At 43.7% G+C, this 72,089-nt stretch overlaps 2 protein-coding genes across 7 annotated transcripts; one reads left to right on the forward strand and one right to left on the reverse strand.

Annotated features, from left to right (window-relative positions):
* Positions 1-309: 309 nt before the first annotated feature.
* LOC106590594 (organic solute transporter subunit alpha) lies at positions 310-13,509 on the forward strand. The gene is made up of 8 exons (XM_014181709.2): positions 310-780; positions 8,254-8,405; positions 9,497-9,570; positions 9,940-10,098; positions 10,387-10,498; positions 10,793-10,939; positions 11,824-11,929; positions 12,968-13,509. Exons 1-8 carry the CDS (start codon positions 711-713, stop codon positions 13,120-13,122), a joined length of 975 nt encoding a protein of 324 aa, XP_014037184.1. The 5' UTR covers positions 310-710; the 3' UTR covers positions 13,123-13,509.
* Positions 13,510-23,345: 9,836 nt separating this feature from the next.
* LOC106590595 (choline-phosphate cytidylyltransferase B) lies at positions 23,346-45,410 on the reverse strand. 6 transcript variants are annotated; one of them, XM_014181713.2, is made up of 8 exons: positions 45,271-45,410; positions 31,500-31,599; positions 29,708-29,824; positions 29,433-29,584; positions 29,008-29,086; positions 27,993-28,135; positions 25,793-25,981; positions 23,346-25,474 (listed from the first exon to the last, which is right to left on the reverse strand). In XM_014181713.2, exons 1-8 carry the CDS (start codon positions 45,280-45,282, stop codon positions 25,259-25,261), a joined length of 1,008 nt encoding a protein of 335 aa, XP_014037188.1. In that variant the 5' UTR covers positions 45,283-45,410; the 3' UTR covers positions 23,346-25,258. The 6 variants fall into 6 exon arrangements, with proteins under 6 accessions (XP_014037188.1, XP_014037185.1, XP_014037187.1 ...); XM_014181710.2 differs by lacking the exon at positions 45,271-45,410 and adding an exon at positions 42,791-43,018; XM_014181712.2 differs by lacking the exon at positions 45,271-45,410 and adding an exon at positions 42,791-43,012 and having other exon boundaries at positions 31,560-31,599.
* Between the last annotated feature and the right edge of the window lie 26,679 nt (positions 45,411-72,089).

Here is a 72,089-nt window from a genome sequence, read left to right on the forward strand (position 1 = left end):
TGAGCCTACTCATGTAGCACGCAGCACGTTCACAGAATCCGCTCTGCACTTAGAGATAGATAACTGATTCATCTTTATACTGTATATGTACCATTATAGCCTATGTGACAGCATGGGCAACGCCATTGATGCTACAACTCAGTTGACTACTTTGACTAGGCTACTTTAAAATGGCAGAAACATAATGGAAGCCCTCAATGGCGCTGCCCATGTTAAGACAGCCTTTTGGCTACCAAATGCCTCTATAATTTTCTATGGCTCTTCACTGCAGAGAGAGCGAAAGAGAGAGGGGAGTGCGAACTAGTAGGCAAACGTTTGAGTAATTCACCGCGCGCTGGGCATGATTGCACAATTGGTCCCGTGGAGGGGTCCCTAGCCCTACAACGAGCAGAGACAAGCCTGTGAGTTCCCAGAAAGCGACCGTGCGATGAAGCCGGAGCAGAAGGCAGGTCCAACTATTTCTCAAGTGTTTAGAAATCCGTGATTCCTCTCTGATTTCGCCCGCAGTTGCGCATTCCAGAGGGGAGCCGGAGCGGATGGCCCTAGCAGCAGCACTCCACGCATTCTTTATTTATTCATTCATTTCCTATCACCACTGACTGCTGCCAACTGAATGCGTCGGAGTGGTTGAGGGATAGATACCTCTTTGTTTTCGTCCCCCGCCTCCCTCTCTCTACTTGCTCCAGAACTTCTAACCAAGCTGACTAAGGATGGACGGGAACCGAACCATCGACCCAAGCTGCAGTGAAAAACCTCCCGTGGCCATCGACATCATTCTCCGTGAGTTGAGCCGCTCGTCTAGGCCAGTAGCTGCGCTTTCATAACTAGCCAACGAGATCTTTTTAGCTGCCCAGTGCCAAGTGCCGTTAGTTTCTCCAATCTGCAGGCAGCTACTTTTTTCTGACTGATTGATTGCGCTTGTCCTGTAAACATTGAAAATGCATTGCCAATTTGCCACCAGGTCCATGGGCTATTAAACACACATTCAGGTTGGTTACATTCTAGGCTACGTTAGCTAAGTTTCCATCCAATTGATGACAGATTTTCATGCGAATATTCTAAAATCCGCACGAAAACAATGATATCGTCTAATTGAGATGTTTCCATTAAATTGACTTCTTGTGACTAGGGTACTAGGGGGTAACTAGCCCCCACTAAGAACAATGTCAAATTGCTGACTCAAAAAATAAATGTTTGGAGAAAAAAAAAAATGGTATGTGGATGAAGGTCATTCTTAGGCTAATAAACTGTGAAGGGAAATAAATGGCTACAGGTTACACTTTTTTTTAGTTATTTCATGAAATGTTGTTTTTAGAAAAGGGATGCTTTTTTAAGTATGGGGGGGGGGGGCAGTTACCCTATAAAATTATGGGATAAGGTTTCACAGAAGTGTTAAAATCCATTTAATCAGTTTTATTTAGTAAGTAAAACTTAGAAGCTAAGTCTAGTTATCTTATTTTAATGATTTAAATAAAATATGGGTGGGAAATGTTGTTGCACATGTCACCATTAATACCAGCAGTATGAGGAGATTTGATATAAAGTCCCTCTTTTTTATCTCAGCTGCACAATCATTCTCTTTGTTCTTTCTTTGATGTTCCTTTTCCATACAATCCATTTTGAGGTGGTGGAAAAACTACTCAATTTTTATACTTGAGTAAAAGTATAGGCACCTTTTTAAAAGAAAATTACTCAAGTAAAAGTTAAGGTTACCCAGTAAAATACTACTTGAGTAAAAGTCGAAAAGTATTTGGTTTTAAATGTACATGAATATCAAAAGTAAAAGTATAAATCATTTAAAATGTCTTATATTAAGCAAACCAGATGACACAATTTTATTGTTTTTTAAAAATTTACGGTAGCCAGGGTCACAGTTCAACACTCAGACATAATTTACAAACAAAGCATTTGTGTTTAGGGAGTCTGCCAGATCAGAGGCAGTAGGGATGACCAGGGATGTTCTCTTGATAAGTGCGTGAATTAGACAAATTTACTGTCCTGCTAAGCATTCAAAATGTAACGAGTACTTTTGGGTGTAAGGCAAAATGTAAAGAGTAAAAAGTACATTATTTTCTTTAGGAATGTGGTGGAGTAAAAGTTGTCAAATATATAAATAGTAAAGTACAAATACAAAAAAAAATACTAAAGTAGTACTTAAAATATTTTTACTTATGTACTTTACACCACTGCTATTATGTACAATTGCACTAAATCCCAGCAGTCTTTAAAATGACATTCGAGGGCAAAAGGTTTAAAATAGTTATTTTTAATTCATTATAATAAAAAAATGGAATATAATATTGTAATGGAATATAACATTAACATTGAAATTGCACATTTAATAACTAACTTAACTAATTAATTCAGTGTAACATTGTTGTGGCAACTCTCTTATGCTCTGCTATTGCACGATTCTAATTTGTACATAAATCACAAATAAAGCTATCCCCGGTAAAATTGGAGCACAACTCATGAGCATATGTACTTCCTGCACTGCTCACACCTAATCCAGTCCATATCTGTGACTGAAAACAGCTCTCTTAAGGATCGTACTTTTTTTTTTCAATTTTCTCCTAAAATGACATACCCAAATCTAACTGCATGTAGCTCAGGACCTGAAGCAAGGATATGCATATTCTTGATACCATGTGAAAGGAAATACTTTGAAGTTTGTGGAAATGTGAAGTGAATGTAGGAGAATATAACACATTAGATCTGGTAAAAGATAATACAAACAAAAAATCATGCGCTTTCACATTTTTTGTAGTTTTTTCGTCATCTTTTAAATGTAGAGAAAGGCCATCATAATGTTGCAGTTTAGGCGCAATTTAGATGTTGGCCACTAGATGGCAGCAGTGTGTGTGCAAAGTTTCAGATTGATCCAGTGAAGCATGGCAGTACTGGACAATATTTTGTATCAAGTTTGCCCAAATGTGCCGAATTGGTCAATTGATACATTTTCAAGTACATAACTATAGAGAAAATACAAAAATGATATGGTAATACAACATTTAAATTGACACACACCCAGGAATGTCACACATGATGGATCATTAGCTTATAGACTTACTTTCACACATCTAGATGGCCGGGTGGGGTGGGTGTGGAGCCAGAGACAGCAGGGGTTCAAAATGTAGATCCCAGTTCCTACATTTGAATAAAAAAAATTATTTTATCGAACAAAACTATGCTACATTTTAGCTCTGGGACCCTCAGGATGACTAATCAGAGCAAGATTACTGAATGTAAATACATTATCAGGACATTTTTGTTGTTGAGCAAGAGCAGTGGCAGCCTGGTAGTCGGAAAACATAATTTGTTGACATCGTGTGGTCTTAGTGTGAATTACAGGGTGGGGGCAGGTACCCTCTAGTACCCTAAAAGTTTGTGTGTAATACAAGTGCATAAAATTAACTTTTGCAGTTAAATACCCATGTATCCAATTAAAAATACAAGTCAAATGGGTTTGCTTCGCATTTTCAACTTTACTTATCGCTTTGACACAAAATGTTGTGTTATATAGCGAATGTGGCCACATGGTTCACTTTTTGCATTTCTGTTTTCTGGAACCATATTTTCAGTTCACATTTGGTTCGAATTTTACTTCGATATGATGGTTATGATATCAATATTTGCGCATAAAGGTGTTACTGCCACCATTTCTTGCATAATTAATTCTGCAGACACAAAAATATCCCACCTTGTATTTAGTTTTGTCGACATTAGGAAAGTTTACAAACAAATGTGCTGTTTCTATCAGGCCTGTGGTGAAATTCTTTATCAGACGTGTACTTTCCTCACATAAACAGGCTGGATGGAAACCCAACCTGGACTCAGAGATAGACGTACCCTAGTAAATGTAAATCCGAGACATTTAATTAGTATGTTATGTTTTGTATGGTATGTATTAATTAGTAGAGGTCCATCATCCATATTAACCATACCAAACGTAACTTATCGTGCCAGATCGAACCCCCGAGTTGACAAGGTAAAAATCTGTCGTTCTGCCCCTGAACAAGGCAGTTAACCCACTGTTCCCAGGTAGGCCATCATTGAAAATAAGAATTTGTTCTTAACTGACTTGCCTAGTTAAATAAAGGTAAAAAAACGTATAATAATACTAATTTGAGTGTCCTGGTATGTAGGCCTGCTTACAATCCTAAAGTATTGTCACGCAAAGTAGTTTCCCTCTACAGCACCCCATGGTTCCAGTAGGAACAGTATAAATAGGATGTGACGGATGCTCTGTTTGGACGACGGATGCTCTGCTGTTGGTCTGACCAACAGCAGGCAGGCATAGCATGTGTGTACTGCAGATCCGCCTATCCCTGACGTTTGACCGCATGGTCAACAGTCCTACATCATACCCCTGCTCTGCATCACTCTGGATAACCTGAGTTCTGAATCCGGTCTTGGTGTTGATATTGTGTGTGTGTGTGTTGGAAAGGAGGGTGCGTTTTCCTTCCTAATGGCTAAATTACAGTAAGCAGACCCTAGATCTGAAGAAGCAACAATTTCATGACACTGTGTTAAAAATACATCTGTAACTCTCTGGAGTGGACTGAAACACAATCCTCTCCCCATCCCTCCCCTCGCTCTTCTCTAATCTTGTCCTTATGGGTTTGTCTCATCTCCCTCCCCCATCCCTCCCCTCCTCTCTCGCTCCTCTCTAATCATGTCCTTATGCCTCTTTCACAAACCAAGATGCTCTCCCAGAAATCAGGGAGCAAGGGCTTCCTTCCCCCACTTCCCTAAGGAATTAACATGGTCCACACACAGTTGTGAAGAGAAGACGACAGTGCCTCTTCCCCCTCAGGAGACTGAAAAGCTTTGTCATGGGCCCTCAGATCCTCAAAAAGTTCTACAGCTGCACCATTGAGAGCATATTGACTGGCTGCATCACCGCTTGGTACAGCAACTGCTTGGCATCCGACCGCAAGGCGCTTCAGAGAGTGGTGAGTACGGCCCAGACCATCACTGGGGCTGAGCTCTCTGCCATCCAGGACCTCTATACCAGGCGGTGTCAGAGAAAGGCCCAAAGCTAAATGGCTACCCAGACTACCTGCATTGACACGACAATGGGCCGCAGGATCTCGTCACGGTATCTCAGTGCATTCAAATTGCCATCGAGACAATGTAATTGTGTTTGTTGTCCGTAGCTTATGCCTGCCCATACCATAACCTCACCACCACCATGGGGAACTCTGTTCACAATGTTGACATCAGCAAACTGCTCGCCCACACGATGCCATAAACACTATCTGCCATCTGCCCGGTACAGTTGAAACTGGGATTCATCCGTGAAGGGCACACTTCTCCAGCGTGCCACTGACCATCGAAGGTGAGCATTTGCCCACTGAAGTCAGTTACGACGCCAAACTGCATTCAGGTGAAGACCGTGGTGAGGACGACGAGCATGCAGATGAGCTTCCCTGAGATGGTTTCTGACAGTTTGTGCAGAAATTCTTCAGTTGTTCAAACTCACAGTTGCATTAGCTGTCCGGGTGGCTGGTCTCAGATGATCCCGCAGGTAAAGAAGCTGTATGTGGAGGTCCTGGGCTGGCGTGTTTACACGTGGTCTGCAGTTGTGAGGCCGGTTGGACATACTACCAAATTCTCTAAAACTACGTTTAGAGAGAAATGAAGATTAAATTCTCTGCAAAAGCTCTGGGAGACATTCCTGCAGTCAGCATGCCAATTCCACGCTCCCTCAATTTGAGACATCTGTGGCATTATGTTGCACATTCTAGTGGCCTTATATTGTCCCAAGCACAAGGTCCACTTATGTAATGATCATGCTGTTTAATCAGCTTCTTGATATGCCACACCTGTCAGGTGGATGGATTATCTTGACAAAGGAGAAATGCTCACTAACAGGGATGTAAGCAAATTTGTGCACATAATCTGAGATTATTTTTTGTGTGTATATGGAACAATCCTGGGATCTTTTATTTCAGCACACGAAACAACACTTTACATGTTGTGTTTATATTTTTGTTCAGTACATTTGCATACACTTCAAACAGACATACCTCACCAGACACGCCACTGTGGATTTCTTCACTGTACCCAAACCAAAAACAGATTTAATGTTTCGCTCAGTTATGTATTGAGCCATGTCATCATGGAAAGCTCTGCCACCAGTGGTTGCTCAGGAAAAAAACAAGTTTAGCTTTAAAAAACGGATATCAGATTTTTGTTTTTATCACAGCGCCTCTCCTATTTTTTTAAGATCTAATTAAACTGTATATAATAATTTGTATTCATTATTAGTATGTATATATGAATAGTGTGTAAATAGTAGTTATTGTCTGTTGGTGTCTATCCTATAATAATGTAATATCATATGTTGGTCTTGTGTATTACTATTCTGTACTTTGTCATGTATTTGTACGTTTTTTTATTTGGACCCCAGGAAGAGTAGCTTCTACACGTGCAGTAGCTAATGGGGATCCTAATAAACTAGACTGAAAGTTGACTCGGTTCTCCCTGTATATATCCATGTTATTTTTACTTGTTATTCCTTATTCACTGTGTATTTATTTACACACCTACTCATTCAAGGGTTTTTCTTTACTATTTTCTACATTGTAGAATAATAGTGAAGACATCAACACTATGAAATAACACATCATGTAGTAACCAAAAAAGTGTTAAACAAATCCACATTTTTTATTTAAGATTTTTCAAAGTAGCCACCCTTTACCTTGATGACAGCTTTGCACACGCTTCGCATTCTCACAACCAGGTGAAGTTCCCACATATGCTGAGCACTTGTTGGCTGCTTTTCCTTCACTCTGCGGTCCAACTCATCCCAAACCATCTCAATTGGGTTGAGGTCAGGTGATTGTGGTGGCCAGGTCATCTGATGCAGCACTCCATCACTCTCCGTCTTGGCCAAATAGCCCTTACACAGCCTGGAGGTGTGTTGGGTCATTGTCCTGTTGAAAAAGAAATGATAGTCCCACTAAATGCAAACCAGATGGGATAGCGGATTGCTGCAGAATGCTGTGGTAGTCATGCTGGTTAAGTGGGCCTTGAATGTCACCAGCAAAGCACCATCACACCACCTCCATGCTTCACGGTGGGAACCACACATGCAGAGATCATCCGTTCACCTACTCTGCGTCTCACAAAGACACAGCGGTTGGAACGAAAAATCTAATTTGGACTCATCAGACTAAGGGACAGATTTCCACTGGTCTAATGTCCATTACTTGTGTTACTTGGCCCAAGCAAGTCAATTTTTCTTATTGGTGTCCTTTTAGGAGTGGTTTCCTTGCAGCAATTTGACCATGAAGGCCTTATTCATTAAGTCCCCTCTGAATAGTTGATGTTGAGATGTTTGTTACTTGAACTCTGCAAAGCATTTATTTGGGCTGCAATTTCTGAGGCTGGTAACTTTAATGAACTTATCCTCTGCAGCAGAGGTAACTCTGGGTCTTCTTTTCCTGTGGCGATCCTCATGAGAGCCAGTTTCATCATAGCGATTGATGGTTTTTGCGACTACACTTGAAGAAACTTTCGAAGTTCTTGAAATGTTCCTTATTGACTGACCTTCATGTCTTAAAGTAATGATGGACAGTTTTTTTTCTTTGCTTATTTTTGTCTGGAAATTTCCACTGTCCACTCATTGAAAGTGCTGTATCTCCCTCATTTTTCAGAGTAAAAGTCTGAAACAATGCCTAAAGACTGGCCACATGTAGAAGAAGCCACAGAGATCATGAACTGGGTCCTAAGTCTTTGTATGGTGGATAGGCTTTCAATGGAAAAACAGCCTTTCAAAATAATAGTACTTCCTGGATGGATTTTCCTCAGGTTTTCGCCTGCCATATCAGTTCTGTTATGCTCACAGACATTATTTTAACAGTTTTGGAAACTTTAGAGTGTTGTCTATCCTAATCTACTAATTATATGCATAACCTAGCTTCTGGGCCTGAGTAGCAGGCAGTTTAATTTGGGCACGCTTTTCATCCAAAATTCTGAATGCTGGCCCCTACCCCAGTGAAGTTATGAAGCATGTGACAAATAACATTTTGTTTGACATGGCTGTCTGCAGACATGTATACAAGTGTATTTGTGTATGTGTCAGTTTATTCTTAGTTAATTGTGTGCGTGCGTTTGCATGTGTGAGTTAGTTACTCTGTGTTTGGCAGAGGGGATGGTGCTGTTTTTGATTTCCTGTTCACTACTTTTCATTGTCTTCCCATAAACACCTCCTCTCTCTCTCTCTCTGTCTCTGTCTGTCCTTAGAGTTGGACATCTTTGGTATCATCCTGTACTCAGTGCTGACCTTCATGGCAGCGGTGTCCATGCTGGTCTACATAGAGGAGTGTTGGTACATCTACCGGAAGATTCCCTCCCACAAGAAGAGCGCCATCATCTGGGTCAACGGGGCAGCGCCGGTAAGAACACACTGAAGGCAGCCTTTAATCTGGTTCCTACTGGTACTACTGCTAGTCGCCCTACAGTAGAAACACATGTGGTAGAAACACACTGAAGGCAGTCTTTAATCTGGTTCCTACTGGTACTACTGCTAGTCGCCCTACAGTAGAAACACATGTGGTAGAAACACACTGAAGGCAGTCTTTAATCTGGTTCCTACTGGTACTACTGCTAGTCGCCCTACAGTAGAAACACATGTGGTAGAAACACACTGAAGGCAGTCTTTAATCTGGTTCCTACTGGTACTACTGCTAGTCGCCCTACAGTAGAAACACATGTGGTAGAAACACACTGAAGGCAGTCTTTAATCTGGTTCCTACTGGTACTACTGCTAGTCGCCCTACAGTAGAAACACATGTGGTAGAAACACACTGAAGGCAGTCTTTAATCTGGTTCCTACTGGTACTACTGCTAGTCCCTCTACAGTAGAAACACATGTGGTAGAAACACACTGAAGGCAGTCTTTAATCTGGTACCTACTGGTACTACTGCTAGTCCCTCTACAGTAGAAACACATGTGGTAGAAACACACTGAAGGCAGTCTTTAATCTGGTTCCTACTGGTACTACTGCTAGTCCCTCTACAGTAGAAACACATGTGGTAGAAACACACTGAAGGCAGTCTTTAATCTGGTTCCTACTGGTACTACTGCTAGTCACCCTACAGTAGAAACACATGTGGTAGAAACACACTGAAGGCAGTCTTTAATCTGGTTCCTACTGGTACTACTGCTAGTCGCCCTACAGTAGAAACACATGTGGTAGAAACACACTGAAGGCAGTCTTTAATCTGGTTCCTACTGGTACTACTGCTAGTCCCTCTACAGTAGAAACACATGTGGTAGAAACACACTGAAGGCAGTCTTTAATCTGGTTCCTACTGGTACGTCCCTCTACAGTAGAAACGCATGCGGCCAAGGAGCAAAATAAAAACTTTAGTTATGACCCATCCCATCAGTTTACTAGGAAATTCTAGGGCAGTAGCACGGTTAGGAAGACTGCATTGTTAAAGTATCCAAACTAAGGCTGTATGTCTCGGCTGTGTGTGTCAGGTGATTGGCACCATGTCCTGTCTGGGGATGTGGATTCCCCGAGCCACCATGTTTACTGACATGACCTCCGCCTGGTATGTTACTCATCCTCCGCTCTTTTCCTCTCTCTCTCCTGTCTTTCATTTTCTCTACGTATCAGTTTTTCTCTCATATTGTCTCTGTCTCTCCCATCCTATCCTCTTTCCTCTCTTCCACCTTCTATCTCTTCCTGTGTCTGAGTGGATCTGGGGATCTCTTGATCTCAGACTCCTTCTGTGACAGGCAGGAAACCCTTTAGAGAGCAGGAAGAGGTACCCTGTGTCAGCAAAACATAGAGATATTAAAGACACCATTACAATAGTCTGTGTAGATCTTTCCAAACCCATCTCTCCCTCTGTCTATCTTCCCTCCTTCACTGCTTGGTGTTCTTGATGTGTGTAACATGTTTGTGTCTGTCTCCACAGCTACTTTGCGATCGTAGTGTTTAAATTCCTGGTGCTAATGATCGAGGAGGTCGGGGGTGACGAGGCCTTTCTACGGCGAGCAGGGAGGAACAAACTGAAGATCAGTACTGGTCCCTGTTGCTGCTGCTGCCTCTGTCTACCCCATGTTAACATCACACGGTAACACACACTGCTTAGTAGTAAAACTATCTGTATTGGTTCAGGCCCCAGCAGGTTGAATGTACCCCTGGCCACTCACCCTGTCTCTATATGGACCCATACATGTCAGAAAACATTATCACCCCAAATATGCCCCTTACTGGTCATTGCACCCTATAGGACTCAGTAAAGAGGCATGACATATTACAAAATCATACTAATAAGTTAAAAAATTGCGTTATTACACTCCGTTGTAATTCTCTGTATTAAATATATGTTGGTAGAATGTTTTCCTCTGGTTTTCTCCAGACGGAGTTTGTTCCTGCTGAAGTTGGGATCGTTCCAGTTCGCCCTGATGAAAGTTGTCTTCACCATTCTGTCAGTCATCCTCTGGACCAATGGCAACTTCGATGTTACAGATGTGAGTGTGGGGCTTCAACACACGCATACCTACAATCACACATACAGAACCATATTCTTCCCAAACGCACATGCCCATATGAAAACTCACACACACACACACACACACACACACACACACACACACACACACACACACACACACACACACACACACACACACACACACACACACACACACACACACACACACACACACAACAGTGTTGCCTCTGTCCCACTCATCTCCACAACCTGGGCTTGAACCAGGGACTATCTACACACACATACACTCCCAACACCGTATGTGTTTCAGACGGCGGTAACGGGAGCGTCTATCTGGATATCACTGGGAGTGGGGGTCCTGACCATCATAGCACTGTGGCCTGTAGCCATCATGTTCATGCATCTCAGGACCGTGCTGCGCAGCCTCAAGATCATTCCCAAATACGCCATGTACCAGGTGAGATCACACACACACACACACACACACACACACACACACACACACACACACACACACACACACGCTATGTAAGTGAGCCAATCAGAGGAAAGACGTAAAGCACGGCTCTCCAACCCTGTTCCTGGAGAGCTACCGTCCTGTAGGTTTTAACTCCAACCCTGTTCCTGGAGAGCTACCCTCCTGTAGGTTTTAACTCCAACCCTGTTCCTGGAGAGCTACCGTCCTGTAGGTTTTAACGCCAACCCTGTTCCTGGAGAGCTACCGTCCTGCAGGTTTTCACTCCAGCCCTGTTCCTGGAGAGATACCGTCCTGCAGGTTTTCACTCCAGCCCTGTTCCTGGAGAGATACCCTCCTGTAGGTTTTAACGCCAACCCTGTTCCTGGAGAGCTACCGTCCTGTAGGTTTTAACTCCAGCCCTGTTCCTGGAGAGCTACCGTCCTGTAGGTTTTCACTCCAGCCCTGTTCCTGGAGAGATACCCTCCTGTAGGTTTTCACTCCAACCCTGTTCCTGGAGAGATACCCTCCTGTAGGTTTTCACTCCAGCCCTGTTCCTGGAGAGCTACCGTCCTGCAGGTTTTCACTCCAGCCCTAATCTAGTGCACTTGATTCTAATAATTAGCTGGTTGATTAGCTGAATCAGGTTAGTTACAACTGGGGTTTGAGTGTAAACCTACAGGATGGTAGCTCTCCAAGAACAGGGTTGGAGTGAAAACCTACAGGACGGCAGCTCACCAGGAACAGGGTTGGAGAACTCTGGTATACAGTAAGGCCCTCCTCAACCAATCAGAGGTCAGTTAATACCCTGAAACAGCAAATGATAACATGTGTTTACTCATGCTGACCAGTGTTTTTATGTTTTACCCATGATGCTGTGTGTGTAGCTGGTGCTAGTGCTGAGTCAGCTCCAGTCAGCCATCATCAACATCCTGGCTATGATGGGAACTATCGCCTGCACCCCTCCATACTCCTCTCAGGCCAGGGGATACTGTGAGACCCTCTCCTCATCTCCATCCATCCCTTCATCACTATATCCCTTATTAAACATACACAGACTATCCTCATAGGCCAGAAGATACCGGAAGTAACCTCTCTCTCTCTCCCATCTCTTTCCCTCCCACGCCCTCCTCCTCTCTCTTCCCCTCTCTCTCTCCCATCTCTCTCTCTCCCTCCCACGCCCTCCTCCTCTCTCTTCCCCCCTCTCTCTCTCCCTCCCACGCCCTCCTCAACTCTCTCGTTCCCCCCACTCTCTCTCTCCCTCTCACGCCCTCCTCCTCTCTCTTCCCCCCTCTCTCTCTCTCTCTCACGCCCTCCTCCTCTCTTCCCCCCTCTCTCTCTCCCATCTCTCTCTCTCTCCCACGCCCTCCTCCTCTCTCTTCCCCCCTCTCTCTCTCCCATCTCTCTCTCTCTCCCACACCCTCCTCCTCTCTCTTCCCCCCTCTCTCTCTCTCATCTCTCCCTCTCCCACGCCCTCCTTCTCTCTCTTCCCCTCTCTCTCTCCCATCTCTCTCTCTCTCATCTCTCTCTCTCCCACGCCCTCCTCCTCTCTCTTCCCCCTCTCTCTCTCCCATCTCTCTCTCTCTCCCACGCCCTCCTCCTCTCTCTTCCCCCTCTCTCTCTCTCATCTCTCTCTCTCCCACGCCCTCCTCCTCTCTCTTCCCCCTCTCTCTCTCTCATCTCTCTCTCTCTCCCACGCCCTCCTCCTCTCTCTTCCCCCCTCTCTCTCTCCCATCTCTCTCTCTCTCACGCCCTCCTCCTCTCTCTTCCCCTCTCTCTTTCTCATCTCTCTCTCTCTCCCACGCCCTCCTCCTCTCTTCCCCCTCTCTCTCTCTCATCTCTCTCTCTCCCACGCCCTCCTCCTCTCTCTTCCCCCCTCTCTCTCTCCCATCTCTCTCTCTCTCCCACGCCCTCCTCCTCTCTCTTCCCCCCTCTCTCTCCCATCTCTCTCTCTCCCACGCCCTCCTCCTCTCTCTTCCCCTCTCTCTCCCATCTCTCTCTCTCTCCCACGCCCTCCTCCTCTCTCTGTAGTGATGAGTCAACAGTTGTTAATCCTGGAGATGTTCATCATCACCTTGGTAACCCGCATGTTGTATCGTCGCCAGTACGAGCCACTCCCTGACGACGAGCATGATGACGACCACACTAAGATGGTTCTATCAGGCGAGAACTCTGGCATAGCTTGAGGAAGAGAGAAAGTGTGTGTGTGTGTGTGTGTGTGTGTGTGTGTGTGCGCACGCACGCACGTTTAAGGGAGAATTATGTGGGATCAGGGTCCGTTGGAGAATACTGATATATTCTCAAATGTGTATATGGACTAAACTGACAGAACGCAATGGATGACCTGAGCTTATTGTGTTCTGTTACACTGAATTGTGCAATAAGAAATCATTTCTTCATCTCTCAGCCAGTGTGTTTGGATGTGATAGTGTTGCTGTTATGTAACTGTAATATAAGAATGATTTCAGAAATGTATTTTTATCACAAGTTATATGTTTTGCCATTGTGAACTTTGTACTGTATCATAATGATCAATTTATAATGTATACATTTTTTTTAACGTTTTAATTTGAGGATTTGTATTTTGTCATTTGTTTTTCAGTAGGCATGCACACCCACACACAGGTCTGGGTTATGGTGGGCAGATTAGTTGTAGAGGAGAAACCTGTATTTGTTGCAGTGGCATGATTGACAGAGTGACACTGAGCAAGAAGTAGCCTACATTGACAACATTTGGGTAAGGTTATGCCAACATTACCAAGGTTACTGACAGATCACCACAGCTCGTTGTCCTCTCATCCTCTTCAGATCTGTATCTTGTGGAATCTGAGTTATCACAACAACCCAGATACAGGTTTAGATTAGAAGTCCTGGTAAACATACAGTACCAGTCAAAAGTTTGGACCCACTAATTCATTACTATTTTCTACATAGTAGAATAATAGTGAAGACATCAAAACTATGAAATAGCACATATGGAATCATGTAGTGAACGAAGTGTTAAACAAATAATGTTATATTTGAGATTCTTCTAAGTAGCCACACTTTGCCTTGATGACAGCTTTGCACTCAGCATTCTCTCAACCAGCTTCACCTGGAATGCTTTTCCAACAGTGTTGTTGTTCCCACATATGCTGAGCACTTGTTGGCGGCTTTTCCTTTACTCTGCGGTCCAACTCATCCCAAACCATCTCAGTTGGGTTGAGGTCGGGTGATTCTGGAGGCCAGGTCATCTGATGCAGCACTCCATCACTCCTTCTTGGTCAAATAGCCCTTACAAATCTAATTGTATTTGTCACATGCACCGAATACAACAGGTGTAGACTTTACAGTGAAATGCTTACTTACAAGCCCTTAACCAACAACGCAGTTTTAAGAAAAATACCTAATAAAAGTAACAAATAATTAAAGAGCAGCAGTAAAATAACAATTGCGAGGCTATATACAGGGGGTACCGGTGCAGAGTCAGTGTCCGAGGGCACCGGTTAGTCGAGTTAATATGTACATGTACAGTAGGTAGAGTTATTAAAGTGACTGCATAGATAATAAACAGAGAGTAGCAGCAGCTTAAAAGAGGGGGGGCAATGCAAATAGTCTGGATAGCCACTTGATTAGATGTTCAAGAGTCTTATGGCTTGGGGGTAGAAGCTGTTTAGAAGCCTCTTGGACCTAGACTTGGTTCTCCGGTACCTCTTGCCGTGCAGTAGCAGAGAGAACAGTCTATGACTTGGGTGGCTGGAGTCTTTGACAATTCTTAGGGCATTCCCTGACACGGCCTGGTATAGAGGTCCTGGATGGCAGGAAGCTTGGCCCCAGTGATGTACTGGGCCGTACGCACTACCATCTGTAGTGCCTTGCGGTCGGAGGCTGAGCAGTTTCCATGCCAGGCAGTGATGCAACCAGTCAGGATGCTCTCGATGGTGCAGCTGTAGAACCTTTTGAGGACCCATGCCAATCTTTTCAGTCTCCTGAGTGGGAATAGGTTTTGTCATGCCCTCTTCACGACGGTCTTGGTGTGCTTGGACCATGTTAGTTTGTTGGTGATGTAGATACTAAGGAACTTGAAACTCTCAACTTGCTCCACTACAGCCCCGTCGATGAGAATGGGGGCGTGCTCCGTCCTCCTTTCCCTGTAGTCCACAATCAACTCCTTTGTCTTGATCATGTTGAGGGAGAGGTTGTTGTCCTGGCACTACACGGCCAGGTCTCTGACCTCCCTATAGGCTGTGTTGTCGGTGATCAGGCCTACCACTGTTGTCATCGGCAAACTGAACGATGGTGTTGGAGTCGTGCCTGGCCGTGCAGTCGTTAGTGAACAGGGAGTACAGGAGAGGACTGAGTATGCACCCCTGAGGGGCCCCTATGTTGAGGATCAGCATGGCGGATGTGTTGTTGCCTACCCTCACCACCTGGGGGCGGCCTGTCAGGAAGTCCAGGATCCAGTTGCAAAGGGGGTGTTTAGTCCCAGGGTCCTTAGCTTAGTGATGAGCTTTGTGAGCTCTATGGTGTTGAACGCTGAGCTGTAGTCAATTAATAGCATTCTCACGTAGGTGTTACTTTTGTCCAGGTGGGAAAGGGCAGTGTGGAGTGCGATTTGAGATTGCGTCATCTGTGGATCTGTTGGGGCGGTATGCGAATTGGACTGGGTCTAGGGTTTCCGGGATAATGGTGTTGTGAGCCTTTCAAAGCACTTCATGGCCATTGATGTGAGTGCTACGGGGAGGTAATCATTTAGGCAGGTTACCTTCACTTTCTTGGGCACAGCAACTATGGTGGTCTGCTTGAAACATGTAGGTATTACAGACTAGTTCAGGAAAATGTTGTAAATGTCAGTAAAGGCACTTGCCAGTCGGTCCGTGCATGCTTTGAGTACACATCATGGTAATCCGTCTGGCCGAGTAGCTTTGTGAATGTTGACCTGTTTAAAGGTCTTGCTCACATTGGCTCCAAAAAGTGTGATCACACAGTCATCCAGAACAGCTGGTGCTCTCATGCATGCTTCAGTGTTGCTTGCCTCAAAGCGAGCATAAAAGGCATTTAACTTGTTTGGTAGGCTCGCTTCACTGGGCTGCGGCTGTGTTTCCCTTTGTAGTCCGTAATAGTTTTCAAGCCCTGCCACATCCGACGAGCATCAGAGCCAGTGTAGTAGGATTCAATCTTAGTCCTGTATTGAAGCTTTGCCTGTTTGATTGTTCGTCAGAGGGCATAGCGGCATTTCTTATAAGTGTCCGAATTAGTGTCCAGCTCCAGTCTCAGATTGTTCAGTCCCACGGAATAGAACCAGTGTTCCTCTCCCCTACAAAGAATCAGGCTGAGACAGAGGCCGAGGGTTTGGTTTCAGACCCGATGGGGAAAAGAAGCTTTCCTTTCCTCCCTTTGGGGACACAGTTTTGATTGGGCACAGATGGCATCAGTGTGGGCCATTGTCATAGTTAACGATTGGTACGATTGTCATAGTTACAGTGGCGTGCTCTGACAGCAAGTTACAGAAAAGAGAGAGAGTTGCAGTAAATAACTATATGAACATTATAAGAACACTTTATTTAAATTTTTGTTGTAATATTTACCCTATTTTTCTTCCCAATTTTGTGATTACGATCTTGTCTCATAGCTGCAACTCCCCAACGGGCTCGGGAGAGGGGAAGGTCGAGTCATGCGTCCTCAGAAACATGGCCTGCCAAGCCGCGCTTCTTAACACACGCTTGCTTAACCTGGAAGCCAGCTGCACCAATGTGTCAGAGGAAACACTGTGCAACTGAAGACCAAGGTCAGCCTGCAGGCGCCCGGCCCGCCACAGAGTCGCTAGAGCGTGATGAGTCAAGTAAAGCCCCCCCCTGGCCAAACCCTCCCTTTACCCGGATGACGCTGGGCCAATTGTGTACCGCCCTATGGGACTCCTAGTCACGCCGCAACACTGCGATGCAGTGCCTTAGTCCACTGCGCCACTTGGGTATAAGAACACTAAGTTATTTCAGGAACAACGGGAATAAACTAAATAGATTTATTATGCATTAAGTATGTTATATTTATGTTACTGAAAGAATCCAGAACAAACAGATGCATTTTTATTATTCTATTGTCTCAGAAAGCGTGTCAGGACGTGCCCTGGGGGGAGGATCATAAATACCTGGTAGAAACTGCCAAAAAGATAGACTTGGTCAAACTCCTAAATCCCCAAGATGGGATAATGAAACAATATTTCCACTTTTGAGAATGTGGGAATGGTCTGTGGACAATTAAGGGACAGTTATGACGAGTGTGTTTCTTTTGGTGATCTCATGAAGGACAGGAAACACATTTCTCAGCTGTCAGGTTTACATCTAAATATTGTGTGTGAAGCGTCTGTGTGTAGCTGGTGAGATGAGTCAGGCACAGGACAGCAGATATGAGTAATGAAAGCAATTTTACTCAATAATATCACATTACACGTTGTATAAATACAAGGCCACAAATACGGACTTCAATACAAAAAACAATTACTCACAAACAAACGGGGGAACAGAGGGTTAAATAATGAACAAGTAATTGGGGAATTGAAACCAGGTGTGTAAGACAAGGACAAAACACATGGAAAATGAAAAGTGGATCGGCGATGGCTAGAAGGCCATTGACGCCGAACGCCACCCGAACAAGGAGAGTGACCGACTTCGGCGGGAAGTCGTGACAATTGTGAAACATATATGATTAAACATGAGACTATTTGTGAAAAGATGCAAGGTTTTGTTAACCTTCTAAATGAGAGTATGGATTTTCATACGAAGATTAGCTAGTCAGTGGCCACGCCCACGTGAGCATAGACATTACGTAGGCATCATGGAACCGCCCTTTTCTACTTAAATGTATAAAACCCTGATGAAATTCACACCAGACCACGCAAACTAAGCTAAGGTTGCAAATGGTTGAATTTCTAAGACTAGAAAACATGCAGCTGAAATAGTTGGCACTACAACTCTACCAAAGGACAAGACCATACCATGTGGAGCATTGGCTACACGTCTGGAAATGGTTAAACTCTGAGACTATCGATCACTACAGAATAAGAGCAAATCTTAGACCTATAATTACTAGTCTGCACATAGAAATGACGTAAATATAGAACGAGAATACCGACAACCGTCGAAGCATTTATGAGAACATTTCCGAATGGTACTCTGAAGTATGCAATCTAACCACGTACATCCACGAAAGACATTTGTGTCTTCTGGGAAACCAGAGACCCTGATGGACCCTAAAGGACGATCGAGGATTCCAACAGTGAAGACAACAACGACATACGGGCGTAAATATATAAATTGCAACTATTCTCGAATTAGCGGCCGTTCATGTGCAAAGGATTAGCATTTCAATGAATATAATTATAGACTGTGTGTAGTGAATCCATTTTGTCTTTCCCGCTCTTTCTCAGTCCCCACCCCTTTCCTTTTTGTCTACCAAGCCATCATATTGGCTTAGCCCGCTAGGGACTTTTCTATCATTGTTAGTAACCAATATCTACTGTTTGTTTGTTTTATGTATTTCTGTGATTTATTTAGTTAGAAAATAAATAATTAAGCCAATTTGTATATTGCTGATTCATATGGAAACTAGGGTTCGTGCAGGTAACCAAGAATTTTACGACATTCAGATGAGACTGATAGAAGGTAAATAATAATTAATAATAATAATTAGCGACTGATTGATGACTGAAATGTAAGAGATCTTTAGTGCTCTAAGAGTTCATTCGGAAGACGGAACTCCTTAAATAAACTTCTCTGTGGTGCCCCTTGTTACTAATGAGTTAATTGTTGCATGATTCAATTCAATATTGTAATCAATTAAACGTTAGGTAGTCAATTTGGAAAAATAGCATGTCATCACATTAACGATTCTAAAGACCCGACGAGAGGGAGACATAGAACAAATGCCCTGGTGGTTAGTTTCAGTCCAAGTCCATTCCCTGCTGCTTCCACACCCGGATACGACCGTGCTAACGGTACATGACCAATTCTAATGATGGCCATGTCACCTGTGGCACCATCAACCCGGCAAGCAACTATGAACATTCTCACGCTAACCAAGACTATCGCTAACGACGCCACACTGACTCAGCCTTGTATTTAAAGTAACTGTCCAGTGTTTCAAGATTTCTATGAAACAGATACAATATGAGTGAAATAATTGCCATTTTTTAGTAGGAAGGTTAAGTATGGTAAAAAGCATCAGCAATTTTTCTCGTTATGTCAGCCAGTTACCACGTTTCCATTCACAGTTTTTATGTGAATAAAGTCATACCGAATAAAAAAACACGACAGCTGTGATGGACAGTTTTGTCACAATTTTATAAATGCCGACAGATAATTACTTCTTTCGACATGATAGGATCTTTATTTATGCAATAAATGGTGAGGGAAACCCCTTTATGGACAAATATTGATATAACCATCATATCGAAGAAAACTTGTGTGGTCCTCCCACTACGACTCGGAAAACCATGCAGTTTATTAGGCTACAGATGAAATAAGTTATGATGAACTTCAGAGGGTGGTGAAAGTGCACTGTGATCTTGATGGTCCTTTCCAATAAATATCGAGGGTGTTATTCTGGTGACATGATGCTTGACTGCCGTTTGACAAATTCTCGCTCTTATCCAATATCATTATGTAGACCAGCCTACCTGCACTGTATCTGCAAGCTGTTGGCTAGAGAGCATGTGCAAAGACCAGAGTAGGTACATTTGCTTTTATATACATATTTTTTTTTACAGTTTTTGTGACAAAACTATCAGTAGAGTTGTAAATGCAATGGAAACATTGAAATGTATAATTTTTAATACATTCTTTTACATTTTTTAAATAAATATAAATAGATTTCTCATGTATCCTACTGTATCTCTGTAACGGATCTTCTTAGAGAAGTGGAGGAGTCAGGCGCAGGACACAGGGATGAAGGTAAACAAAACGAGTTTACTAAAATTATTCAAATCCATCTTCTCATAAAAATACATAGTCTGGAGAAAACACCTCCAACTACACTAAACGGACAAACAATCACCGACAAGACAAACAGGAAATGCAGAGGTTTAAATAATGAACATAATTAGGGAAATCAAAACAGGTGTACACAATAAAGACAAAACCAAACGAACAGGGAAACATCGATCGGTGGCAACTAGTAACCCGGTGACGTCGACCGCAGAACGCCCCCGAACAAGGAGAGGGGTTGACTTCGGCGGGAGTCGTGACAATCTCTGATGTAAGGAGATGGCTGAGCACTTGGCATATATGACATCCTCCCCGTAGAGAAAGATCATGCATATGTATACTACCACAAAACAAACAGTAACTTGTGGATGCATACATGGTACAGTAGCGGTTAGCTTATACAATACAATACAACAACATACTGTAGAGGTATTGAGCATGAGATCAAGTTGCAATAACTACTGTAATACTTACAGAATACCTACTGTAAAACCTACTTTAATACCTACTACAATACCCACTGCAATACCTACTACAAAACCTACTGTAATACCTACTGTAATACCTACTGTAATACCTACTACAATACCAACTTTAATACCCATTTTAATACCTAATGCTATACCTATTGTAATACCTACTACAATACCTACTGTAATACTTACTACAATACCCACTGTAATACCCGCTTTAATACCTACTGTAATACCTACTAGAATACCTAATACAATACCTACTACAAAACCTACTGTAATACCCACTTGAACTACTCCAATACCTACTAAGATACCTACTGTAAAACCTACCTTAATGCCTACTGCAATACCTACTACAACACCCACTGCAATACCTACTGTAATACTTACTACAAAACCTACTGTAATACCTACTACAAAACCTACTGTAATACCTACTACAATAACTGCTGTAATACCTACTGTAATACCTACTACAATACCTTCTGTAATACCCACTTTAATAACTACTACAATACCTACTGTAAAACCTACTACAATACCTACTGTAATACCCTTTTTAATACCTACTGTAATACCTACTGTAATACCCACTGTAATACCTAATGTAATATCCACTTTAATACCTACTACAATAACTACTTTAATACCTACTACAATACCTACTGTAATACCCACTTTAATACCTACTACAATACCCACTGTAATACCTACTGCAATACCTACTACAATACCTACTGCAATACCTACTGTAATATCTACTGCAATACCTACTGTAATACCTAATACAATACCTTCTGTAATACCTACTGTAATACCCACTTTAACTACTGCAATACCTACTGTAATACCTACTACAATACCCACTGCTCCCCCTACTGTAATACCCACTTTAATACCTACTGCAATACCCACTTTACAATACCTACTCCATACCTACTGTAATACCTACTACAATACCTACTGCAATACCTACTACAATACCTACTGTAATACCCTTTTTAATACCTACTACAATACCTACTGTAATACCCACTGCAATACCTTCTGTATACCTACTACAATACCTACTGTAATACCTACTGTAATATCCACTTTAATACCTACTACAATAACTACTGTAATACCTACTGCAATACCTACTTTAATACCTACTACAATACCTACTGTAATACCCACTTCAATACCTACTGCAATACCTACTGTAATACCTACTACAATACCTACTGCAATACCTACTGTAATACCTACTACAATACCTACTGTAATACCCACTTTAATACCTGCAGTAATACCTACTGCTATACTTTCTACAATACCTACTGTAATACCTACTGCTATACTTTCTACAATACCTACTGTAATATCTACTGCTATACTTTCTACAATACCTACTGTAATACCTACTACAATACCTACTGCAAAACCTACTGTAATACGTACTGCAATACCCACTTTAATAACTACTACAATACCTACTGTAAAACCTACTACAATACCTACTAAGATACCTACTGTAAAACCTTCCTTAATGCCTACTGCAATACCTACTACAACACCCACTGCAATACCTACTAAAATACCTACTGTAATACCTACTACAATACCTTCTATAATACCTACTGTAATACCTACTACAATACCTTCTGTAATACCTACTGCAAAATCTACTGTAATACCTACTACAATACCTACTAAGATACCTACTGTAAAACCTACCTTAATGCCTACTGCAATACCTACTACAACACCCACTGCAATATCTCCTGTAATACCTAATACAATACCTGCTGTAATACCTACTGTAATACCTACTACAATACCTTCTGTAATACCTACTGTAATACTTACTGCAAAACCTACTGTAATACCTACTACAATACCTACTAAGATACCTACTAGAAAACCTTCCTTAATGCCTACTGCAATACCCACTACAACACCCACTGCAATACCTACTGTAATACCTAATACAATACCTGCTGTAATACCTACTACAATACCTTCTGTAATACCTACTGTAATACCTACTGTAATACCTACTACAATACCTTCTGTAATACCTACTGTAATACCTACTACAATACCCACTGTTAACCCTACTGTAATACCCACTTTAATACCTACTGCAATACCCACTTTACAATACCTACTACAATACCTACTGTAATACCCTTTTTAATACCTACTACAATACCTACTGTAATACCCACTTTAATACCTACAGTAATACCCACTGCAATACCTACTGTATACCTACTGTAATATCCACTTTAATACCTACTACAATAACTACTGTAATACCTACTACAATACCTACTGTAATATCCACTTTAATACCTACTACAATAACTACTGTAATATCCACTTCAATAACTACTGTAATACCTACTACAATACCTACTGTAATACCCACATTAATACCTACTACAATATCTACTGTAATACCTACTGTAATACCCACTTTAATACCTACTGTATACCTACTGTAATACCTACTACAATTCCTACTGTAATACCCACTTTAGTACCTACTGTAATACCTACTACAACATCTACTGTAATACCCACTTTAATACCTACTGTAATACATACTGTAATACCTACTACAATATCTACTGTAATACCCACTTTAGTACCTACTGTAATACCTACTGTAATACCTACTACAATATCTACTGTAATACCCACTTTAATACCTACTGTAATACATACTGTAATACCTACTGCAATACCTACTGTAATACCCACTTTAATACCTACTGTAATACATACTGTAATACCTACTGCAGTACCTACTGTAAATTATTCAAACCTACAGTAAAAAGAAAAACAACTGCCACTGTTCTGTTCCGCTCTGTTCCGCTCTGCGTGTGTGTGTGTGTGTGTGTGTGTGTGTGTGTGTGCAAGTCTGTATCTGCTGAAAAAGAGAGAGATTGAGCGGAAACAATCACCAAGCTGCTTCTCTTTCAATGATTTTTCTTTTCTATTTATTTACATCTGAAGCCATTAGAAAATAAGACAATACAAAGAAACAGACATTCCAAAGTTTGTACATACAGTGCAGGGTTACATACGTTACATACAGGACACGAACATCTCCAAGGTGGATCAGGAGTTCTGTGGTAGCAAGTGGTTTCATGTGTTCTCATGTGGCTTTCTGCTGTGGAACAGTTGTGTCATAGCGAGAGACATTGAGTTGAAGAGTTCACAGTTCTGTGTGGTGTTGTGACTAGCTAGGCCAGAGACCATGATGATTCGACCACAGCAGAGGTGAACAAGCCAATCCACAAATGGCCGCTACTAGTTTTTGTTCCAGCCACCTGATTCTATGGCCACGCCTGCCTTTTGTGGATAACACTGGCCATCCCTGGACTATAACCTTTGTTCTCTGGTATCTAAGGAAGTTCCCTGAATAAGCTCAGTCACAATGGTACATTCTAAATGCTGCTGAATAGCTAGATCAGTTTCTGTAGCAGAGCGATTAGGTTTAAGTGCCTTGCTCAAGGGCACGTCTACAGATTTTTCACCTCGTTGGCTCGGGGATTCACCTAGTCAGCTCGAGGATTCACCTAGTCAGCTCGAGGATTCACCTAGTCAGCTCGAGGATTCACCTAGTCAGCTCGAGGATTCACCTAGTCAGCTCGAGGATTCACCTCGTCAGCTCGAGGATTCACCTAGTCAGCTCGAGGATTCACCTCGTCAGCTCGAGGATTCACCTAGTCAGCTCGAGGATTCACCTCGTCAGCTCGAGGATTCACCTAGTCAGCTCGAGGATTCACCTAGTCAGCTCGAGTATTCACCTAGTCAGCTCGAGGATTCGAACCAGCAACATTTCAGTTACAGGCCCAACACTCTTAACTGCAGGCCCAACACTCTTAACTCCATCATTTATGCAGTCCCTATGGCAAATAATCTGGTACAGAAGAATTTGTGATTCAGTGGGGTGCATTTCAATAGTCTTAAGTAGCCATCTCTCCTCGTCTCCCAGGAAGGATGCAGTTACACTACAACTCCTCTAGTGGACAGTGTTTCTCTCTGTTAAGTCTCCACTAGGGCACAGTCAGTCAGCAGGCACCATGTTACAGAATGATGCAGGTAGAAACAGAATGTATAGGGCAGACACAGTCTATTATCTTATTCTATAAGCATAGAGAACTGTGTCTGTCTGTCTATGAAGTCAGTCTCTATCTGGAGAGCTCTGTAACAGTGTAGGCCTGCTCACTGGATATCACACTGCAAAAAGTCACACTGCAGTCGAGCACTGTACAATATCTCCTATCATGTTCACCCTAGTTGTTCTCACAATGAGAGAAAACAAAGAAAGGATAGAGAAAAGAAAGGGAGGACATAAAAGGATGGAGTGATATGATCAACAGGCACTATTTTATTTACTGCCTCTGTCAGACCTGAGCAATCGAAAACAGATCAGTCGCATCATCTTCTCTACACTCCCATCTGCTTCATTGCCCAGGCAACAGAGACTGTGATGGCTTCTTTGTGCTATAGCACTAGACTACATTTCCCATGACCCACCTCTGTCTTGCATATCTACTTCCTGGAAGATACAGTTTCAGCATCCCGTCATTGCTGTCAGTGTGTGGAAGAAGATGACAGAGTGTGTGTGTGTGTGTGTGTGTGTGTGTGTGTGTGTGTGGGGGGGGGTCAAATCATGACATCAGTGATCTACAGGTTGGAGTTCTAGAAAGATGTCAGAGTTTCCGATTTGGAATTCCGAGTTAGTTGACTGTTCAAAAGGATTTTACCAGTTGGAGCTGGTTTTTTCCCCACGTTCTAAATTGTCTTGAATTGACTAAAGTTGGAAGTCAAAGATTTCTGACTTCCCAGTTATTTTGAACATGGCATGTGTTCCACAGTCCGGGGCACTACTTCTCGTTCTCATCTTCTTCACTCATGCTACTGAAGGAGGCTGAGGCCTCTTTGGGTGAGGAGGGGGAGGCTGGCCTGGGCTGAGACCAGCGAGAGGGAGGAGATAGGGAACGGGATGGAGACAGTTGCCTGGGTGGACTGTTGCTAGGTGACCCGCGTGGTGACATGGCGTAGGAGATCATCCGACCACTACGCTCACTAAACACCTGTTTCTGTTGGGGGGGGGGGTGTGTGGTAGAGGGATGGAGAGAGAGAGGGCAAGAGGAGAATGATGGAAAGAGAGGAAGAGAGAGTGGAGAGAGGATAGGGTGAGGGATAGCGAGGATATGGTGGAGGGATGGAGAAGAGAGAGAGAGAGAGAGAGAGAGAGAGAGAGACCGGTATGTGAGAGTACTTTCACTTCAAAGACTAGTCTAGTTGGAGGTACACAGTTTAGTTCATACATTAGATTTGTGAACAAAGAAGTGACATGTCAGATGAGTGATTGTAAAATTTGCATGAGTGGAGCATGAGAGACAGGCCTTACTTACCCATGTTCCATCTGGGCCGAACAGTTCCAGGAAGTTCCCAATGAACTCCCGTGATTTCTCTTCCCACTTCTGTATGAGGTCATGGCTCTTCTCCTCCACGCGGTAGACAAAGTGTTTACTCTTTTCCTCCACCGTCTTCACTTTCTCCTTCATACGGTCCACCTGGTTCTGAAGGCGGTACTTCTTCTCCTGAGGAAGGTTGGAGGAAGGTTGGATGGAGGTTGGAGGGAGAGAGGTTGGAGGGAGGGAGGTTGGAGGGAGGGAGGGAGGTTGGGGGTTGGAGGGAGAGAGCTTGGAGGGAGGGAGGGAGGTTGGGAAAGGTTGGAGTTTGGGAGAATGTTGGAGGGAGCTTGGAGAGAGGTTGGAGGGAGGTTGGTTGGGAGAATGTTGGAGGGAGCTTGGAGAGAGGTTGGAGGAAAGTTGAAGGAATGAGAGAGGGAGGCAGGAAGGTTGGGGGAATGTTGGAGAGGGGGAGGTTGGGAGAAGTTGGAGGAAGGTTGGAGGAATGTTGGAGGGAGGGAGGCAGGAAGGTTGGAGGAAAGTTGAAGGGAGGTTGGAGGGAGTTGGAGGGAGCTGAATTCCTTGGTGTTACCATCGTTGAAATGATGTAACATCTATTCATGTATGCAGTCGCTATGGCAACGGGGTGCATCTCAATAGTCCAAAGGGCTCACCACAGTGATTTCATGTGTTACAAAAATTCAGCTGCACAAAAGTACGTAGAACTTCGTAGAGAGCTATGCAAACTACGTTCCATCAGATCCATCGTGTAGACTGTGTGGAACCCTTAGTGGAAGGATGCAGTTACACTACAACTCCTCTAGTGGACAGTGTTTCTCTCTGTTAAGTCTCCACTAGGGCACAGTCAGTCAGCAGGCACCATGTTACAGAATGATGCAGGTAGAAACAGAATGTATAGGGCAGACACAGTCTATTATCTTATTCTATAAGCATAGAGAACTGTGTCTGTTTGTCTATGAAGTCAGTCTCTATCTGGAGAGCTCTGTAACAGTGTAGGCCTGCTCACTGGATATCACACTGCAAAAAGTCACACTGCAGTCGAGCACTGTACAATATCTCCTATCATGTTCACCCTAGTTGAGATTTAAAAAACGAATAGAAAGGATGGAGAAAAGGGAGGATGTAAAATGATGGAGTGATATGATCAACAAGTTGGAGGGAGATTGGGGGTGAAAGGAAGGTTGGAGGAAGGTTGGAGGGAGGTTGAGGGGAGATTGGAGGAAGGTTGGAGGGAGGTTGGAGGAAGATTGTAGGAATGTTGGAGGGAGGTTGTAGGAAGGTTGGAGGAAGGTTGGAGGAATGTTGGAGGGAGGTTGGAGGGAGGTTGAAGGAATGTTGCCTCCTTCATACGGTCCACCTGGTTCTGCAGGCGGTACTTCTTCTCCTGAGGAAGGTTAGAGGGAGGTTGAAGAGAGGGAGGTTGAAGAGAGATTGGAGGAAGGTTGAAGGGAGGGAGGTTGGAGGAAGTTGGAGAGAGATTGGAGGAAGGTGGAAGGAGGTTGGAGGAGGTTGGAGAGAGATTGGAGGAAGGTGGAAGGAGGTTGAAGGAAGGGAGGTTGAAGGAAGTTGGAGAGAGATTGGAGGAAGGTGGAAGGAGGTTGGAGGAAGTTGGAGAGAGATTGGAGGAAGGTGAAAGGAGGTTGAAGGAAGGGAGGTTGGAGGAAGTTGGAGAGAGGTTGGAGGAAGGTGGAAGGAGGTTGGAGGAAGGTTGAAGGGAGGGAGGTTGGAGGAAGGTTGAAGGAAGTTGGAGAGAGGTTGGAGGAAGTTGGAGAGAGGTTGGAGGAAGTTGGAGAGAGGTTGGAGGAAGGTGGAAGGAGGTTGGAGGAAGGTTGAAGGGAGGGAGGTTGGAGAGAGATTGGAGGAAGGTGAAAGGAGGTTGAAGGGAAGGTGGAAGGAAGTTGAAGGGAGGGAGGTTGGAGGAAGGTTGAAGGGAGGGAGGTTGGAGAGAGATTGGAGGAAGGTGAAAGGAGGTTGAAGGGAAGGTGGAAGGAGGTTGAAGGGAGGGAGGTTGGAGGAAGGTTGAAGGGAGGGAGGTTGGAGGAAGGTTGGCTGTACTGTATGTCTGTGTGTTTTTTGAAAGTCATCAGTTATGTTCCAAGTGTACAGTGTACACGGACACACATGCGCACAAAGGGACAGTTCTGTTAAGGGTAGACAGCACACAGACACACACACTTACGTTGATGAAGCTGACGTTGAGCTCTTTAGCGGTGTAGCCTCGCTGTAGGTTGCGTCTAGCGTAGAGGTCGTAGTCTCGTACGATACGAGTGATCAGGTCAGAGGTCGAGATACCCTCTGTCCGCTGGGTCGGCACGAACATGCCTGGAACACACACACATATATATATATATATATATACATATTATAAATAAACACACACACAGATGAACATGCGCACACACACACACACACACACACACATATTCTATATATATTATAAATAAACACACACACATATTCTATATATATTATAAATCAACACCCACACATATTCTATATATATTATAAATAAACACCCACACATATTCTATATATATTATAAATAAACACACACACATATTCTATATATATTATAAATAAACACACACACATATTCTATATATATATTATAAATCAACACCCACACATATTCTATATATATTATAAATAAACACACACACAGATGAACATGCGCGCACACACACAGGAACACACACACATATCGTCGAGAATCATCCTTCCCTAATTGGAAAGCCTGGTGAAGTCAATGGCAGAAAGTCGCTAAAAAGTGGTGGAAACCCCATTGTAAATTAGTGACGCCTCGCAACACGTCAAACCAATCAAATGCCTTGCTTGCTTGGGAGGAGAGTGTTGAAGCCATACAATCGTTTGTTCAAGCAGAGGAGATGTAATGCCTTCAAAGAATACAGCACAATTCTGGCAAAACAGAATTATGTTTTTCATATATTTTCTGCAAAATTGCAAACTAGCAAAACGGTAGTTTTGCAGTCGGTAAACGGTAACAAACATGACACGCTGCAGCCTTCCTACGGACACGCGGGGGAGGGTTCTTAAAATGTAACATCTAATCAAATTTTAGCTGCTGGAAGTCGGCGGAACATTCTAGCCATTTCGGCTAATACAAGAATCTCCAGACGTATGGATACCTGAGACGGATTCTGAATAGAGCTTTACACACACACACATACACACACCTGCCTCCTTGATGTGTTTGTAGACATCCTCAGTTCCTGCTGAGGAGTATGGGATATCGTCATGAGCCACAAAATCGATCTAAGAAACAATCAGAACACAGGAAGACAAGAATCACAGAACGGGAAGACAAGAATCACAGAACGGGAAGACAAGAATCACAGAACGGGAAGACAAGAATCACAGAACGGGAAGACAAGAATCACAGAACGGGAAGACAAGAATCACAGAACGGGAAGACAAGAATCACAGAACGGGAAGACAAGAATCACAGAACGGGAAGACAAGAATCACAGAACAGGAAGAAAGCACATACAGATAAAGTGACACCCAGAAAAGAGCCATGCATGCTAGCACATTACCCTACATACACAAACAGTCAAGAGAACGCTGAATAAACAGGTGTGACGGAAACAGTCAGACACACCTGGTGTTTCTCCAGGAAGTCCTGTGTGAGCGTCCATGGTGCGTCACGGACCACCTCGTCGACATAGCGACAGTGTCTCAGTGCCTCGTACCTCTCATCCTCCGTCATCACCGTGAAACCCTTGTACTTGTGGGTCAGCTCATCACTGCACACTGACACACACACAGACAGTCACAAAGGTACACAGTAACAGATAGTATGAGTAACATATATGTTTAGCTAAGAGTCATTACATCCACATGTTTATAAATGTATGTCTGTACATATCTACATACCTCCCACTATGAGGTATGCATTGGGGAAGAGGTTCTTGGCCTGCATCAGGGCTCTGGCATGGCCGGAGTGGAAGAGATCAAATATTCCATCTGCATATACACGCACTGGACGGTCCACTGAAGAGGACACACAGAGAGTTTACATCTAGAGGACACACAGAGAGTTTACATCTAGAGGACACACAGAGAGTTTACATCTAGAGGACACAGAGTTTACATCTAGAGGACACACACAGAGAGTTTACAGCTAGAGGACACACAGAGAGTTTACATCTAGAGGACACACAGAGAGTTTACATCTAGAGGACACACAGAGAGTTTACATCTAGAGGACACACAGAGAGTTTACATCTAGAGGGCACACAGAGAGTTTACAGCTAGAGGACACACAGAGAGTTTACATCTAGAGGACACACAGAGAGTTTACATCTAGAGGACACACAGAGAGTTTACATCTAGAGGACACACAGAGAGTTTACATCTAGAGGACACAGAGTTTACATCTAGAGGACACACAGAGAGTTTACAGCTAGAGGACACACAGAGAGTTTACATCTAGAGGACACACAGAGAGTTTACAGCTAGAGGACACACAGAGAGTTTACAGCTAGAGGACACACAGAGAGTTTACATCTAGAGGACACACAGAGAGTTTACATCTAGAGGACACACACAGAGTTTACATCTAGAGGACACACAGAGAGTTTACATCTAGAGGACACACAGAGAGTTTACATCTAGAGGACACACAGAGTTTACATCTAGAGGACACACACAGAGTTTACATCTAGAAGACACACAGAGAGTTTACAGCTAGAGGACACACAGAGAGTTTACAGCTAGAGGACACACAGAGAGTTTACATCTAGAGGACACACAGAGAGTTTACAGCTAGAGGACACACAGAGAGTTTACATCTAGAGGACACACAGAGAGTTTACATCTAGAGGACACACAGAGACTTTACATCTAGAGGACACACAGAGAGTTTACAGCTAGAGGACACACAGAGACTTTACATCTAGAGGACACACAGAGTTTACAGCTAGAGGACACACAGAGAGTTTACATCTAGAGGACACAGAGAGTTTACAGCTAGAGGACACACAGAGAGTTTACAGCTAGAGGACACACAGAGAGTTTACAGCTAGAGGACACACAGAGAGTTTACATCTAGAGGACACACAGAGAGTTTACATCTAGAGGACACACAGAGAGTTTACAGCTAGAGGACACACAGAGAGTTTACATCTAGAGGACACACAGAGTTTACATCTAGAGGACATACAGAGTTTACATCTAGAGGACACACAGAGAGTTTACATCTAGAGGACACACAGAGTTTACATCTAGAGGACACACAGAGTTTACATCTAGAGGACATACAGAGAGTTTACATCTAGAGGACACACAGAGTTTACATCTAGAGGACACACACAGAGTTTACATCTAGAGGACATACAGAGAGTTTACATCTAGAGGACACACAGAGAGTTTACATCTAGAGGACACAGAGAGTTTACAGCTAGAGGACACACAGAGAGTTTACAGCTAGAGGACACACAGTAGGTTTACATCTAGAGGACACAGAGTTTACATCTAACACATATATATCACTATCAGAGAGGAGGGGAGGAGGAGAAAGTGAGTGAATGTGAGGAGGATGTGGAAAAGAAGGGATGGTTATGAGTGAAAATACTGAGGAGGGGAAGAAGAGAGGATGAAGAATGAGGATAAGAGGATGAACAGTGATGAACTGGTGATGGAGCTTGGAACAGAAGAGGAGGTATACTTGGGGTGCCTCTGCGGGCCTGAGCGATGGAGAGTTTCTCATGAGGGGCGCGGCACTCACAGCTGGTGTCCTTGGCAAAGATAGCAGGCTCTGTCAGCACCTGAGAGAGAGAGAGAGACTTTTGTACCTTAACTATTTGCACATCATTATAACACTGTATATAGACATATGACATTTGAAATGTCTTCATTCTTTTGAAACTTTTGTGAGTGTAATGTTTACGGTAAATTTGTTATTGTTTATTTCACTTTTGTTTATCTATTCCACTTGCTTTGACAATGTATATATGTTTCCCATGCCAATAAAGCCAATTGAATTGAATTGATTTAACAGAGGGAGAGATTTAACTGTTAGTCACTTTATTGGTTCAGCGTTATAGCGTTAACATCAGCATATTAAAACAGCACATGCATCAAATTCACATCTACAAAACCATTTTACTCTTCGCAACAAACCACAAATGGTATGGATTTACAGAGGAACAACATGATAGATGAAAAGTGGCAAAGAGGAGAAGAAAAGAAGGGAGAGGAAAGATTAACCTCAAAAGCAAAAGAGGCAGAAACAATCCAATAGAATTTGAAAGGGGGACGGAGAGAGGAGCGGGAGGACGGAGAGAGGAGCGGGAGACGGAGAGAGGAGCGGGAGGACGGAGAGAGGAGCGGGAGGACGGAGAGAGGAGCGGGAGACGGAGAGAGGAGCGGGAGACGGAGAGAGGAGCGGGAGGACGGAGAGAGGAGCGGGAGGACGGAGAGAGGAGCGGGAGGACGGAGAGAGGAGCGGGAGACGGAGAGAGGAGCGGGAGGACGGAGAGAGGAGCGGGAGGCGGAGAGAGGAGCGGGAGACGAAGAGAGGAGCGGGAGACGGAGAGAGGAGCGGGAGACGGAGAGAGGAGCGGGAGGACGGAGAGAGGAGCGGGAGGCGGAGAGAGGAGCGGGAGACGGAGAGAGGAGCGGGAGGACGGAGAGAGGAGCGGGAGGCGGAGAGAGGAGCGGGAGACGGAGAGAGGAGCGGGAGACGGAGAGAGGAGCGGGAGATGGAGAGAGGAGCGGGAGACAGAGACGGAGAGAGGAGCGGGAGACGGAGAGAGGCGCGTGAGACAGAGACGGAGAGAGGAGCGGGAGACGGAGAGAGGAGCGGGAGACGGAGAGAGGAGTGGGAGACAGAGACGGAGAGAGGAGCGGGAGGACGGAGAGAGGAGGGGAGCGGAGGAGGAGCGGAGAGAGAGGAGCGGGAAGAGATGGAGAGAGAGGAGCGGGAGGACGGAGAGAGGAGCGGGAGGCGGAGAGAGGAGCGGGAGACGGAGAGAGGAGCGGGAGACGGAGAGAGGAGCGGGAGACAGAGACGGAGAGGAGCGGGAGACGGAGAGAGGCGCGTGAGACAGAGACGGAGAGAGGAGGCGGGAGACGGAGAGAGGAGCGGGAGATGGAGACGGAGAGAGGAGCGGGAGGGACGGAGAGAGGAGCGGGAGGACGGAGAGAGGAGCGGGAGATGGAGAGAGGAGCGGGAGATGGAGAGAGGCGGGAGACGGAGAGAGAGGAGCGGGAGACGGAGAGAGGAGCGGGAGACGGAGAGAGGAGCGGGAGACGGAGAGAGGAGCGGAGAGGAGAGAGGAGCGGGAGGACGGAGAGAGGAGCGGGAGATGGAGAGAGGAGCGGGAGGACGGAGAGAGGAGCGGGAGGACGGAGAGAGGAGCGGGAGGACGGAGAGAGGAGCGGGAGATGGAGAGAGGAGCGGGAGGACGGAGAGAGGAGCGGGAGACGGAGAGAGGAGCGGGAGACGGAGAGAGGAGCGGGAGACGGAGAGAGGAGCGGGAGATGGAGAGAGGAGCGGGAGATGGAGAGAGAGGAGCGGGAGGCGGAGAGAGGAGCGGGAGGATGGAGAGAGGAGCGGGAGACGGAGAGAGGAGCGGGAGATGGAGAGAGAGGAGCGGGAGGATGGAGAGAGGAGCGCGAGGATGGAGAGAGGAGCGGGAGACGGAGAGAGGAGCGGGAGATGGAGAGAGGAGCGGGAGGACGGAGAGAGGAGCGGGAGATGGAGAGAGAGGAGCGGGAGACGGAGAGAGGAGCGGGAGGATGGAGAGAGGAGCGGGAGGATGGAGAGAGGAGCGGGAGACGGAGAGAGGAGCGGGAGGACGGAGAGAGGAGCGGGAGACGGAGAGAGGAGCGGGAGGACGGAGAGAGGAGCGGAGAGACGGAGCGGGAGACGGAGAGAGGAGCGGGAGACGGAGAGAGGAGCGGGAGGACGGAGAGAGGAGCGGGAGGACGGCGAGAGGAGACGAAGATGGAGAGAGGAGCGGGAGACGGAGAGAGGAGCGGGAGACGGCGAGAGGAGCGGGAGATGGAGAGGGAAAGCGAGAGATGGAGGAGATAAAAAAAGTTGAATGACACTCATGTCCCCTTTTTGATTGCCATCCCCTCTCTCTGGCTTAGTAATATCCATTAGATTATTGATCAGGACTAATATATATTCTCTATCACAACTATCGATTACATGGTGATGGGACAAGCAGCACTCAGTGGTATTGATTTACTTCTGGCTAAAATGGAACTCCATCGCTCTCTATCTCTCTCTCTCAATTAAATTCCATTCAAAGGGCTTAATTGGCATGAGAAACATATGTTAACATTGTTGACATGTCTCTGGCTCTCATTCTCTACAGCAGGAAAGGAAGAGAAAATATAGCATGCATGACTTTCCCAGTGACCTCCCCAATGACATCATAGATCCACTCCCATAACACAAGACATATGAAGGTAATTCCACCTCTGTATTCCATCCGGATAAGGGATGAGGTAGAACAAAGAGGAGGTAGAGCGAGCTCCCTTGTGAGCTCCCATCCCCATGGCAACAGATGGGGAGAACGGAACAGTGAGGAGGACGCACTGAGGTAACTTTTCTCCCACAATCCACTGCAAGGTGAAATCGGGGAGGAGCCCAGAGAAGACAAAGGGCAGGCGGATGCCTCGGTCGATCGGCCAATCAAAGTGACCGCAGCGAGCATGCTTACTACAGCCTTACACTGGCACAAGCAGAGAACGTCTAGAGTAAGAAGGATTAACTAAGAAAACAACACTGTGATGGAGTAAAGAAAGAGAGAGACAGAGGGAGAGGGGGAGAGGATGAAGAGCAGGAGAGAGGCACAAAGAATAAAAGGGAGAGATGCAAACAGACGAGAGAGAGAGAGCGAGAGAGCGAGAGACTGAATGGGGCTGGCATCGCCCCTGTTTTCTTGAGCTTTTGTGTCCATGTCAGGAGATCTATGCTAGGCTGCTTATACACACGTACCCCTGCCAATACTGGGAAACACACCGAACCCCCCACCCTCCCCCAACACATAGAAACACACAGTTCACTCAGCATTCAGAACATCCCCAAAGGCACACACAGACAGTGGATCTGTTTCATAACAACAAGGAGACAAGCTAGCCCCCCTCTCCTCCACACACACAGACCCTACCGTGACCAGCTGGGGGCAGGTGTGCTCGAGCTCCTCCATGTTTCCCCTAAAGGCTCATGGGATACAGCGGCCGCACCCCGTCTGTGACTCAGCATCAGTGAGATGATGTCTCTCTCTCTCTCTTCGTCTCTCTCTCTATTTCTCTCTACCTCCCTCTCTCTCTATTTCTCTCTACCTCTCTCTCTCTATTTCTCTCTACCTCCCTCTCTCTCTATTTCTCTCTACCTCTCTCTCTATTTCTCTCTACCTCCCTCTCTCTCTATTTCGCTCTACCTCCCCCTCTCTCTATTTCGCTCTACCTCCCCCGCTCTCTTCCTCTTTCAGCCTCTTTCCCATCTCTTCACTTCCCCCTGTATCCCCGCCCACTCTGCCCTACTCTCTCTCCTCTCTCCCTCCCTATACTCTACCTCTTCCCTCCCTCTCTCCTCCCTTTGGCAGAGTGATCCCTCTCTCACAGACCAGCAGCCAAGCGTCTCCAAACTCTTGCCATGGCGATGACAAAGGGGAGAGAGAGAGCTCCAATCAGTGCACAGCTCCCACCGTCTCATTTGCATGGGTGATACGGATTGGCTGAGCTGGCTTGGACCATCAGTGAAGGATGGCAGTGAGCATTAGCGTCTAGGAGGCTAAATGTCAATAGTCTACAGTAGCTCCTCTCCTCTCCTCTCCTCTCCCCTCCCCTCCCCTCCTCTCCTCTGAAAACACACTATAGGTGAAAGTAATCATGGCACATACATGCACACTAAGGAGGTTGCTTTCATATACCCAGTTCTTTCACATCAGTGCAAATGAAGGAAACCCTCTTTAGAGTAGACTATTGAGACACCACTATGTGTTCAAAGGTTGGAATGGTTCCTCCCTGTGCTGTGTCCCAACAGTCTTCATCAGCTCCAGTTTCTTGTCACCTTTCCTCTTTGACCACATCAGGATAGGTGAAAGCAGGAGGTTGTTATAGTAGTAGACACCTATCCAGTGCTTTTGGGGATCAGGTGTTATGAGAGAAAACAGGGGGGGGGACCGTTTAAGAATATACGGGAACAGTATACTGTTTCCTACTGAATTGCAATGATATACAGTACAGAGAAGGAACCTAGAGAGAGCTTTAACCTTATTCTATTCCTAAGAACCAGAAGGAACATGGAAGTGAATCTTTCTAACTTTACTTATCTCTCCCCTCTCTCAATCTTTCTAACTTTACTTATCTCTCCCCTCTCAAACTTTCTAACTTTACTTATCTCTCCCCTCTCTCAATCTTTCTAACTTTACTTATCTCTCCATCTCTCTCAATCTTTCTTACTTTACTTCTCTCCCCTCTCTCAATCTTTCTAACTTTACTTATCTCTCCCCTCTCAATCTTTCTAACTTTACTTCTCTCTCCATCTCTCTCAATCTTTCTAACTTTACTTATCTCTCCCCTCTCTCAATCTTTCTAACTTTACTTATCTCTCCCCTCTCAAACTTTCTAACTTTACTTATCTCTCCATCTCTCTCAATCTTTCTAACTTTACTTATCTCTCCCCTCTCAAACTTTCTAACTTTACTTATCTCTCCCCTCTCTCAATCTTTCTAACTTTACTTATCTCTCCCCTCTCAAACTTTCTAACTTTACTTATCTCTCCCCTCTCTCAATCTTTCTAACTTTACTTATCTCTCCATCTCTCTCAATCTTTCTTACTTTACTTCTCTCCCCTCTCTCAATCTTTCTAACTTTACTTATCTCTCCCCTCTCAATCTTTCTAACTTTACTTCTCTCTCCATCTCTCTCAATCTTTCTAACTTTACTTATCTCTCCCCTCTCTCAATCTTTCTAACTTTACTTATCTCTCCCCTCTCAAACTTTCTAACTTTACTTATCTCTCCATCTCTCTCAATCTTTCTAACTTTACTTATCTCTCCCCTCTCAAACTTTCTAACTTTACTTATCTCTCCCCTCTCTCAATCTTTCTAACTTTACTTATCTCTCCATCTCTCTCAATCTTTCTTACTTTACTTCTCTCCCCTCTCTCAATCTTTCTAACTTTACTTATCTCTCCCCTCTCAATCTTTCTAACTTTACTTCTCTCTCCATCTCTCTCAATCTTTCTAACTTTACTTATCTCTCCCCTCTCAATCTTTCTAACTTTACTTATCTCTCCCCTCTCTCAATCTTTCTAACTTTACTTCTCTCTCCATCTCTCTCAATCTTTCTAACTTTACTTATCTCTCCCCTCTCAATCTTTCTAACTTTACTTATCTCTCCCCTCTCAAACTTTCTAACTTTACTTATCTCTCCATCTTTCTCAATCTTTCTAATTTTACTTCTCTCCCCTCTCTCAATCTTTCTAACTTTACTTATCTCTCCCCTCTCAATCTTTCTAACTTTACTTCTCTCTCCATCTCTCTCAATCTTTCTAACTTTACTTATCTCTCCCCTCTCAATCTTTCTAACTTTACTTATCTCTCCCCTCTCAATCTTTCTAACTTTACTTATCTCTCCCCTCTCAAACTTTCTAACTTTACTTATCTCTCCATCTCTCTCAATCTTTCTAACTTTACTTCTCTCTCCATCTCTCTCAATCTTTCTAACTTTACTTCTCTCCATCTCTCTCAATCTTTCTAACTTTACTTATCTCTCCATCTCTCTCAATCTTTCTAACTTTACTTCTCTCTCCATCTATGCAATCTGGTTTCAGAGCTGGTCATGGGTGCACCTCAGCCACGCTCAAGGTCCTAAACGACATCATAACCGCCATCGATAAGAGACAGTACTGTGCAGCCGTCTTCATCAACCTGGCCAAGGCTTTCGACTCTGTCAATCACCACATTCTTATTGGCAGACTCGACAGCCTTGGTTTCTCAAATGATTGCCTCGCCTGGTTCACCAACTACTTCTCTGATAGAGTTCGGTGTGTCAAATCGGAGGGCCTGTTGTCCGGACCTCTGGCAGTCTCTATGGGGGTGCCACAGGGTTCAATTCTCGGGCCGACTCTCTTCTCTGTATACATCAATGATGTTGCTCTTGCTGCTGGTGATTCTCTGATCCAACTCTACGCAGACGACACCATTCTGTATACTTCTGGCCCTTCTTTTGACACTGTGTTAACTAACCTCCAGATGAGCTTCAATGCCATACAACTCTCCTTCCGTGGCCTCCAACTGCTCTTAAATGCAGGTAAAACTAAATGCATGCTCTTCAACCGATCGCTGCCTGCACCTGCCCGCCCGTCCAGCATCACTACTCTGGACGGCTCTGACTGAGAATACGTGGACAACTACAAATACCTGGGTGTCTGGTTAGACTGTTAACTCTCCTTCCAGACTCACATTAAGCATCTCCAATCCAAAATTACATCTAGAATCGGCTTCCTATATCGCAACAAAGCATCCTTCACTCATGCTGCCAAACATACCCATGTAAAACTGACCATCCTACCGATCCTCGACTTCGGTGATGTCATCTATAAAATAGCCTCCAACACTCTACTCAATAAACTGGATGCAGTCTATCACAGTGTCATCCGTTTTGTCACCAAAGCCCCATACACTACCCACCATTGCGACCTGTACGCTCTCATTGGTTGGCCCTCGCTTCATACTCGTCGCCAAACCCCCTGCCTACAGGTTATCTACAAGTCTCTGCTAGGTAAAGCCCCGCCTTATCTCAGCTCACTGGTCACCATAGCAGCACCCACTCGTAGCACGCGCTCCAGCAGGTATATCTCACTGGTCACCCCCAAAGCCAATTCCTCCTTTGGTCGTCTTTCCTTCCAGTTCTCTGCTGCCAATGACTGGAACGAACTGCAAACATCTCTGAAGCTGGAGACTCATATCTCCCTCACTAGCTTTAAGCAACAGCTGTCAGAGCAGCTCACAGATCACTGCACCTGTACATAGCCCATCTGTAAGCAGCCCATCTATCTACCTACCTCATCCCCATACTGTATTTATTTATTTATTTTGCTCCTTTGCACCCCAGTATCTCTACTTGCACATTCATCTTCTGCACATCTACCATTCCATTGTTTATTTGCTATATTGTAATTACTTCGCCACCATGGCCTATTTATTGCCTTAACTTACCTCATTTGCACTCACTGTATATAGACTTTTTGTTTTCTTTTGTTATACTGTATTATTGACTATGTTTGTTTATTCCATGTGTAACTCTGTTGTTGTGTGTGTCGAACTGCTTTGCTTTATCTTGGCCAGGTCGCAGTTGCAAATGAGAACTTGTTCTCAACTAGCCTACCTGGTTAAATAAAGGTGAAATAAAATAAAATAAATAAAAATCTCTCTCCATATGTCTATCTTTACTTCTGTCTCCATCTCTCTAAATATTAGAGGTCGGCCAATTAATTAGGGCCGATTTCAAGTTTTCATAACAATCGGACATCGATTTGGCCGATTATTATTTACGGCTCTCTCACCTCTCATCTAGGACCTTCATCTTACATGGGGCTTGTGAGAGAGCTGACAATTTCTGTAGATTTAATTATTTATTTTACCTTTATTTAACCAGGCAAGTCAGTTAAGAACAAATTCGTCTTTTCAGTGACAGCCTAGGAACGGTGGGTTAACTGCCTTGTTCAGGGGCAGAACGACAGATGTTTACCTTGTCAGCTCGGGGATTCAATCTTGCAACCTTTCGGTTAACTAGTCCAACGCTCTAACCACCTGCTTTACATTGCACTCCACGAGGAGCCTGCCTGTTACGCGAATGCAGTAAGAAGCCAAGGTAAGTTGCTAGCTAGCATTAAACTTATCTTATAAAAAACAATCAATCAATCATAATCACTAGTTAACTACACATGGTTGATGATATTACTAGTTTATCTAGAGTGTCCTGCGTTGTATATAATCGATGCGGTGCGCATTCGCGAAAAAGGACTGTCGTTGCTCCGACGTGTACCTAACCATAAACATCAATGCCTTTCTTAAAATCAATACACAAGTATATATTTTTAAATCTGCATATTTAGTTAATATTGCCTGCTAACATTAATTTCTTTTAACTAGGAAATTCTCTTGCAACAGAGTCAGGGTATATGCAGCAGTTTGGGCCGCCTGGCTCGTTGCGAACTGTGTGAAGACTATTTCTTCCTAACAAAGACAGCCAACTTCGCCAAACGGGGGATGATTTAACAAAAGCGCATTTGCGAAAAAAGCACAATCGTTGCACGACTGTACCTAACCATAAACATCAATGCCTTTCTTAAAATCAATACACAGAAGTATATATTTTTAAACCTGCATATTTATCTAAAATAAATCCAGGTTAGCAGGCAATATTAACCAGGTGAAATTGTGTCACTTCTCTTGCGTTCATTGCACGCAGAGTCAGGGTATATGCAACAGTTTGGGCCGCCTGGCTCGTTGCAAACTAATTTGCCAGAATTTTACGTAAGTATGACATAACATTGAAGGTTGTTCAATGTAACAGGAATATTTAGACTTATGGATGCCACCCGTTAGATAAAATACGGAACAGTTCCGTATTTCACTGAAAGAATAAACGTTTGGTTATCGAGATGATAGTTTCCGGATTCGACCATATTAATGACCTAAGGCTTGTATTTCTGTGTGTTATTACAGTGAGGGAAAAAAGTATTTGATCCCCTGCTGATTTTGTACGTTTGCCCACTGACAAAGAAATGATCCGTCTATAATTTTAATTGTAGGTTTATTTGAATAGTGAGAGACAGAATAACAACAAAAGAATCCAGAAAAACACATGTCAAAAATGTTATAAAATGATTTGCATTTTAATGAGGGAAATAAGTATTTGACCCCTCTGCAAAACATGACTTAGGTCAGACGTTTCTTGTAGTTGGCCACCAGGTTTGCACACATCTCAGGAGGGATTTTGTCCCACTCCTCTTTGCAGATCTTCTCCAAGTCATTAAGGTTTCAAGGCTGACGTTTGGCAACTTGAACCTTCAGCTCCCCCACAGATTCTCTATGGGATTAAGGTCTGGAGACTGGCTAGGCCACTCCAGGACCTTAATGTGCTTCTTCTTGAGCCACTCCTTTGTTGCCTTGGCCGTGTGTTCTGGGTCATTGTCATGCTGGAATACCCACCACAACCCATTTTCAATGCCCTGGCTGAGGGAAGGAGGTTCTCACCCAAGATTTGACGGTACATGGCCCCGTCCACCGTCTCTTTGATGCGGTAAAGTTGTCCTGTCCCCTTAGCAGAAAAACACCCCCAAAGCATAATTTTCCCACCTCCATGTTTGACGGTGGGGATGGTGTTCTTGGGGTCATACGCAGAATTCCTCCTCCTCCAAACACGGCGAGTTGAGTTGATGCCAAAGTGCTCCATTTTGGTCTCATCTGACCACAACACTTTCACCCAGTTGTCCTCTGAATCATTCAGATGTTCATTAGCATTCATGCCAAAGAGTTCAATCTTGGTTTCATAAGACAAGAGAATCTTGTTTTTTTGTGGTCTGACAGTCCTTTAGGTGCTTTTGGCAAACTCCAAGCGAGATGTCATGTGCCTATTACTGAGGAGTGGCGTCCGTCTTGCCACTCTACCATAAAGGCCTGATTGGTGGACTGCTGCAGAGATGGTTGTCCTTCTGGAAGGTTCTCCCATCTCCACAGAGAAACTCTGGAGCTCTGTCAGGTTCTTGGTCAAATCTCTGACCAAGGCCCTTCTTCCACGATTGCTCAGTTTGGCCCGGCAGTCAGCTCTAGGAAGAGTCTTGGTGGTTCCAAACTTCCTCTATTTAACAATGATGGAGGCCACTGTGTTCTTGGGGACCTTCAATGCTGCAGAAATGTTTTGGTACCCTTCCCCACATCTGTGCCTCTACGCAATCCTGTCTCGGTGCTCTACGGACAATTCTTGGCTTGGTTTTTGCTCTGACATGCACTGTCAACTGTGGGACCTTATATAGACAGGTGTGTGCTTTTCAAAACCATTTCCAATCAATTGAATTTACCACAGGTGGACTCCAATCAAGTTGTTAGAAACATCTCAAGGATGATCAATGGAAACAGGATGCACCTGAGCTCAATTTCTAGTTTCATAGCAAATGGTCTGAATACTTATGTAAATAAGGAATTTCTGTTATTTATTTTTAATACATTTGCAAAAATGTCTAAAAACCTGTTTTCGCTTTGTCACCTTGTGACGCATTCCAGAGGTTAGGTTGGACAACTTTTTATTTTCTAAATCTATTGTGTGTAGATTGCTGAGGATTTTTTCAATTTAATCCATTTTAGAATAAGGCTGTAACGTAACAAAATGTGGATAAAGGGAAGTGGTCTGAATACTTTCTGAATGCACTGTATATTTACATTTCTCTCCATCTCTCCACCTCTCTCTCCTCTCTTTCCATCTTTCTATATTTACTTCTCACCCCATCTTTACGTCTCTCTCCATCTTTACGTCTATCTCCATCTTTACTTCTCTCTCCATCTTTCCATCTTTCCTTCTCTCCTCTTTCTATCTTTACTTCTCTCTCCCCTGGACCATTCTCTCACTTCATTTTTTGGATCACTTTTAACCACTTTATATAAGTATCTCTGACTCTACATCTGTCCTTCTTTAAATACCTCTACAAGAACATAAAGGACACTGTTGCATAGTCTGAGAGAGACTACAGCCACTACCTTTCTACAGCCAGAGACTACAGCCACAATAGTAATCTGGGAAAAAGTAGGCCTACTTCATAGGTCTACTTCATTTTTTACATGACTGACATCTAAAGGCTTGAACCAGCAACCACAATTAAAGGATAGCCCAACTCCACTATGTCCTGTACCATAAAGGTCCAGACATCTTGGCTGAGGCCATAGTACAGGTAGAGGTTACAAGTATACTATTGTTGGTTGGCTGACTTACCGTGCCTGCTCCTCTCCTGCGTCCGGGCGCACAGGGTGCACCAGAAGCACCTGCGTAATCATGCGTTCCATTGCTTGTCCGCCCCACCATGATTAGGGACGCGTATCTGTCCGTCAAAAACGTTGACTGTATAAAAACGGTCCTGGCTTTTCCGTTCCCTCGTTCCAACCGTCACCAACAGGCACCGAGGCACAGGCACTCAGACACTCAGCGCGCGAGTGTAGCCGAGTGAGGCGTGCACGTTCGTTTTTAAAAACCGCCGGCCTGGGTCGGACATGCATGCATGAGCAAACACACATGCGTGACCGGCCACACCGGGGGACAGCGGGCACATGGTTCACCAACTACAGGCATGTCCAATTAGTGGATCTTGTTCTGTGGCTAAGTGGGCTAAATGAACGAGTAGCTAGCTATGTGTCCAGGTTACTAAAGTTGTGGCCACATTTGGTATCTTGAAACAAAATCAGCATGCCCTGAATATCTTTAAAACAAATACTCTCACGCCCTAAATATCTATATACGTCACACATCGGCTCTCTGACCATAGTGTAACGACCCTGGGTTTATAAGCGCGGAAATCGACTCTGCCGCTCGAGCATGCTTTTGCGGCACAGTCGATAGCGCGCCGGACTTCGGGCTTGAAGGTCGAGGGTTCGAGACCTGCTCCCTGCTGTTTCATTACAATACGTTGTCTCTCAGTCTAGCCTACATGAACCTAGTTCAAGAATTCATTGCGTAACACTGAAGGCACAACACTGTGTGCCCAAAGTTGATGTTTTATAGCAGATAGAGTGTGCTATAGGCAGTGGTGGAAAAAGTACCCAATTGTCATACTTGAGTTAAAGTAAAGATACCTTCATGGAGGATTACTCAAGTAAATGTGAAAGTCACCCAGTAAAATACTTCTTGAGTAAAAGTCTAAAAGTATTTGGTTTTAAATATACTGAAGTATCAAAAGTAAATGTAATTGCTCAAATATACTTATGCAATAAGGCCCGAGGGGGTGTGGTATATGGCCAATATACCATGGCCAAGGGCTGCTCTAACGCAAAACGCAATGCCTGGATACAGACCTTAGCCATGAATGGCCATATACCACAAACCCACGAGGTGCCTTATTGTTATTATGAACTGATTACTAACACAATAAGAGCAGTAAAAATACATGTTTTGTCATAATGTGGTATATGGTCTGATATATCACACAGCTTTTAGCCAATCAAATGTTAAATCATATATTATTTAAAATTCCTTATATTAAGCAAACCAGACAGCACCATTTTATTTTTATTTTAGTTTTTGGATGGCCAGGGGCACACTCCAACATAATTTACAAACGAAGCACGTGTTTAGTGAGTCTGCTAGATCAGAGGCAATAGGGATGACCAGGGATGTTCTCTTGATAACTGTGTGAATTGGATACTTTTACTGTCATGCTAAGGACTCAAAATGTAACGAGTACTTTTAGGTGTCAGGCAAAATGTATAGAGTAAAAAGTACATTATTTTCATTAGGAATGTAGTGAAGTAAAAGTAAAAGTTGTCAAAAATATAAATAGTAAAGTAAAGGACTTAAGTAGTCCTTTTAAGTATTTTTACTTAAATACTTTACACCACTGGCTATAGGGTATTATTTTCTAAAGCTCAGATGCCCAGAAAATGTAATCCTGAACCTGGACTCTGTTCTACAGAATATGCCTAGGCCTATCACACGTTGACAACGTTGTCTGTGTTAATTCCTTCAATAATCCAAAAACAAGAACAAAGATGAATAGTAGAGACCTGCACTTGCATGGCCTACAATGGATCTTTTGTAGGACTTATGTTTGAACGCATTGTAGAACCACTGTGCCAATATGAGTCTGCGTGTCCCACAAACCCGAGCGCGCTTTCATCCTCCAAATCTGGGACAGGGGATTCTTTTGTGCCCGCACAGAGTCCCGCCAGGGTCACCATGGAAACAAGCTTCATTGCGATAAAAAGGCGACACTTTCTGCAGCCAAAGCATCTGTAGAGAGGCCTCGCCTCTCTTCAGAGAAATGTTCCCTGACTTGTCAAAAGAGAGGTGGGAGATACGGGTCATGGACGGAGGTTGGACTGTGTGTGTGAGAGAGAGTGAGTGAGTGAGATATATAAATATATATATATATATATAGAGAGAGAGCGAGACAAAGAGATAGAGAGACAACACTGTCTATATACATAATATTACATTTGTAATGTCTTTATTCTTTTGAAACTTCTGTATGTTAAATGTTTACTGTTAATTTTTATTGTTTATTTCACTTTTGTATATTATCTACCTCACTTGCTTTGGCAATGTTAACATATGTTTCCCATGCCAATAAAGCGTCTTGAATTGAATTGAGAGAGAGAGCGAGACAAAGAGAGAGAGAGAGATGGTGTGCGTATTGGCATCATGTGCTCGAGAGCACGAGTGTTCTTGATGATGAAACAAGCAATAAACAAACTTTAACTCACCATCACCAACATTCCTTACAGTCCAGATCCCTGACTAATAAAGTGATGAATACATTGTAAATTGCATTCAAGGTTAACTAGGTTGTAACCTACAGTGTAGGCCTACCGTACTAGCCTACATCGACGATGAAACAACATTGCCATCAAGCGGACATTGGACCACACACATTGTTCTACCAAGTGCCAAGCCAAAGATTATATATTGAAAAGAGACCGCTCAAACAATGGAAATACATGTCCTCTAAGATGGAAGCCAGACGGGAGAGGCGAGACAAGATGTGATCACTCTAGCCAATGAGAGGGCAGACATGCGTGTGAACAAATAGGCAGAACTCCGATTTAAAGTCGTATTGTTTTTAATTGCCAAAATGCCAGGTGAGTCCACTTATATCAGTGCATTCTTAACAACCTAACCATTACGGAACTTCTATTCGATCAAATAAACATCACGCAGCAATTAAATTTTTTGTTGACCAAATTCTACACTCTCTCATTGACCTCCATACAACTCTTGAATTAGCGGTTTTATTTTCGTGGACAGATTTCGAGCGGAGTAAATCCTCTCGCTTCGCCTCTTCCTCTCTGGACCAGCTTCGACAATCCCAGCGATTGGCTGCTTTCATAGTGCGTCATTTCCTGGAAATGACTTTCACCGGAAAGAATATTTGGCGCGGAAACTTCTGTTGTGTTGAGCTGTGTACCAAGAGAGAGAGATGAAGGTTGTCAATAAATAGCAATGGCTCCTAACACAAAGAAGGACAATCCAGGCGGCAGTGAGTCTGAATGGAAAGTTCCTGTAAACAAACAAACAAGCAAGCATGTTAGCGAGCTAGACAAGAGTGAACATGCAAATACGGCTTAGCCAGCAAGCTCTTGCTGTCAGCTAACGTTACAGTAGCTCTCACTAACAACAAAGAAACTATTAGCCAGTTAACTTTTCCAGAATTACTCGATTTAGTTACATTACATTTACACTGAATGTTCGTAATATGAATAATTACCTACAGTTAGCTGGCTAGCTACTCTGTGATGTTGACATTTTAGAAAGTGGTCTGTCGCTTCCTTGCTAGTTACTTTTAGCAACGCGGGTGTGTTTACATTAGCGTTGCTCCTATTGTAATTGGGTTACACCGAAACAGGAAGTCAGAAGTTTCATTTCAACTTTTTTTTTTAAGCCCTCGATTTTCATTGAGTTGTCGCAAACCATTTTCTCTAAGGCATCGCACTTTGCATTGATGAGCCTGGAATGAGATATAACATCATTATTGGCAGTGGCATCTGGGCCCAGTTCAAACATGCCTTTCTTGGAAGCTGGAGGTTTACTTGGGGTTATAGGCGAAGAAGGAAAATCCTCGTCTGACACGATACGTGTCAGAGTCTGTCAGACCAGTATAGTTGTGGCAGTTGTCAATCAAAGCATTTGCCTCTTGTGTAACGACATTGGATGATGCCTGAGCATTACTAGCTGAGGAGTTAGCCATAAGATGTCTCTTTCTGTCAGCGCGCTGTGACATGTTGGAAAATATAGTCTTAAATCATCAATAACCTGGTGTTTTTAGCAAGCAAAGTATTAGTTTGGTAGTTCAAAATAATACACTTTTCACTATCTTTCAAAAGTCGGTAGGAAGTGTGCGTTCAAGCTGCCATCTTGGAGCCTCCCCAAGTTCCATTTCAACTTACTGTGCCATGGCGGTTGGTCATTAAGACGGGGTGAATTTGAGACAATATCTAAAGAAATGTATTATTAAACAGACTTTCCAAACTTCCTCAGTTTACAACAGACCCACGTTTGGAAAGTCTCCTTTTAATATACTGAACAAAAAATATAAACGCAACGATTTTACTGAGTTACAGTTCATATAAGGAAATCAGTTAATTGAAATAAATTCATTAGGACCTAATGTGGATTTCACATTTACATTTTACATTTTAGTCATTTAGCAGACGCTCTTATCCAGAGCGACTTACAGTAGTGAATGCATACATTTCATACATTTTTTCCCGTACTGGTCCCCCGTGGGAATCGAACCCACAACCGTGGCGTGCAAACACCATGCTCTACCAACTGAGCCACACTGGACCATGACTGGGAAGGGGAGTGGGCCTGGGAGGGCATAAGCCCACCCACTGGGAGCAAGGTCCATCCACTGGGGATCCAGGCCCAGCCAATTAGAATTAGTTTTTCCCCACAAAAGGGCTTTATTATGGACAGAAATACTCATCGGTTTCATCAGCTGTCTGAGTGGCTGGTCTCAGACGATCCTGCAGGTGAAGAAGTCTGTTGTGGAGGTCCTTTGGCTGGTGGTTACACGTGGCTGCGGTTGTAAGGCCGGATGGATGTACTGCCATATTCTCTAAAATGACATTGGTGGTGGCTTATGGTAGAGAAATTAACATAAAATTCTTGCAACAGCTCTGGTGGACATTCCTGCAGTGAGCATGCCAATTGCTCACTCCTTCAAAACTTGAGACATCTGTAGCATTGTGTTGTTTGACAATACTGCACATTTTAGAGTGGCCTTGTATTGTCCCCCAGCACAAGGTGCACCTGTGTAATGATCAGGCTGTTAATCAACTTCTTGTTATGCCACACCTGTCAGGTGGATGGATTATCTTGGCAAATTAGAAATGCTCACTAACAGGTATGTAAAAAGATTTCTGCACAAAGTTGGAGAGAGAAGGTTTTTGTGCGTATGGAACATTTCTGGGATCTTTTATTTCAGCTCATAAAACATGGGACCAACACTTTACATGTTGCGTTTATATTTTTGTTCAGTATAATATGTTACTTTAGATATTGTCTCAAATTCCCCAGTCATAATGACCAATGGATTTTTTACATTTATTTTCATTTTATTTAACTTCTGGCTTCCCACAGACTGTTCTTGTGCAACCCAATACAATAGTAAGTAACGCTAGTGTATGTAAATACACCCGCCTGGCTAAAAGCAGCTAGTCACTTGCCTGCCCTGAACATGCTTTCAGGGGATGACTGTGGTCTGGCAGCTCAAGAGAGCCAAGGGAGAGAAGGTCAAATACGAGGTGAGAGTCGTGTGAGGGAGATGCCTGTGAATGCATCTGCACTCTGCTCAGTTTGGCAGCAGTGGGAGAGGGAGATGCCTGTGAATGCATCTGCACTCTGCTCAGTTTGGCAGCAGTGGGAGAGGGAGATGCCTGTGAATGCATCTGCACTCTGCTCAGTTTGGCAGCAGTGGGAGAGGGAGATGCCTGTGAATGCATCTGCACTCTGCTCAGTTTGGCAGCAGTGGGAGAGGGAGATGCCTGTGAATGCATCTGCACTCTGCTCAGTTTGGCAGCAGTGGGAGAGGGAGATGCCTGTGAATGCATCTGCACTCTGCTCAGTTTGGCAGCAGTGGGAGAGGGAGATGCCTGTGAATGCATCTGCACTCTGCTCAGTTTGGCAGCAGTGGGAGAGGGAGATGCCTGTGAATGCATCTGCACTCTGCTCAGTTTGGCAGCAGTGGGAGAGGGAGATGCCTGTGAATGCATCTGCACTCTGCTCAGTTTGGCAGCAGTGGGAGATGCCGGCTTCGTGGTTTACCAGATCTTTTGTTCTGCAGTTTTCTTGAAGATCACTCCGCGACACACACGATGCAGCGCTGTGGTTCATCAGAAGATGATGCGCTGTCTGCCTCTGACTTGTCATTCCCACTCGCCATCACTCACCGCTGTCATCAAATGGACTCATGCTAGCGACAAGTTCTGACTGAGCTCAATCGTCATGAAACGCCAATACACCGATGAGTTTCTCTCTTTCATACAAACTTATAACGAGGAGCGCCCACAATGTGTTTTGTGCGGGGAAGTGCTTACTAATGAGTCTCTCATAACGAACAAATGAATAAAACGACACGTCCTGACCAAACATCCACAACATGGTGGTAAACCCAGAGTTTTTTTCAGAACAGGACAGAATGCTTCAGGAAACATTGCTTCAACAGTGGAAAAGTAAGTCATCTAGCAAGGAATTATTGTCATTTTTTAACAGGTGATGATAAGCAGAAATAAGGGAGCACTAACTAACTCTCATAGTAGTAGATATGAGTTTCTCTTTCAAACAATCCCCTGGCCTTGTACACAATTAATAGGTAACATTCACCAAAGCCAGCTAGCTACTGATGTGCAACCCTAGTAACAGTACAGTTGAAGATGAAAAATGATCAGGCCTACTGTACGTCTTACTGTAGAAATGATCAGGCCCACTGTACATCTTACTGTAGAAATGATCAGGCCCACTGTACATCTTACTGTAGAAATGATCAGGCCTACTGTACATCTTGCTGTAGAAATGATCAGGCCTACTGTACATCTTGCTGTAGAAAGGATCAGGCCTACTCTACATCTTACTGTAGAAATTATTGTTGAAAACTAGTCTAGATTGGAACTGTTGCTGTTAAAATACAATAATAATTAGTATTCTTAACTGGAATAAACTGATGGAAGCAAGATGCTTTTTGAGGTAAACACACTCACACAGTTCTGGGTTGTTCATCTACAGCAGGAAGTGGTCTCCCACCTGACTGAGAAAGCAGTAGATGTTCTGGTCCAGTTTGCACCACATACCTATGTTAGTCAGGGTGTTCAACTCTGACATACTTAAATGTACAGAAACCGTTTCAAGGCTGAGCATGACCTCAGTGTTGTACTGTCTAAAACAGAGCCCAGAATAGACCTGCTTGTTGGTCTACATCTGTGTGAGGTGATCAATCTGTTTATTCCAGTTTAGAATGAAAATGATTTATTGTATTTTAACAGCAACAGTTCCAACCTAGACAGATATGTAAGGGTGTTTTTTAAAGGGGGAAAATAAACATTAATATATATTTATATGGATATTTCATTATTTGTTTTTCAAATTTATTTATAAAGCCCTTCTTACGTCAGCTGATATATCAAAGTGCTGTACAGAAACCCAGCCTAAAACCCCAAACAGCAAGCAATGCAGGTGTAGAAGCACGGTGGCTAGGAAAAACTCCCTAGAAAGGCCAAAACCTAGGAAGAAACATACATTTACGTCATTTAGCAGACGTTCTTATCCAGAGCGACTTACAAATTGGTGCATTCACCTTATGATATCCAGTGGAACAACCACATCAATATCTTTTTTGGGGGGAGGGTAGGGGGGGGGTTAGAAGGATTACTTTATCCTATCCCAGGTATTCCTTAAAGAGGTGGGGTTTCAGGTGTCTCCAGAAGGTGGTGATTGACTCACCACCATAGAGAGGAACCAGGCTATGAGGGGTGGCCAGTCCTCTTCTGGCTGTGCCGGGTGGAGATTATAACAGAACATGGCCAAGATGTTCAAATGTTCATAAATGACCAGCATGGTCAAATAATAGTAATTGCAGTGAACAGGTCAGGGTTCCATAGCCGCAGGCAGAACAGTTGAAACTGGAGCAGCAGCATGACCAGGGGGACAACAAGGAGTCATCATGCCAGGTAGTCCTGATGCATGGTCCTAGGGATGAGAGAGGGATTAGAGGGAGAGTGACTGACTGACTGACTGACTGACTGACTCATAAATACTGGAGGCTGAGACAGGTTTTGTCTATATTGCATAAGGGCAATGAAATGTACCTTTATTTATGTATAGTTGCATATTTTGCTTGGGTCCCAGGAAAACACAGCATTTCTAATTTGGGTCCCATTCTGAAAAAGTTTAAGAACCCCTGCCGTAGACCATTAGAGCCAACCAAGTCAGTTCCTAAACTGATATGTGGCTGAAAACGTCAGTTATGATGTGGCTGAATGAAAACGTCAGTTATGATGTGGCTGAATGAAAACGTCAGTTATGATGTGGATTGAGTCGGCCAGGGCCCACGTGGGTCGGTGAAGAACATCGAGAGGACCATGTACTTCCTGCCCAGTGAACACCTGAGTTTCCTGACATATGATCATCTACTTCAAAATGTGCAACTTTTTATGGCATTTTACACTATTGAGATTCAGCTGTCAAATGTGACCCAAACCAGCCCAGTTTAACGTATTAAGGAAAGGTTGAAGTTTCCAGTTAAGGCTCTCTACTGATTTGGTTTTGTGATTTTTAATATGTAATTTTTTTTTGATGGGTCTTAGTCACATGCAGCTTTCCGATTCTGTTCCCTTCACCCAGAAGTGTGCACTTGTTCACTCTCCCTAATGCGTTGACAAGCATCACATTTTATTGGTCACATACACATGATTAGCAGATGTTAATATGAGCCTAGCGAAATGCTTGTGCTTCTAGTTCCGACCATGCAGTAATATCTAACAATTTCACAACTCACTTATACACACAAGTGTAAAGGAATGAATAAGAATATGTACATATAAATATATGGATGAGCGATGGCCATGCGTCATAGGCAAGATGCAGAAGATGGTATAGAGTACAGCATGTACATCTGAGATGAGTAATGTAGAGTATGTAAACATTATATGAAGTGGCATTGTTTAAAGTGACTAGTGATATATTTATTACATCAAATTTGTAATTATTAAAGTGGTTAGAGATGAGTCAGTATGTTGGCAGCAGCCACTCCATGTTAGTGATGGCTGTTTAACCTGTTAGGGCTAGGGGGCAGTATTGACACGGCCGGATAAAAAACGTACCCGATTTAATCTGGTTACTACTCCTGCCCAGTAACTAGAATATGCATATAATTATTGGCTTTGGATAGAAAACACCCTAACATTTCTAAAACTGTTTGAATGGTGTCTGTGAGTATAACAGAACTCATCGCTATCATCGCGTTCTGGATGATAGCTGGGTGAACAGGCAGTGGCTCAGGTGGTTGTTATCCTTGATGATATTTTTGGCCTTCACATTGGATCGGTGCAAGGATGGCTGGGAGTTTCCACCATATACCTCACACCTTTTAAATCCCGAGGGGGAGTATATGAGTGCACTTTTTGTGAAAGGGCTCAAGAATCGTAACGTACCCTCGTAAAGAGACCACGAAGATGCCTACACACGGGAACCAGTCTTGAACATGTGCTATTGGAGAGGCAATCAATCAATTTCCATCTGATTAATGTATTTGTTCATCAACTGACTGTTTCCCTCTATAGAAAGTGGACTAGAGCTACAGTTGTTCCTCAATTAAGTTTCGAGCTTATAGCGCGACCATTTGTGTATACTGCGTCATTCCTTCATTGCACCACGCTATCGCAATGGGGAGTTAGATCAACGTTCTATCTGTAGTCTAAATTGTGGCACAAATAAGATGGCGCCGTTAGAAGAAGGCAGGCGTTTTACGTGCCCTCAACCGATTGTTTTTTTTTTGTCCGTTTATTTGCGTTGTTTGTAACTTATTTTTTTACTTATTTTGTACATAATGTTGCCGCTACCGTCTCTTATGACCGAAAATACCTTCTAGACATCAGGACTGCGATTATTCACCACAGACTGGCAGAATCAGTTGATTACTCACCACGGACTGGCAGAATCCTTTTTTTCCTTTAACGAGTCTGACGAGGCCGACACGAACAATATACTACTTTCTCGGGAACAGGCCCAGAACCCCGTGATTTGCGTGAAGAGGAGGCTGAGAAAAAGGGTCCGGAGCGCGGGCTACCTTCTGAGAATTCATAGGCATTTGAAGAAAAAAAAAAAAACGAACTTCCTTCCATTCTGCTAGCAAACTACCAACGGGTCATTGAAAACTGTAATGTCTTATGCTTCACGCAGACGTGACTGAACGACGACGCTATCAACGTACAGCTGGCTGGTTATACGCTGCACCGGCAGGATAGAACAGCTGTGTCTGATAAGATAAGGGGCGGCGGACTATGTCTTTTTGTAAATAACAGCTGGTGCACGATATCTAAGGAAGTCTCGAGCTATTGCTTGCCTGAGGTAGAGCATCTCATGATAAGCTGTAGACCACACTACCTACCGAGAGTTTTCATCTGTATTCTTCGTAGCTGTTTACATATCACCACAGTCAGAGGCTGGCACTAAGACAGCATTGAATGAGCTGTATTCCGCCATAAGCAAACAAGAAAACGCTCACCCAGAGGCGGTGCTCCTAGTAGCCGGGGACTTTAATGCAGGGAAACTTAAATCCATTTGACCAAATTTCTGTCAACATGTTAAATGTGCAACCAGAGGAAAAATAACTCTGGACCACCTATACTCCACACACAGAGACGCATACAAAGCTCTCCCTCGCCATCCATTTGGCAAATCTGACCATAATTCTATCCTCCCCATTTCCTGCTTACAAGCAAAAATTAAAGCAGGACGCACCAGTGACGAGATCAATAAAAAAGTGGTCAGATGAAGCAGATGCTAAGCTACAGAACTGTTTTGCTAGCACAGACTGGAATATGTTCCGTGATTCCTCCGATGGCATTGAGGAGTACAACACATCATTCATTGGCTTCATCAGTAAGTGCATCGACGATGACGTTGTCCCCACAGTGACCGTACATACAGTTGAAGTCGGAAGTTTACATACACCTTAGCCAGATACATTTAAACTCATTTTTTCACAATTCCTGACATTTAATCCAAGTGTAAATTCCCTGTCTTAGGTCAGTTAGGATCACCACTTTATTTTAAGAATGTGAAATGTCAGAATAATAGTAGAGAGAATGATTTATTTCAGCTTTTATTTCTTCATCACATTCCCAGTGGGTCAGAAATGTACATGCACTCAATTAGTATTTGGCGCATTGCCTTTAAAATGTTTATCTTGGGTCAAACGTTTTGGGTAGCCCTCCACAAGCTTCCCACAATAAATTGGGTGAATTTTGTCCCATTCCTCCTGACAGAGCTGGTGTAACTGAGACAGGTTTGTATGCCTCCTTGCTTGCACACACTTTTTCAGTTCTACCCTCAAATTTTCTATAGGATTGAGGTCAGGGCTTTGTGATGGCCATTCCAATACCTTAACTTTGTTGTCCTTAAGCCATTTTGCCACAACTTTGGAGTATGCTTGGGGTCATTGTCCATTTGGAAGACCCATTTGCGACCAACTTTAACTTCCTGACTGATGTCTTGAGATGTTGCTTCAATATATGCACATAATTTTCCTCCCTCATGAAGCCATCTATTTTGTGAAGTGCACCAGCCCCTCCTGCAGCAAAGCTCCCCCACAACATGAGGCTGCCACCCCCGTCCTTCACTGTTAGGATGGTGTTCTTCGACTTGCAAGCCTCCCCCTTTTTCCTCCAAACATAACGATGGTCATTATGGCCAAACAGTTCTATTTTTGTTTATCAGACCAGAGGACATTTCTCCAAAAAGTACAATCTTTTTCCCCATGTGCAGTTGCAAACCGTAGTCTGGCTTTATTATGGGGATTTTGGAGCAGTGGCTTCTTCCTTGCTGAGCGGCCTTTCAGGTTATGTCGATATAGGACTCATTTTACTGTGGATATAGATACTTTTGTACCCGTTTCCTCCAGCATCTTCACAAGGTCCTTTGCTGCTGTTCTGGGATTGAGTTGCACTTTTCGCACCAAAGTACGTTCATCTCTAGGAGACAGAACACGTCTCCTACCTGCGTGGTCCCAGGGTGTTTATACTTGCGTACTATTGTTTGTACAGATGAATGTGGTTACCTTCAGGCGTTTGGAAATTGCTCCCAAGGATGAACCAGACTTGTGGAGGTCTACAATTTTTTTTCTGAGGTCTTGGCTGATTTCTTGTGACGTTCCCATGATGTCAAGCAAAGAGGCACTGAGTTTGAAGGTAGGCCTTGAAATACATCCACAGGTACACCTCCAATTGACTCAAATATTGTCAATTAGCCTATCAGAAGCTTCTAAAGCCATGACATAATCTTTTAGAATTTTCCAAGCTGTTTAAAGGCACAGTCAACTTAGTGTATGTAATCTTCTGACCCACTGGAATTGTGATACAGTGAAATAATCTGTCTGTAAACAATTGTTGGAAAAATTACTTGTGTCATGCACAAAGTCGATGTCTTATCCGACTTGCCAAAACTATAGTTTGTTAACAAGACATTTGTGGAATGGTTGAAAAACAAGTTTTAATGACTCCAACCTAGGTGTATGTAAACTTCCGACTTCAACTCTACCCCAACCAGAAGCCATGGATTACAGACAACATCCGCACTGAGCTAAAGGCTAGAGCTGCCGCTTTCAAGGAGCGGGACTCTAACCCGGAAGCTTATAAGAAATCCCGCTATGCCTTCTGACGAACCATCAAATGAGCAAAGCGTGAATACAGGACCAAGATCGAGTAGTACTGCACCAGCCCTGACGCTCGTCGTATGTGGCAGGGCTTGCAAACCATTACAGACTACAAAGGGAAGCACAGCTGAGAGCTGCCCAGTGACAAGAGCCTACCAGATGAGCTAAACTACTATGCTCTCTTCGAGGCAAATAACACTGAAACGTGCATGGGAGCACCAGCTGTTCCAGACAACTGTGTGATCACGCTCTCCGCAGCCGATGTGAGAAAGACCTTTTAAACCTCTCTGGGGTATGTGGGACGCTAGTGTCCCACCCGCGGGACACACTATTCAACAGCCAGTGAAATAGCAGGGCGGCAAATTCAAAACAATTAAAATCTCATAATTCACTATTATATCCCATTTTAAAGATACACTTCTCGTTAATCCAAACACATTGTCCGAATTCAAAAAGGCTTTACGGCGAAAGCATAACATAAGATTATGTTAGGACAGCTCCAAGACAAGAAAAACCACAGCCATTTTCCAAGCAAGGAGAGGCATCACAATAACCAGAAATACAGCTAAAATTAATCACTAACCTTTGATGATCTTCATCAGATGGCACTCATAAGACTTCATGTTACACAATACATGTATGTTTTGCTCGATAAAGTTCATATTTATATCCAAAAACCCCATTTTACATTGGGGTGTAATGTTCAGAAATGTTTTGCCTCCCAAAACTTCCGGTGAATGAGCACATCAATGTACAGAAATACTCATCATAAACGTTGATAAAATATTCAACAGTTATTCAAAGAATTATAGATACACTTCTCCTTAATGCAACCGCTGTGTCAGATTTCAAAAAAGCTTTACGGCGAAAGCAAATTTTGCAATAATCTGAGTACAGTGCTCAGACAACAACAAGCATACAGATACCTGCCATTTTGGAGTCAACTAAAATCAGAAATAGCATTATACATCTTCACTTACCTTTGATATTCATCAGAATGCACTCCCAGGAATCCCAGTTCCACAATAAATGTTTGTTTTGTTCGATAAAGTCCATAATTAATGTCCAAATACCTCCTTTTTGTTTGCGCGCTTAGTCCACTACTCCAAATGCAGGAAGCGCGCGCAAACTGTCACGACGAAAAGTCAAACAAAGTTCTATTTACGTTCGTAGAAACATGTCAAACGATGTACAGCATCAATCTTTAGGATGTTTTTATCATAAATCGTCAGTAATATTCCAACCAGAGAATTCCATGGTCTTCAAAAAAGAAAAGGAACACAGCTAACTCTCACGTGAGTGGGCCACTGAACTCATGTCATTTTCTCAGTCGTCTTCTTCCAGGAGCTCTTATTCTCTCCCTATTCACAGTAGAAGCATGAAACAACGTTCTAGAGACTGTTGACATCTAGTGGAAGCCTTAGGAAGTGCAAAAATGAACCCTAAGTCACTGTATACTGTATAGGCAATCACTTGAAAAACGACAAACCTCAGATTTCCACACTTCCTGGTTGGATTTTTCTCAGGTTTTTGCCTGTCATATGAGTTCTGTTATACTCACAGACATCATTCAAACAGTTTTAGAAACTTCAGAGTGTTTTCTATCCATATCTACTAATAATATGCATATCCTACCTTCTGAGCCTGAGTAGCAGGCAGTTTACTACGGACTCGCCTTTCATCCGGACGTCAAAATACTGCCCTCGACCCTAGAGAAGTTAAACAGGTCAACATTCACAAGCCCGCAGGGCCAGACGGATTAGCAGGACGTGTACTGCGAGCATGCGCTGACCAACTGGCAAGTGTCTTCACAGACATTTTCAACCTCTCCCTGTCCGAGTCTGTAATACCAACATGTTTTAAGCAGACCATCATATATAGTGCCTGTGCCCAAGAGCACTATGGTAACCGACCTGTAGCACTCGCATCTGTAGCCATGAAGTGCTTTGAAAGGCTGGTCATGGCTCACATCATCCCAGGAACCCTAGATCCACTGCAATTTGCATTCTGCCCAGATCCACAGATGATGCAATCTCTATTGCACTCCACACTGCCCTTTCCCACCTGGACAAAAGGAACACCTATGTGAGAATGCTATTCATTGACTACAGCTCCGCGTTCAACACCATAGTGCCCTCAAAGCTCATCACTAAGCTAAGGACCCTGGGACTAAACACCTCCCTCTGCAACTGGATCCTGGACTTCCTGACGGGCCGCCCCCAGGTGGTGAGGGTAGGCAACAACACATCTGACACGTTGATCCTCAACACTGGAGCTCCCCAGGGGTGTGTGCTCAGTCCCCTCCTGTACTCCCTGTTCACTCATGACTGCACTGCCGGGCACGACTCCAACACCATCATCAAGCTTGCCGATGACACAACAGTGGTAGGCCTGATCACCGACAACGTCGAGCCAGCCTATAGGGTGGAGGTCAGAGACCTGGCCGTGTGGTGCCAGGACAACAACCTCTCCCTCAACGTGGTCAAGACAAATTAGATGATTGTGGACTACAGGAAAAAGAGGACAGAGCATACCCCATTTCTCATCGACATGGCTGTAGTAGAGCAGGTTGAGAGTTTCAAGTTCCTTAGTATCCACATCACCAACAAACTCAAATGGTCCAAGCACACCAAGACAGTCGTGAAGAGGGCACGACAAAACCTATTCCCCCTCAGGAGACAAAGGATTTGGCATGGGTCTTCAAATCCTCAAAAGGATCTACAGCTGCACTATCGAGAGCATCCTGACTGGTTGCATCACTGCCTGGCATGGCAACTAAGGCCTCCGACTGTAAGGCACTACAGAGGGTAGTACATCACTGGGGCCAAGCTTCCTGCCATCCAGGACCTCTATGTCAAAGAAAAGCCCCAAAAATGGTCAAGTACTCCAGCCACCCGAGTCATAGACTGTTCTCTCTGCTACCGCACGGCAAGCAGTACCGAAGCGCCAAGTCTAGTTCCAAGAGGCTTCTAACCAGCTTCTACCCCGAAGCCATAAGACTCCTGAACAGCTAATCAAATGGCTACCCAGACTATTTGCGTTGCCCCCCCCCCCCCCCTTTACACTGCTGCTACTCTATGTTGTTATCATCTATGCATAGTCACTTTTTAATTACTCTACCTACATGTACGTATTACCTCAGCTAACCGGTGATTCTGGTTAGCTGATTCTGGTTAGCTGATTCTGTACTGGTACCCCCCATGTATATAGTCTCGCTATTGTTATTTTACTGCTGCACTTTAATTACTTGTTACTTTTTAAATTATTTTTATCCGTATTGTTTTTAAACTACATTGTTGGTTAGGGGCTCGTAAGCAAGCATTTCACTGTAAGGGCTACACCTGTTGGATTTGGCGCATGTGACTAATAAAATTTGATTTGAAATTACTGGAGGTGTGAATGTTTTAGTCTGAGAGTCTCTCTTCTCTGGCACTAGAGTCCTGCATCCGGCAAAACAATAAATAGCTGGCGGGTGGTCCCGGAGTTGAGAGAGAACTTGGGTAAATACATTGGCGCATTTACGCTTGACATGTGGACTGATGACTTCTGAAAAATAGGCACGGCGGGCTTTTTGGTTTCTCTCCCTCTAAGAAACATAAAGAAATCATTCTAAATAACAAACTGTCTTTATTTACCACAGTGTGAAGGAGTGATAGCCCCTCTTTAGAACGTGAGTTTCTGAAACAGAGTTCTTTGCTGATGTGTAGAAGAAACTGAGTGAGAGTCCAGCGAGGATAGGGAGGGGAAAAAAGGTGAGCTGATCTACTTTGTTTATTTATGAAATATTCTAGTTTATTTAGGCAATTTAAAATATCTGTTTTTGCTTGGCCTGTTTAGTAGGCTATTTTGCAGCATAAAGCTATATTTGTCGGCATAAAGCTGGGTATTCTTTTAAAAAATAAATGTTTTGACCAACTTAATCTGTGTTAAATTATTTGTAACATTGTGTTTACAATGAAGAATGTATTTAAAATAAATCAAATAAATGCTGTTCATAATGAATAATCAGATGTGTTGCAAGCTTGTCATCTTTCTTAATGACATTTATTTTTTTTGTACGATTTTAAAAATATATATTTTTAGACGATACTACACATACAAACGGAAACTACATTACAGCAGTCCAGACCCACCTGCTCACACTTGGCCACGTGGCCTCAAACTGCACCATTTTGTTTCTCTCTGTCACCCACACGCACTTTCAACATGTGGATAATAGGCTGACATTGGTTGATTTTCAGTTTAAGTATGCGTTTTTTTTCAAGATGTTGGACGAGAACTATCGTCCAACCCGTAGGCTATCTCACTGCACCCTTATGCCATGTCTTCAAATATGCAGACAGACGGATTAAAAGTTCATTTACATTGTAATACTTCTGACAGGCACATTTCTAACCCCTCCCATAACTGTTGGACTTTATAACATTCTCAAGAAGGCATTTATTATTATAATCTAATTAAGAATTCCTCTTTTCCTGCATTAGTTAATTTGTCTGCATGTTTATTCAACATTTGGCCAAAAAATAAACCATGCCATGAATCATTTTTTTTCACAATGCCATGCCGCACATTGACAACTCAAATCACTTTCAAAAGACTTCTAATATTAGACAACAAATATACTAAAACAGTAACTTCAAAAACAGTCCATCACTGGATTTCTTCAAATTGCTGTGCAGGAATAGGACTTTATCCACCGTGCCTGGTCACAGCTGGCTTCTCTCTGAAACCACACCTCCATCTGAAGGTGAGGCTTTATCCACCGTGCCTGGTCACAGCTGGCTTCTCTCTGAAACCACAACTCCATCTGAAGGTGAGGCTTTATCCACCGTGCCTGGTCACAGCTGGCTTCTCTCTGAAACCACACCTCCATCTGAAGGTGAGGCTTTATCCACCGTGCCTGGTCACAGCTGGCTTCTCTCTGAAACCACACCTCCATCTGAAGGTGAGGCTTTATCCACCGTGCCTGGTCACAGCTGGCTTCTCTCTGAAACCACAACTCCATCTGAAGATTAAGGCTTTATCCACCGTGCCTGGTCACAGCTGGCTTCTCTCTGAAACCACACCTCCATCTGAAGGTGAGGCTTTATCCACCGTGCCTGGTCACAGCTGGCTTCTCTCTGAAACCACACCTCCATCTGAAGGTGAGGCTTTATCCACCGTGCCTGGTCACAGCTGGCTTCTCTCTGAAACCACACCTCCATCTGAAGGTGAGGCTTTATCCACCGTGCCTGGTCACAGCTGGCTTCTCTCTGAAACCACACCTCCATCTGAAGGTGAGGCTTTATCCACCGTGCCTGGTCACAGCTGGCTTCTCTCTGAAACCACACCTCCATCTGAAGGTGAGGCTTTTTCCTTTGGAACCACACAATTACCAGGTGGACAGTAGTCCTCTTGACACGATAGAATACCTGTGGATCTTATTGATTTACTCTATCACAATAGCTGGTCTTATGTTATCTGCAGTTTTGAGCTGCACTGTCCCACTCCGTGGTGGATAACATCCACTCTACGTTTCTATAATGGGCTGTAAGGCACAAGTATCCTATTTTTTGATAGTCATCAGTCCACATGTCAAGTGTGGACTGATGTTCTCTCAACTCCGGGACCACCAGCCAGATTTTTTTTTGCCCGATGCTGGACTTTAGTGTGATAGGAGAGAGACTGACTGAAACATTCACACCTCCATAAATTTACCAAAGGATACCGGTAGTCTAATAGCTCGACTTGGTGTGAAAAATCCCCCGATTTTGTGTCACAGTTTAGACCACTGATAGATGCTGCGGTCAGTCAGTTGAGTCCTATTGTAAAGTGTAGCCCAATGGTCAAAGGATGTTTAAGTACTCTAAAGTTTTACATTTCTAACTCTGTCCTAACGAAAAATGCATCAACTCCTACAAATATATAAATGTATTATAATCCACTTAATTCGTACAAAATTAGCTGTAGCGAGAGGAGCGACTGAATGCTGAAGACAATCAGAATGTATTTTACCCTGCATTATAATATCACTTATTTCACAGGAAGAACAGGAATGAGTGAGTCACTCAGACTTATGCTGTTCCTGCTTCTGTTCCTGCTTCTGTTCCTGCTTCTGTTCCTGCTTCTGTTCCTGCTTCTGTTCCTGCTTCTGTTCCTGCTTCTGTTCCTGCTTCTGTTCCTGCTTCTGTTCCTGCTTCTGTTCCTGCTTCTGTTCCTGCTTCTGTTCCTGCTTCTGTTCCTGCTTCTGTTCCTGCTTCTGTTCCTGCTTCTGTTCCTGCTTCTGTTCCTGCTTCTGTTCCTGCTTCTGTTCCTGCTTCTGTTGCCTATTGGAGTGTTTGTTTAATATCCTACTGATTCTGAGATCACCAAGCCTCACGTAACTGCAAAATGTTGGATAAAGCAATTTCACAAATCCGTCTGTTTTTAAACTTTGCTGTGCTGTATTAAAGGCTTTAACAAACAAAAAATTCAGTCAAATGCATTTGTGAATTCAATCACTTTAGCCGACGTGTTGCGGTTTTACTCATTGTTTAATTATTCAAGGCTCCCTTTTGTTATTTTGTTTTAGAACTAAAATGCTTCACTGTGTTTAAAGACATGGCTGACTTGTATGCTGTGTGATGACATGCACAAATGAATGAATGATTCATATACTGTATATTGAAGTAGGTCTTTATGCCAACAAGTAAGTTACGCTAAAACAGCTACAGTAAATGGCCCTTTTATAAAAAAAAATATTTATTTAACCTTTATTTAACTAGGCAAGTCAGTTAAGAACAAATTCTTATTTACAATGACGGCCTAAGAACTGCCTTGTTCAGGGGCAGAACAACAGATTTTTACCCTGTCAGCTTGGGGAGCCGATTTATGAACCTTTCGGTTACTGGCTCAACGCTCTAACCACTAGGCTACCTGCCTCTAACCTAGCCTCTAACCACTAGGCTACCTGCCTCTAACCACTAGGCTACCTGCCTCTAACCACTAGGCAACCTGCCTCTAACCACTAGGCTACCTGCCTCTAACCACTAGGCTACCTGCCTCTAACCACTAGGCTACCTGCCTACAGCTCCATGTCATTTCAATAACTTAGTTTGACCACCAGAGTGCATCTTTGAGAAGCTAACATTAATGGCAACAAGGGCTGGCAGTAAAATACTATGAGGTCATGCACTCCAACGTGCCATACCATTCCACAGCACCCGGCAAACTGTGCTGCAGTATGGTGCAACTTTTAGAGGAAGAACCACTATATGCCTTTGAGATCGCTGACGTCCCTACAAAGTCAGAAGACTTGGAAGTCAGATACTCCGTAAGCGCACGCGCACACACACACACACCCATCGTATCCATTGTTATTGTATTTCTCCTGCAAGCTGAATAGCCGTCTCTGCCCTCTGACCTGAAGGGGGCGACATTCTCCAAGGTGTTTGGAACCAACACCTCCAGCTTGGAACACTTCCTTTTCGCAGGAAGGTCAAAGGACCCAGCAAGCTGGACATCAAGATCCCACATACACACACGCTCTGACTACACACGCTCTGAGATGTACATTCACGCAAACACGCACTGCATACACACTCTCAAACACACACGCACATATGCTCACACCCCCTCCCACGCACACACACCGCTAACACACACCCTAACCCTCTCTCCTGTCCCCTGTAGAGCTGAGCAGCCAGCCAGTGAGTTGGTGGAAGCGATGGCATTGCGTAATGACCTGGTCACCGTGGTCAAAGACCTGCCTCCTCCACCTCACTGTCATGTCCTTCAGCCTGAAGACTGTACAGAACCCCAAAACACCACAACGAGGTGTGTGTGTGATACTGAGTCAGACTTAGGTCTGTTGCGATGACTGTGAGTTATGACCACTACAATTCCACATGACCTCTGAGCAGTTGTGTAAAGTATCTGTACTTTACTATTTATATTTTTTGACTACTTTTACTTCACTACATTCCTAAAGAAAATAATGTACTTTTTACTCCATACATTTTTCCTGACAGCCAAAAGTACACAGTTAAAAACAATTGTGCTGTCTGGTTTGCTTAATATAAAGAATATGAAATTACATTTACTTTTGATACTTAAGTATATTTAAAATCAAATACTTTTACTCAGGTAGTATTTAACTGGGTGACTTTCACTTACTTGAGTCATTTTCTATTAAAGTATCTTTACTTTTTACTCAAGTATGACGTTTGGGTAGTTTTTCCACCACTGCTGCTGAGTCACAGTAATCTCCTCTTATGCACTCTGAACTCTGAACTTGCATTAGTAGTCCACAACTCACTAACGACCGTTAGGTCACTAATGGCCTGGTACTCAGGGCTCTATTGTTCCTCCATCAGGTCCTCATGTCCTGGTACTCAGGGCTCTATTGTTCCTCCATCAGGTCACTAATGGCCTGGTACTCAGGGCTCTATTGTTCCTCCATCAGGTCCTCATGTCCTGGTACTCAGGGCTCTATTGTTCCTCCATCAGGTCCTAATGGCCTGGTACTCAGGGCTCTATTGTTCCTCCATCAGGTCACTAATGGCCTGGTACTCAGGGCTCTATTGTTCCTCCATCAGGTCACTAATGGCCTGGTACTCAGGGCTCTATTGTCCCTCCATCAGGTCCTCATGGCCTGGTACTCAGAGCTCTATTGTTCCTCCATCAGGTCCTAATGGTCTGGTACTCAGGGCTCTATTGTCCCTCCATCAGGTCCTAATGGTCTGGTACTCAGGGCTCTATTGTCCCTCCATCAGGTCCTAATGGTCTGGTACTCAGGGCTCTATTGTCCCTCCATCAGGTCACCTAATGGTCTGGTATTCAGGGCTCTATTGTTCCTCCATCAGGTCACTAATGGTCTGGTATTCAGAGCTCTATTGTTCCTCTAGCCACTCTGACGTAAATTCAAATCCAATTCACATCAAACATTTATCATCAAAACAGTATCCTGCTTTTAAAACTCACATCATTGTGATTGTTATATTTTGTGGAAAGGAGTTCAACAACAGGTTGAAACTGAGAATAAAAGCCTAGTAATGAAATGTACAGTGCTTTCTAAGGTGATTAGTTCAAAACGCCAACGTAGCTTATGCATACGTATAGGCCTATATGAGGCCCCCAACATTTCATCATCTACCACCCCTTCTAATTCGACTAGCCCCGATGCTCCTTCTTTTTCCCCCTTCTCCGGTACAAAGTTTCTCCCTGCAGGCAGTCACTGAGTCCGAGGTGCTAAAGGAGCTCCTTAAACTTGACCCCCCCCCAAAAAACATCTTGGTCAGATGGTTTAGACCCTTCTTGAAGGTTCTTTAAGGTTGCACAAGGACAGAGAGGTGAGTCTGACACAAGGACAGAGAGGAGGAAGTCTGGATTATGAAATGTAGGGCAAATACCACTAGAGGGCACTCTAAGACCACAAACACACACACACACACACCACTAGATGTGAGTATCTGTACTTTCTCTTGTAGCCTCATCACGGTTCTCCGCAGGATTTATTTGACCAAGGAGGCTCTGCTGAGTATGATGGTGGGGGATGGCCCAGAGGAGGGCAGTGCCTCAGATTTTAGTATTTTATAACACCTGTAACTAACATTTCCTGCCATCTAGAGCAACAAAAAAATGACCTTAAATTATATAAATAAAGATACAGTACCAGTCAAAAGTTTGGACACACCTATTCATTCAAAAGTTTTTCTTTATTATGACAATTTTCTACATTGTAGAATAATAGTGATGACATCAAAACTGAAATAACACATAGAATCATGTAGTAACCAAAAAAGTGTTAAACAAATCAAAATATATTTAATATTTGAAATAATTGACAGTAGCCACCCTTTGCCTTGCTGACAGCTTTGCACAATTTTGGCATTCTCTCAACCAGCTTCACCTGGAATGCTTTTCCAACAGTCTTGAAGGAGTTCCCACATATGCTGAGCACTTATTGGCTGCTTTTCCTTCACTCTGCGTTCCAACTCATTCCAAACCATCTCATTTGTGGGGTCAAATAGCCCTTACACAGCCTGGAGGTGTGTTGGGTCATTGTCCTGTTGAAAAACAAATTATAGTCCCACTGAGCGCAAACCAGATGGGATGGCGTATCGCTGAAGAATGCTGTGGTAGCAATGCTGGTTAAGTGTGCCTTTAATTTTAAATGAATCACTGACAGTGTCACCATCAAAGCACCCCCACACCATCACACTTCCTCTTCCATGGTTTACGGTGGGAACCACACATGCGGAGATCATCTGTTCAAATTTGGACTCATCAGACCAAAGGACAGATTTCCACCGGTCTAATGTCCATTGCTCGTGTTTCTTGGCCGAAACAAGTCTCTTCTTCTTATTGGTGTCCTTTAGTAGTGGTTTCTTTGCATCCATTTGACCATGACGGCCTGATTCATGCGGTCTCCTCTGAACAGTTGATGTTGAGATGTGTCTGTTACTTGAACTCTGTGAAGCATTTATTTAGGCTGCAATTTCTGAGGCAGGTAACTCTAATGAACTTATCCTCTGCAGCAGAAGTAACTCTGGGTCTTCCTTTACTTTGGCGGTCTTCATGAGAGCCAGTTTCATCATAGCGCTTTATGGTTTTTAGGACTGTACTTTCAAAGTTCTTTACATTTTCCAAATTGACTGACCTTCATGTCTTAAAGTAATGATGGACTGTCGTTTCTCTTTGCTTATTTGAGCTGTTCTTGCCATAATATGGACTTGGTATTTTACCAAATTGGGCTATCTTCTGTATACCACCCCTACCTTGTCACAACACAACTGATTGGCTCAAATGCATTAAGAAGGAAAGAAATTCTACAAAATAACTTTTAACAAGGCACACCTGTTAATTGAAATGCATTGAGGTTGAGAGAATGCCAAGAGTGTGCAAAGCTGTCATCAAGGCAAAGGGTGGTTACTTTGAAGATTAGATTTGTTTAACACTTTTTTTGGTTACTACATGATTCCATGTGTTATTTCATAGTGTTGATATCTTCACTATTATTCTACAATGTAGAAAATAGTAAAAATAAAGAAAAACCCTTGAATGAGTAGGTCTGTCCAAACCTTTGGTACTGTATACACATATTTGTATTGTTATTGTATTTTGTAAATACTTGCACAGTCAATCTACAAGGTGGTGCAGTAACCCTCTTACATTCTTTGGGCAGAACCCTGTTAATAGACAGTACACACAGTGACATAAAGTTAACATTTTAGTTAGGGGTTTACCTGTAACAGTACACCACGCCTGTGTTCATGTAATGATCTCTGAAAATAACCTCCGTCAGCCCAGTGGTGTTCCAGTGATCCCCTCCTCCGCAATGTGTTCCCTAATAGAGGTCAGGGCTTGTGTGTGATGCAGCTGTGTGAGATTGAGTGACTGTTACAGGTATCATTAACAGGTGTAATATGTCTATCCCAACCAGTCTACCTCTGTATCTGTGTAGCCCTGAGCCTGGGCTTTGGTGTTTGTCTATAGCTTCATTATTTGACAGCAGGTAGAATAGATGGGACCAGCCTTAGCCTAGGGCCTTTCCTATATACTTGTTTTAAGAGCTGAGATGACACTTAGTAAGTTATCATTGATGTACACAGGATTCTCCCCTTCTATAGAATTGGAGGAGGTTCTGGTTCTATGGTTGATACAATCCCTACTCAATGGTATAAACTAGAATAGAACACTGAAAATAGCGAGTTCTAAGAAGCCACTTTGAAAAAGAGACCTTGACTCCGATTAGACTTCTGACGGCTGAACGCCAAGTGGTTAGTTTCCAGTGATTGGGAGCCAACAAGGGCAGCTGGGTGTTTGTAGTGTGTTTTCTAGTGTATTTATACACGTCTGAAACCCAATAGCAGTCTTGTATCACCATAAACACACTCACATCCCTCATCAATTTAATCGTTCCTTTTATAATCTGATTTAGGGTTTTTGTTTATTTATGAACATTACACAACACCACTGACCTAGAATGCTTTGCTTATAAAGGCCTTTTTCGCGGCTCCCTTTGTGGTCCCTTCATCGTGTGCATGCGTGCACTCATCTTCATCTGTCTTTCACCCTTGTCTTAGCCAAGTCCTTAACCCTCTGGGAATAGTGGATCAGGCCTGGGGCCACGGTGAGTTTTCAGCCCAGGGAAGGGTTAAGATGCTGGGGCTTAGGAGGGGATGACAGCCCTCTGGCTCCGGATGTTCTGGATCTGATTTATAGGTTAGCGGGGTAATCTCCCTCCGTTATCTCCAGGCTTTTGCCAAGTCTCACTCGCATTAATGAGTTTGTGTGTGTGTGTGCAGAGTGACAACTGCTGCTGTCTGAACTCTGGCCTTTGTAGGGAAATATTTGTTGTTCCCCCCTCCCTGGTATTAGGAGAGATGAAACAGAGTGGATAGGGAGCATTAAAGGGGAAGGGTTTAGGGTTACATGGCTCAGGGTCCGGCAAGGATTGATTTCCCCCAATGTGTTATTTTTGGTTCCTTTGTGTGGTAGCCAGAATCAGGGGTAGAGGGGAGGGAAGAGACGTGATGTAATATACAATCACACATTGGCGCAATGGTTATTTTGGAGAGGTTAGAGGTGAAGGGAGTTCAGGGGTAACATGGTATAGTAGTGAGGAGATAACAGCCGCAGGGGATAGTGTGTGTCTGTCTGTCTGTTAATGGTTTTGGAGCGCTGGTTAGTGTGTGCGTGTGCATGTGTGTCAGTGTTGTAGGGGAATATTTCAGAAATGCAGAGGACCCCTAAAACCCATGATGTTGTAATTGAATCCCAGACTGTCCTTGTTTAAAACCAGACAGACATAAGCCTGTAGCTTACATTAGTGAGGTCAGAGGAAAGGTGGAAGGAATGGCCAGGGCCATGGGTAAGGGCCATGGTTAAGGGGTAAGGGCCATGGGGTAACGGCCGTGGGTAATGGTTAAGAGGGTAGAATGAAAGGAGAGGGATGGCGTCAGGGTTGTTATGGGGGCTTTGGGTGTTCAGGATTAATCCTCTGTGTGTGTGAGATGAGGTCATGGTAAATACTGTTCCCTGTACCCCTCTCCTGTGTTGTTACAATCACTAAATCCATTTATATACTTCCCAGAATTAGAAATGGACGTACAGTATCATATATTAGTTGACACCATAGCTTGGGGGGGGGGTTATAGTGGCATTGCTCCCCCAGCTTCCTAAATATAGAGATTTGCTGCTAATATGCCTGAACTTGTCACATTGGGAGAAGTAGCCTATATTTGGATGAGTGTAATAGCTACAATATTTACCTTTATGTTGTGGTCCAGATTGAAGAGCATGATACGGTTAATTCCTTGTGGGAGTGATTCATGACAACGTTAAATGAAAGCCCAAGCTCATGGAATTTGATATTTAATGTAAGGTTATCATTATATGTAGTTATTGGGGTCATTGTTGGGTTATAACAGTGTATGTAATACTACTGAGCTTTCTGGTGTTCTGTGTAGTAATGTGAGACGGTTGAATTAATTCATACTTGGATTTCTAAACAGATTTACAGTAAATGTTTAATCTCAGGAGTGAAAATAACAGCACTAACATCCAATAACTAGGGCAGGTGTGTGTGTGTGTGTGTGTGTGTGTGTGTGTGTGTGTGTCTATCACTTGTGTAGTGTATGAAAGTAAGAGAGAGCACCCGTTCGTGTGTCTGCTCTTTGACACTAGAGTTCTGTCGGGTCTATTCCAGTCTGAGTACTGTCGTCCTCAAAATGCTTTTCAGCTGGACACTTTTGAAAACAATCGTAAGCGGAGCCTCACTTTTACTGGGGCTCTGAGCCTGGACAGGGCTTAACATGCCACCTCTTATCTGGAGAGGGCTGGGGAGGCGTGTCTGTTGGGGTTGGGGGTGCGGAATACTCTTTCAGTGAGCAAATGACTCTGTAGTGTCTTGGGTGAGGAGATGAGTTAAGGGGACATACAGTGCCTTCGAAAAGTTTTCAAACACCTTTACTTTTTCCACATTTTTTAGGTGACAGCCTTATTCTAAAATGGATGAAATTTTTTCTATCATCAATCTACACAGAATACCCCGTAATGACAAACCCAAAACTGGTTTTTAGAAACTTTTGCTAATTTATAAAAAATGAAACCTAAATATCACATTTACATAAGTATTCAGACCCTTTACTCAGTACTTTGTTGAAACACCTTTGGCAGCTATTTAAAGCCTCAAGTCTTCTTGGGTATGATGCTACAAGCTTGGCACACCTGTACTTGGTCTAGTTTCTCCTATTCTTCTCTGCAGATCCTCTCAAGCTCTGTCATGTTCGATGGGGAGCGTTGCTGCACAGCTATTTTCAGGTCTCTCCAGAGATGTTCGTCGGGTTCAAGTCTGGGCTCTGGCTTGGCCACTCAAGGACATTCTGAGCCGGACTTGAACCCGATCGATGTAGAAATTAGCTTTCAAACAGCAAAATTCTCTCAGCTCTGAAGACGCAATGAAAAAGAGTGAAAGGAGAGAAGTAAAGGGAAAGAGAAGATTGAGTGCCACGTAACTGGCTATACAGGAGTCTAATCATAGTGTAGTTGTTTAAACAGCATGTCCCTGTGTCAGCACTGCTTGTTTGTTATCTCTGAGTGGTGTCATGCTTGTTTGTTATCTCTGAGTGATGTCATGCTTGTTTGTTATCTCTGAGTGGTGTCATGCTTGTTTGTTATCTCTGAGTGGTGTCATGCTTGTTTGTTATCTCTGAGTGGTGTCATGCTTGTTTGTTATCTCTGAGTGGTGTCATGCTTGTTTAGGGGTGTGTGTCTGTGAGGTCTATGTGCGGTGGTTAGTACAGTCGTCAGTTTGGACACCACACACACACTCTGGAGTCATTTTCAGATGATTAGTCTTTCAGCAGGGGTGGCTACTTTAGCGGTCTGTCCTGTGGTCATAGACAGCAGATGAGGTACTGGCTAAATATGACCAGACCGCCAAGCGATCGATGACATCAACACTACACCTACTCTCTCTCCTTCCCTTCATCTCGTCCCCTCTTTTCTTCCACTTCTTTCTTTCACTTTATTCATTCCCTCTGTCTCTCCTTCTGAGTTTAGGCGGTTTGAGGGTACTTTCCTAAATAACAACAGTACAAACAGTGCATTCGGAAAGTATTCAGACCCCTTGACATTTTCCATATATTGTTACATTGCAGCTTTATTAAAAAAAAAATATATATATTTTTTTTTTCAGTAATCGACATAATGATGAGGCAAAAACTGTTTTTTAGAAATGTTTGCTCATTTATTAAACATAAAAAACTGAAATATCACATTTACATAAGTATTCAGACCCTTTACTTAGTACTTTGTTTAAGCAGCTTTGGCAGCGATTACAGCCTCGAGTCTTCTTGGGTATGACGCTACAAGCTTGGCACACCTGTATTGGGGAGTTTCTCTCATTCTTCTCTGCAGATCCTCTCAAGCTCTGTCAGGTTGGATCAGGAGCAAAGATATTTTCAGGTCTCCAGAGATGTTCGATCAGGTTCAAGTCCGGGCTCTGGCTGGGCCAGTCTGAGGTCCTGAGTGCTCTGGAGCAGGTTTTCAACAAGGATCTATCTGTACTTTAATCCGTTCATCTTTACCTTGATCCTGACGAGTCTCCTAGTCCCTGCCGCAGAAAAACACCCACTGCATTATCCTGCCTCCACCATGCTTCACTGTAGGTATGGTGCCAGGTTCCTCCAGACGTGACGCTTGGCATTCAGGCCAAAGAGTTCAATCTTGGTTTCGTCAGACCAGAGAATCTTGTTTATCATGGTCTGAGAGTCTTTAGGTTCCTTTTGGCAAACTCCAAGTGGGCTGTCATGTGCCTTTTACTGAGGAGTGGCTTCCGTCAGGCCACTCTACCATAAAGGCCTGATTGGTGGAATGCTGCAGAGATGGTTGTCCTTCTGGAAGGTTCTCCCATATCCACAGAGGAACTCTGGAGCTCTGTCAGAGTGAGCATTGGGTTCTTGGTCACCTCCCTTAGTAAGGCCCCCGATTGCTCAGTTTGGTCGGGCGGCCAGCTCTCGGAAGAGTCTTGGTGGATCCAAACTTCTCCCATTTAAGAATGAGGGAGGACACTGTGTTCTTGGGGACCTTCAATGCTGCAGACATTTTTTTGGTACCCTTCCCCAGATCTGTGCCCCGACACAATCCTGTCTCTGTGCTCTACGAACAAGTCCTTCGACCTCATGGCTTTGTTTTTGCTCTGACATGCGCTGTCTACTGTGGGACCTTATATAGACAGGTGTGTACCTTTCCAAATCATGTCTAATCAATTGAATTTACCTCAGGTGGACTCCAATGAAGTTGTTCCATTGATCATCTCAAGGATAATCAATGGAAACAGGATGCAACTGAGCTCAATTTCGAGTCTCATAGCAAAGGGTCTGAATACTTATGTAAATAAACTATTTCTGTTTACATTTTTTTATACATTTGCAAAGGATTCTAAAAAACGTTTCACTTCATCATTATGGTAAATTTATGAGGGAAATCTTTTTTTAACATTTGGAAAAAGTCAAGGAGTATAAATACTTTCCGAATGCACTGTATATTCTATTTAGGTGTGTGTGTGTGTGTGTGTGCGTGCGCGCACGTCTGCGTGTCCACATGTCTGCGCGTCCACATGATGTAGGGTGACCTTGGCGATTGTCTCTAATGGACGAAGCTGTTCTATAATTACTCAAACTTCCCTTCCTC

The sequence above is a fragment of the Salmo salar genome, chromosome ssa29 (assembly GCF_905237065.1).
Source record: "Salmo salar chromosome ssa29, Ssal_v3.1, whole genome shotgun sequence".
Taxonomy (NCBI): domain Eukaryota; kingdom Metazoa; phylum Chordata; class Actinopteri; order Salmoniformes; family Salmonidae; genus Salmo; species Salmo salar.

Excerpts from the sequence above, each read along its gene's own strand:
- LOC106590594 (XM_014181709.2), top strand. The coding sequence starts at position 711 with ATGGACGGGAACCGAACCATCGACCCAAGCTGCAGTGAAAAACCTCCC. Across the intron at positions 8,406-9,496 it reads GGGTCAACGGGGCAGCGCCG|GTGATTGGCACCATGTCCTG; the intron begins GTAAGAACACAC and ends TGTGTGTGTCAG. Across the intron at positions 10,099-10,386 it reads CCCCATGTTAACATCACACG|ACGGAGTTTGTTCCTGCTGA; the intron begins GTAACACACACT and ends GGTTTTCTCCAG.
- LOC106590595 (XM_014181710.2), bottom strand. The coding sequence starts at position 42,880 with ATGGTGGGGCGGACAAGCAATGGAACGCATGATTACGCAGGTGCTTCT. Across the intron at positions 29,585-29,707 it reads TGCATACCTCATAGTGGGAG|TGTGCAGTGATGAGCTGACC; the intron begins GTATGTAGATAT and ends TGTGTGTGTCAG. Across the intron at positions 25,982-27,992 it reads TCAACGTCAGCTTCATCAAC|GAGAAGAAGTACCGCCTTCA; the intron begins GTAAGTGTGTGT and ends AACCTTCCTCAG.